This window comes from Rutidosis leptorrhynchoides, chromosome 6 (assembly GCF_046630445.1).
Source record: "Rutidosis leptorrhynchoides isolate AG116_Rl617_1_P2 chromosome 6, CSIRO_AGI_Rlap_v1, whole genome shotgun sequence".
NCBI classification, from domain to species: domain Eukaryota; kingdom Viridiplantae; phylum Streptophyta; class Magnoliopsida; order Asterales; family Asteraceae; genus Rutidosis; species Rutidosis leptorrhynchoides.
In genome coordinates, this window is record NC_092338.1 from 362,780,980 (window position 1) to 362,853,068 (window position 72,089).

The 72,089-nt window shown below is 33.4% G+C and overlaps 2 protein-coding genes across 2 annotated transcripts; both read left to right on the forward strand.

Annotated features, from left to right (window-relative positions):
- Positions 1 to 25,777: 25,777 nt before the first annotated feature.
- LOC139853244 (protein RETICULATA-RELATED 4, chloroplastic-like) lies at positions 25,778 to 35,150 on the forward strand. Its single transcript, XM_071842618.1, has 8 exons — positions 25,778 to 26,099; positions 27,505 to 27,573; positions 27,687 to 27,818; positions 33,029 to 33,082; positions 33,186 to 33,230; positions 33,517 to 33,656; positions 34,636 to 34,761; positions 34,860 to 35,150. The coding sequence occupies exons 1-8, from the start codon at positions 25,869 to 25,871 to the stop codon at positions 34,912 to 34,914; spliced, it is 852 nt and encodes a 283-aa protein (XP_071698719.1). The 5' UTR covers positions 25,778 to 25,868; the 3' UTR covers positions 34,915 to 35,150.
- Positions 35,151 to 36,165: 1,015 nt separating this feature from the next.
- LOC139854853 (uncharacterized) lies at positions 36,166 to 37,821 on the forward strand. Its single transcript, XM_071844130.1, has one exon. The coding sequence runs from the start codon at positions 36,166 to 36,168 to the stop codon at positions 37,819 to 37,821; it is 1,656 nt and encodes a 551-aa protein (XP_071700231.1).
- Positions 37,822 to 72,089: the final 34,268 nt, after the last annotated feature.

The following is a 72,089-nucleotide window of genomic DNA, read 5'->3' on the forward strand; positions in this document are numbered from 1 at the left end:
TTGCAGGTAGTGAAGGTGGATTTATTACTGCTCATGGTGTTATTGCTAATGAGAACGTCAGCTTTGATAAAGTTAATTATGTGGAGCAGATGTCGAACAATCTGCTTTCAGTTTCACATGTTGCTGACAAAAAGTATACTATGGCTTTTGATGATAAGTTTTGTTATATTTTGAGGAAAGAGTTTGTTATTCCGGAAGACATGATTCTGATGACTGCTCCAAGGTGCAAGGATCTCTATATCCTTGATATGCATAAGGCTCATGTTAAGGCAGCTACATGCCATCAGGCCTTCATTTCTAAGGCTACTGAACAGGAGTCGATTATCTGGCACAAGCGTATGGGTCATCTGAGTCTAAGGAAGATGAATAATCTAGTCCACAATGAATTAGTTGAAGGTGTGAATGTTAAGAGTTTTCATATTCCTGAAGTTTGTCTTCCGTGTAAGCAAGGGAAATAGACTAAGAAGTCACATACTGCCAAGAAGCATCATTCAGTTAATATTCCTTTGGAATTGTTGCACATGGATCTCTTTGGTCCAGTTAACTGTAAAACTCTCACCGGAGAGTCTTATTGCTTGGTAGTTACAAATGAATATTCCCGTTTCTCGTGGGTTGTGATATTGAAACATAAGTCAGATACTTTCGATCATATTAAAGTTTTGATTCTGAAGCTTCAAAGTTTGTATAAGTTGAAGGTTAGAAAGATTCGTACTGATAATGGTACGGAATTCAAGAACAATCAGATGCTGCTGTTTTGTAATGAAAAGGGATACAACAACAGTTCAGTCCTGCTTATACACCGCAGTCAAATGGTGTTGCTGAAAGAATGAGTAGGACTCTAATTAAAACCGCAAGAACAATGCTAGCTGATTCATGTCTTCCAATTGTTTTCTGGGGTGAAGCAGTGAGTACAGCATGCTATGTGATGAACAGAGTTCTGGTAGTGAAGAGACATGGTAAAACGTGTTATGAACTGTTACATAAGAGAAAGCCTAATATTAAACACTTTGAACCTTTTGGTGCTCCTTGTACTATTCTGGTACGAGACGCTGGAGGGAAATTTAATTCAAGGGTTGTCTCTGGTATCTTCTTGGGATATGGGAATCTGAACAAACGGGTGTATAATACTGAGTCAAAGTGTGTGGAAGAACGTTATGAGGTTGATATTCAACGCAATGCTCCACCTCGTGTTAGTAAAGGGTTCGCATGGTAGTTTGAATATGATAAGTTATTTGATTCCTTCAATCTTCCACCAGATGCTACAGATGAAGAAGTTCTGACTCAGATATTGTTTGATTCTCAAAACTCTTCTGAGAATGTTATCACTATTCCAGCGCAGGTTCAGAATCCGGTTTGTAGCTTGCAACCAAGTCCGCAGAGTGTTAGAGGTGATTTTGATTCAAATGAGGACGGGGTAGTATATACAGATGAAGATAGTGATCTTGAAGATGACGAGGAAGTTAGTCGAACGCAACTGACAGAGGAACATCTTAATCCTCTATATAATCAACCACCAACTGTAACAGTGACTGAACCGCCAACTGAAGCAGGAGGTGTACGTAGATCCAATCATGTTATTCTGCCACCTAAACGTCTTGATGATTATTATGTGGATTCAAGAGGCATTCCTCACATTAGTATTCCTCAAGCGAAGTCTAATGAAGCTTCTACGTCTGGAGTTCTGACTACATTAGAGGTTCCTGTGACAAGTGTAAGTTCAACAGTAGCAGAAGATGTTCAGACAGAGAGTGTGAATGTGGTAACAGGTTTTTATTCATAGTTGAATAAGACAGGAAGAATATTTGTGCATGCTCACTCATGTTATGTGTGTCAAATCAAACCTAAAGATGCTTATGAGGCATTGAAGTATGACGAGTGGGTTAGTGCAATGCAAGAGGAGCTGTTACAATGTAAACATTTAAAGGTTTGGAAGCTAGTCAATCCAACACATGGTTGTGTGCCCTATGGTCTTCGATGGGTTTTGAAAAATAAGAAGGATGAACAGGGTATTGTTATCAGAAACAAAGCTAGATTGGTGGTGAAGGGATATCAACAGATCCTTGAAATTGACTATGATGAGGTATTTGCTCCGGTAGCGAGACTGGAAGCTATTAGGATTTTCTTGGCCTTTGCATCTTTCATGGGATTTAAAGTTTTTCAGATGGATGTTAAAAGCGCATTTTTGTACGGAGAGATCAATGAAAGAGTGTTTGTTGAACAACCATCCAATTTTGAAGACCCGCATTTCCCAGAAAAGGTTTATCGACTTGAAAAGGCACTTTATGGTCTTCACCAAGCTCCGAGAGCATGGTATGCAATGTTGTCCAACTATATGCTTGAAAACAGTTTTAGGAGAGGTGTCATTGATCAAACACTTTTCATCAAGAAGAAGGGACAACATCTTATGTTAGTGCAGGTTTATGTTGATGATATTATCTTCGGGTCGACAGATCAGGAATGGTTGATGAGTTTGAGAAGGTTATGCAGCAGAAGTTCAAAATGAGTTCAATGGGAACGATAAAGTTTTTCTTAGGTTTGCAGGTAGCTCAGACGGATAAAGGCATCTTTTTGCATCAAACCAAGTATGTAGCTGATATTCTGAAGAGGCTTCAAATGGAAGCAGAAAGACCAGCTAAGACTCCGTTGTCTGTGAATCATGGGATATCACCTGATTGTGATGGTGCTTCAGTAGACCAAACGTTATACAGGGCAATCATAGGCTCTCTAATGTATCTTACAGCTTCTCGACCAGATATCATGTTTGCGGTTTGTCTGTGTGCCCGTTATCAGGCGAATCCTAATGTTCATCATATGTTGGTGGTTAAGAAGATTCTGAGGTATTTGAAAGATACACCGAGTTTAGAGTTATGGTATCCGTGTGAGGATGGTTTTGATCTCACAGCGTATAGTGATTCTGACTATGGAGGATGTAAGAAAGATTTTAAGTCAACATCAGGGGGTTATCAATTTCTGGGAAGCAAACTAGTTACCTGGCAGTGTAAGAAGCAGACAGCAGTGGCTCAGTCCACTTGTGAAGCAGAATACATTGCCGAGGCCAGCTGTACATCACAAGTCATCTGGATTCAACAGCAACTACGTGACTACGGTTTGCAAATTTCTAACACTCCTATTTATGTTGATAATACTGCTGCCATAGCTATTACTAAAAATCCTGTAAATCATTCTAAAACAAAACATATAGGGATTAAATACCATTTCATTAGAGATTGCTATGAGAAAAAGCTGATAGATGTAGTGCAGATAGACACTACAGCCCAAAGGGCTGATCTCTTCACAAAAGCTTTTGATAAACCACGCTTTGATTTTCTGTTAAAGGAAATAGGTATTAAATTGCTTACTGACGTGGTTCCTGAAACTGAGGTTCCTAACACAGAGGAACCTAACCAAGAGACTGAGTTGTGAAGAACTTGAAACTTCTTGTATAATATGTGTAGCTTTGCATAGTAGATTGTAGATCATTTGCATGTTTGCTTTCCTTTTGCATGATAGATTAGTATTTGATGATATTTCTACATGTTTGCTTAGGTTTTTAGATAGTTTTATGCTTTTGTACAGAGAAAATCAAAAACTCATAAAAATCGGAAAAACCAGAAAAACAAATAAAAATTGAAAAATAGAAAATCTATAAAAATTGAAAAACCTGAAAATGAGTTGCTTATTCTATGTTATGGGGAAGTGATTGCAATATTGAACTGACATGTAAGTTGTGAAAAACAAGTAATACAGGATGACTGATAATGTGTTAGTAGACTTTATTGGCCTAATTTTAGATAGAGATGATCACACTAACAACGCGTAAATATCATGATGAGGAAATCATGGAAAGATTTATAGCGGTTGAGGGTAGTCACCTACTTATCACTGAATATGTACTGAGAAATGAGTGTTCAGAAACTCAACAGAAGGTTGAGGTCTCCCCTACTACGATTTATACTCGGTAACAAAGGATAATTTTGTGAGTCCCCAAGGTGAGCATACTTTGTCTAGGAAGCATACTTGTTTATATTTACCTTTATTACTTGGACTGAAATCCAACAACATACATATCGGGTACACAAAGGGAGGTGTTTTCTCTTGAAGGGTTGAGAAGTGCAGTCTTGTATCGCAGACACAGAATGATTTGTATCTTGCAACATCATCGGGTTCTGGATTTCAACATTAGAAGATTGGTTTTCCGTGCAATTACTACTAAAGTCAAGGACAGTGATGCATCATCATCATGTATAATTGTATTTATTTATTTATTTTGTTTGTTTTATTTATGGAGAAAAAGGCAACATCAAAAAAAAAAAAAAAGGTACAAGTTATGTTTTGTTTATGTTTATTTATTTGAAGTTGTAAATAACATGATGCACCACCTAACTGCAAGAGAATCATGAATCAAGAATTGAACAAAGCTTCAGCGATTCCTATTTTATCTAAGTCTGAGACAACAGATATTCCAATCGGAGATTTATTTGAACGATTTCGTTATCTACATCCGAGGGGGAGAATTTAATCAAATCATCAGATATAGAGAACTTCAATCATCCAGTTCACATATCATTTAGTGAACTTTACATCTTGTACCTATTGACCTGGATAGAGGGAATATCTTCTGGAAGGTATCTTAGCGTTCCATCACTCAAATATATATATATATATATATATATATATATATATATATATATATATATATATATATATATATATATATATATATATATCACTTCCATCCATCCAACATCATACATCATACTATTTCCATTTAAGTATGGGGTTTATAGCTGCCGGTATGCGCCTTAACAAAGTATGCAATAAATTTGAGATTCACAAGGTTATCTGAAACGAAAAGTGTAAGTTTAAGGTAGAAGCTCATGGCTGACAGGGTTACTAGAAATATCGTGAGATGGTTCTGTCCAATCAGATTGAAAGTACATTGATGTGATAAGAGGACAGCGTCAACATGTTGTGCTCAAATGTTCTACCTGAAACATCGTGCGATCTCAAATGAGGACTGACTTCGTGATCAAAATCTAACATTGAAAAATGTTAATGTAATTAATTTAACGTGATCATCGAAATCTAGGGTGAAAGTTGGTAAACGTTTACTGATATATTTGAAAGTTGTTCTGTATATGCTTTATCAAGTAAGTTAATGACTGAATTGTGGAATAACATGTCAATATAGTTCAGTTCTGATCCCCAAATCAAAAAGATTTAATTAATTTGATATGTCAACTCACAAAAAGATGTGTTATGCTCCTTGTAGTGTGATTCATGATGAGCAGTATTACCTGTTCCTGTGCTGATAACATCATATGCTCTTCTTATGCTATTGTTTAATGAAATTGATGTTAGAAGTTGACTTATTGCAGATCTAAAAGGTTAAGTGTTATTGAATATGTTTGTTATAACATTGCTAATCATGACACACTGGATCTTTTATAGTATTTTGCTTTGTGTATTTGCATGTGCATGCATATTTGAGAATGTTTGCATTCATAAGTTAGTTGCATGTGCATTTCTGTTTCATATTGTAAGCTTAACAACTCAGTTCTTGGAAAGGTTTACTGTGAAAGGAATTCTATGTCTTTCGTAAAATTTGAAAACAAGTTGTTTAGAGCTGAACGGTACAAAGCGTGTTTGTGTTTTTACTGTGGAGATCAATCCCAGGGGGAGTAAATGTGGAAAAGAAGGTAAAGCTTGAAGTATGAAAAGTGTTAAGTTTTTTTTAAAAAAAATTTCTAAGCCAAGACCACCGGCCGACAGTACTTACCCTCGGTCGAAGAACTATGACACTCGACCGAGTGTCTAGACCATCGGGCTAAAGGATTAGACCATCGACCGATGGTCACTGAGAGAGTATAAAAGGACCCAGAGTCGATCGGGTCAGTCACTTTGTGCAATTTGTGAGATTTTACCTTTGATTTTCAAGTGTGTGCGAAAGGAATTTTTGTCCGATAGTTTTGTGCATCTTTTCTTTGTGATTCCAGCACCGTTAATGAGGCAATCTAACTCGTTTTCATTTGTTTTAAATCATTAATTTTAGATTCGAGGTATAAATTGCGAGTCGAGTGATTTTTGGCCGATAGATGTTAAAATTGATGATGTATTTGTGTTAATCAGCCTGTTTAGACTCTATTGTCATCAGGAATCGAACCAAAAACAACAGATTGATCGATTTGAAAGTTGGGTGAACCCAGATCTGATGAACTACCTTCGGCCGAAGGTCTCTGACCCTCGACCGATGGTGTCTTACACTCAGCCGTAGGACTCTACACTCGGTCGTAGGTCCCAAGTTGATCAGTTGGTGGATTCTTGGTGGTGTGTTTAGACCAACTGCCGTAGGTCTAGACCGTCGGACCGATGGTCTAGTCCATCGACCGATGGTCACCTAATTGGACCGATGGTGCAGTTTTGTGTTGAATTTGAATGACTTCTTAGGTTTCTGGTAATTTCTGTTATGCCTATCTAATGCTAGTGCTTGTAGTTTGTATTAGAATGTCAGGTGGTTCCTTTGTTGGGCAATGGATGTTTAACATCGACCGTAGGAGAATTCTAGCTAGTGGACGACCCATCTTATTGGAACAAAAGGTCATTGCGACTCGATAGATGTGACGACCCGGAAATTTCCGAACAAATTTAAACTTTAACCTTTATATATATCCGACACGATAAGCAAATCTGTAATGATTGAGTCTCGAAAGTTTTGAAATTATATTCATTTAATTAAATACCCTTTGACCATGCCAAACGATTCACGAACAATTACGTGTATATATATATATATATATATATATATATATATATATATATATATATATATATATATATATATATATACATGTGTGCTTATTAGATTGACACATATTATAAAACATTGAACGGATTAGTTGATATGAATATAAGCTTTGAGATCTATCTAATGAGGTTGGAAATGTTATCAAGGTATTGAATGGATAATACTTTATACGAACGTATTTGTTCGATGTAAGTTTATCGACGAGATTAAAAGATAATATCAAATGATTGAATTATCGGATACATTGAATTATGATCACGAGTCTCCGTCGTAAGGTCCACTATGATTTAAGAGACTATTACATTTTTAACGGTATTCGGAAATTTAGTAAAATGATACGCATGCAAGAACGACAGTGTTCTTATCAAGGATTAGTCAAAGGTTGGTGGAGGATTGAATTTCATAACACTTGGTTGATAACTTGCAACGTATATAGAACGTGATTATGTATATTAGATATATTAGTTAGGTAAAAGATAGTAATCCTTGTTCATTGATTCGATTTATAATTAGATATTTTAACTAGAGCCTTTGAGAAATTAAAGTAAAGGTTGACGCATAAATAAGTTATATCAGATTAAGTTTTTGAGCATAACCGTTAGGTGATATAACAATATCTAGTATTCACACGATTTTAATGTTATATTGGTCTTTGAAATATAATTAATTTTGAAAAGTAAAATATTATATTATTAGATAAATATTTCAAACATATGTATTATGTATAAGTTTATAAATTTTAAATGTACATATATTTTATTTTAATCATAAAACGTTTTGATTCAAACTAATAAGATTAAATATATATTTTTTTATATAACGAGACGTCGAATTATAAAAGGAAATGACCAAAACACTCAAAAGATTAAGTTACACTTTGAGTGGATTAGTTTTTAATTAATTTAAGTCTAGTTAATAATAAAGGTACATGTCACAAAACGTTTAATTTAAAATAAAATATTTTGATAAACAACGAGTCACTGATTTATAAAAGTAAATGATCACAACGCTCAACTTTATAAGTCATATTTTTATAAAAGTAATTCATTGCTATGTAAGCTTAATTTTTGTAAAAGGTACACGTCACGTAACATAAAGGGCTAGTTTTCTAAACGTACGAAAGTGCGCCCGGAAAACGGAAAGTGGTACATGAGTCGAGTAACAACGTACGAGTCATTTTTGTAAAAATTATATTTTTACTACGCACGTAAATATAATATAATATTTAATTAATTCTAAAGATTAAATAAATTATATATTAATTAATATATAAATAACTTTACATTACGTGTTACATGTGTTATGTGTTATGATGCGTGTGTCGGCAAGGCAATTGAGGATACCAGCTGTCATTTAAAATCATACAATCGCATGGGATGGCTAGACTAATCATATACTATAAATCGCAAGTCTAGTGACCGAATTCATTCCACAACTGATCAATCTTTCTCTCTACTCTTATTATATATATTAATAATAATATTATTATTATTAAAATTATTATTATTGTTATTATTAATCATACTTTAATTATTAGTACTAGTATTATTTACATAAAATACTACGACGAGGGTACGTAGGAGCGATTTCAAGGTGGTTGTTCGAGTGGGATAGGGCTAAGGAAATTATGGGTTCTAGCTATGGAGGTGATGGGTATGGATCAGGGGTATAGTTCGTGGAGTCAATCTAGTGTTTGTCATCTCCGTTGCGTTTGCGTACCTTTCCTGCAATATTAAATCTCAATATTGATACGTTCGTGAATCCGAGGCCAAACTTTACACTTGTTCAATGATGTTATATGTATTTTTACTACAAAATACAGTATGGTGAGTTTCATTTGCTCCCTTTTTAATTGCTTTTGCAATATATATTTTTGGGCTGAGAATACATGCGTTGTTTTATAAATGTTTTATGAAATAGACACAAGTACTAAAACTAATTCTACGTGGGTTTAAACCAGAAATATACCCTTAGCTTGGTAACATTAAACTACTTGTCTATGTACGGTAGGCGCGAATCCTAAAGATAGATCTATTGGGCCTGACAAACCCCATCCTGACTATGGGATGCTTTAGTACTTCGGGGTTATATTAAACACACCTAATTTGGTGTACTTAAGAGGGTAAAACATGAACGTTAAGGCTTGTTACCGGGTGCCTACAACTTATAGAATACTTTTATACACTTGCGAGTGTACATATATTTATAAACGGAAATCTTGTGGTCTATTAATATATTGAAATGATTGATATGATAACCCTATGAACTCACCAACCTTTTGGTTGACACTTTTAAGCATGTTTATTCTCAGGTATTAAAGAAATCTTCCGCTGTGCATTAGCTCATTTTAAGGATATTACCTGGAGTCATTCATGACATACTTTGAAAGATGTTGCATTCGAGTCGTTGAGTTCATTAAGATTAATATTAAGTCAATTATAGTTGGATGTAATATGAAATGGTATGCATGCCGTCAATTTTTGATGTAAAGAAAGTTTGTCTTTTAAAAAAAACGAATGCAATGTTTGTAAAATGTATCATATAGAGGTCAAATACCTCGCGATGTAATCAACTATTGTGAATCGTTTATAATGTATATGAACGGGTCATTTCAGTTGGTATCAGAGCGGTGGTCGTAGTGAACCAGGTCTTGCATTAGTGTGTCTAACTGATAAGTCGTTAGGATGCATTAGTGAGTCTGGACTTCGACCGTGTATGCATGTCAAAAGTTTTGCTTATCATTTTTAGTCGGAAATCATCTACTTATCATTCTTAGGAAATTATCTTCTATCATTCTTAAGTCTAGACGCGTTTTCCTGCATTTATTGCATAACAGTGTATAGACGAATTCTTACATCTATTACTATGAACTTTGACTGACTTTTTTTCAAAGATTCTTCCTTAATTTATGGGATTTTGGTAATATATATACATATGTAAATTATGTATTGAAGAATACCAAACCTAACTCCTATAATCTATTTCATATCAAAAATTCTTTCCCTGATCATACAAGATGGATCCCTCAACCAGTTCGAGTTCCTCGAATTCCGACAGCTATGCCGATATGGATTTCCACATGAGCTCCGAAAGCAGTGTGACCGGAATGGATCAACCAATTAGCCATCATCTATTCTGGATGAATTGGGGATGGGTTCGTAATCTACTTAACCATTGGAGACAAGAAGAAGGCGATCCCTTTCATCCACCACATTGCCCTCTTGGCAATGAACCTGAAGCACTTACCGGCGAACCTTTCCGAAACACCATTTTCTCTCTCATTTCCAGAGTATCTCGTCATAATTGTATACTACACCAAATTCTAGATCTTATTTATCCGCTCGTCCGAACCGACAATCACCCCAGTGTAATAGAAGAAGTCAACGAGCTTCGCGCTCGGGTAGTGGCTTTGGAGAATATGGTGCAAAGGTTACAAACACCAGCAGCAGCACCAGCAGCATAACCAGTACCACCATCAACAACATCAACAGTACCATTACCACCACCAACAACAACCGCATCGCAAACCTCAACTTCACAATCTATCCTACGAGCATCGACGTCATACGCCATGTAGATACCAAGGAATACCACAACGATGAAGTATTGATTCATAACTTCATTGGGGAAACATTCTACGGCGATTATGTAATTTCTAAAGTTTAGAAATTATCTATCCTAGCCTTAACCATAAATCAAATGAGTTTAATTTAATATTAACTCATTAAATCAATATTACATCTGAAGAAATATACACATATATATTTCCATAAAGACTGTAATAAAATTCTTTTGTACAAAATATTAATTGTGAAATTTTTTTTAACGGGTAGGTAATACCCGAGAGATATATAAATTCACAATTAATATGTTACATTCTTCGAATCTGATTCAGCAAATCATCCATTATACTCCCTACTTTCACAACAATATACATTCTTTTATAGAAATCAAAACAACCATACTCATTCAAAATCTAATTACATATTCTGATTTTGAAATCTCAGAATTCGATTCAAGATATAACCGAAATCATCACTCTTATATTTCTACATCTTTCAAAACTATACTTTGACTTCAAAACTGTCCTAGAACCTCATTTCTATTCATGGAACTCACAAAAATATTTGTATCATTCAAAATCTTAGAACATCATATGTATATTAACAATTACAATATGTGTTCAAACACTTCGAAATTATTAAAGACATGCGAGATGATGATCCAACCACACATTACCCACTGCCATGCACCTGAAAAGCTCTCGAAACCAAAGTTATAGTTTAACACGTATCTGTGTCAGATCCTTTGATATTTATTACCAAATATAATTTTTCAATCTCTTTCCAAAATAGACAGTTTTGTCATAGCTTCAACAAATCACCTTCACTTGTTTATACGAATAAACCTTATTATAACAATTACCCCTTCATCATTGTTACCGGAGAACCTTTCATATCTCGCCACATTAGCAGTAAACTTATCAAAAACTTCATTAACCTTCGACTTAAGCCTCTCCGAAAAGCCACTATACTTATTCATTAAAACCCCATCATGTACTCACCTACATCCTGTAACAATAATTATCACACCAACTACTGGGAATTAGCAATCAGTATTTTGAATTTCGCGACAATTTTACGTCAAAAGTTATATGTATACATATAACGTCTATCTCCTAGGCTTACATACTTCGAATGTGAATTTTCTGAAAAACATCCCAAACTATGAACTAGTTCTCCGAAATTGGAAAAATGCTGATGAAGCAGCAAAAACTGTAAACGACTTTAACAGTCAAAAGTTTGATGATAAAGAATAGTATGGTGGTAAAGCTGAGAAAAAGAGAAGGTTTGAAACTGGAAAACGGATTGAGCAGACCATGAAGGAGGCTGTGGACAAATCACAAAGACTAAACCTGCCTTCAAAGGATCCAAATGATTCAAAGTCTACTGAAATAGTTAGCAAACACCTTACTTCTTATTCTAAACCTTCACAGACAAATCTTCTTCATCATCCATCTATGTTAAGAATTCTAAGATATTATCGTATCTTTTATTATAAATATCTTCGATATTCCTGAAGATATTTTCACAACTATTCTTATCCAAAATCTTCTATCTATTCGCAATATCTGCGTTACAACATAAAAAGAAACTGTGTTAGTTTCTAAATTCTGAAGAAGAAAAAAAAAAATTCGAATTTAAAATAGGAATGTTTTTGAAGTAGTATTGGGAACTGAAGCATGAGTTAGTATAATATAATGACACTTGATCAATGTGATTATATTACAGTAAGTCATACTAAGTTTCTAATGGAACGTGATGATTCACAGAACATACCGTCATCATGTACTATTTACACGACTCTTACATTCTACCCAATTTCCAAACATATTAAGAACATATCATCTTGATAGCTCTATATTTTAGGATATTCTGGTAATTTGCCAAATCGAGATCGTGCCATTACGATTTTCTTCTTGGAACATTAACTATGTTCATCCAAAAATTCATATCTACAAATTCTGGACTATTATCCGCTTGACTTAAGGTCGGGAAGAGAAAACGAAAGCATGAAGCTCCGAAATATAATGGAGAATATAAAGCCCGATAACAACCCCGAAATTACAAACCTTGTATATCAATGCGTATAGCAATATAAAGACACGGGAGAATGAAAAACACAATAACCCCAAGGTAATGGTAGAAGAAAATAACTTCCTCCGGTGGTAGATGAAAAAGAAGAATGACATATATGAAAGTTAAGAGTATATCAAGAATCAATACTGGATGAAGCATATTAACGAATGCTTTAAAGTATGAATTGGGGAGAAAGACTAGAAGGTGTGAGCTGTGGAAATAAAGAAACGAAGGGGTGGATTTATAGTAAAATATCAGACAGAGAAATCGAGACAGATTATCGCATTTAATCAAATAAGATCCTGATTTCCTTAATCGCCAAAGAACCAAATCTTATTGCAAAGATTTTCTTTAAATTCCATGAATTCCGGAAATCAATCATAACTACGTCATCGGTTAAAACGAATATACTTTACTCATTTCACTCTTTTGCGATAGCTTCACTTATACTCTTCGCGTAATCAAATTGTTTTATCTATATTACTCAATGATGATAAAGCACTATTTATCAACTCATATTCGTCATGAAAACATTTTTAAAGTTAGCCATGACGACCTCGATCAAATTTCGGGACGAAATTTCTTTAACGGGTAGGTACTGTGACGACCCGGAAATTTCCGAACAAATTTAAACTTTAACCTTTATATATATCCGACACGATAAGCAAATCTGTAATGATTGAGTCTCGAAAGTTTTAAAATTATATTCATTTAATTAAATACCCTTTGACCATGCCAAACGATTCACGAACAATTACGTGTAAATATATATATATATATATATATATATATATATATATATATATATATATATATATATATATATATATACATGTGTGCTTATTAGATTGACACATATTATAAAACATTGAACGGATTAGTTGATATGAATATAAGCTTTGAGATCTATCTAATGAGGTTGGAAATGTTATCAAGGTATTGAATGGATAATACTTTATACGAACGTATTTGTTCGATGTAAGTTTATTGACGAGATTAAAAGATAATATCAAATGATTGAATTATCGGATACATTGAATTATGATCACGAGTCTCCGTCGTAAGGTCCACTATGATTTAAGAGACTATTACATTTTTAACGGTATTCGGAAATTTAGTAAAATGATACGCATGCAAGAACGACAGTGTTCTTATCGAGGATTAGTCAAAGGTTGGTGGAGGATTGAATTTCATAACACTTGGTTGATAACTTGCAACGTATATAGAACGTGATTATGTATATTAGATATATTAGTTAGGTAAAAGATAGTAATCCTTGTTCATTGATTCGATTTATAATTAGATATTTTAACTAGAGCCTTTGAGAAATTAAAGTAAAGGTTGACGCATAAATAAGTTATATCAGATTAAGTTTTTGAGCATAACCGTTAGGTGATATAACAATATCTAGTATTCACACGATTTTAATGTTATATTGGTCTTTGAAATATAATTAATTTTGAAAAGTAAAATATTATATTATTAGATAAATATTTCAAACATATGTATTATGTATAAGTTTATAAATTTTAAATGTACATATATTTTATTTTAATCATAAAACGTTTTGATTCAAACTAATAAGATTAAATATATATTTTTTTATATAACGAGACGTCGAATTATAAAAGGAAATGACCAAAACACTCAAAAGATTAAGTTACACTTTGAGTGGATTAGTTTTTAATTAATTTAAGTCTAGTTAATAATAAAGGTACATGTCACAAAACGTTTAATTTAAAATAAAATATTTTGATAAACAACGAGTCACTGATTTATAAAAGTAAATGATCACAACGCTCAACTTTATAAGTCATATTTTTATAAAAGTAATTCATTGCTATGTAAGCTTAATTTTTGTAAAAGGTACACGTCACGTAACATAAAGGGCTAGTTTTCTAAACGTACGAAAGTGCGCCCGAAAAACGGAAAGTGGTACATGAGTCGAGTAACAACGTACGAGTCATTTTTGTAAAAATTATATTTTTACTACGCACGTAAATATAATATAATATTTAATTAATTCTAAAGATTAAATAAATTATATATTAATTAATATATAAATAACTTTACATTACGTGTTACATGTGTTATGTGTTATGATGCGTGTGTCAGCAAGGCAATTGAGGATACCAGCTGTCATTTAAAATCATACAATCGCATGGGATGGCTAGACTAATCATATACTATAAATCGCAAGTCTAGTGACCGAATTCATTCCACAACTGATCAATCTTTCTCTCTACTCTTATTATATATATTAATAATAATATTATTATTATTAAAATTATTATTATTGTTATTATTAATCATACTTTAATTATTAGTACTAGTATTATTTACATAAAATACTACGACGAGGGTACGTAGGAGCGATTTCAAGGTGGTTGTTCGAGTGGGATAGGGCTAAGGAAATTATGGGTTCTAGCTATGGAGGTGATGGGTATGGATCAGGGGTATAGTTCGTGGAGTCAATCTAGTGTTTGTCATCTCCGTTGCATTTGCGTACCTTTCCTGCAATATTAAATCTCAATATTGATACGTTCGTGAATCCGAGGCCAAACTTTACACTTGTTCAATGATGTTATATGTATTTTTACTACAAAATACAGTATGGTGAGTTTCATTTGCTCCCTTTTTAATTGCTTTTGCAATATATATTTTTGGGCTGAGAATACATGCGTTGTTTTATAAATGTTTTATGAAATAGACACAAGTACTAAAACTAATTCTACGTGGGTTTAAACCAGAAATATACCCTTAGCTTGGTAACATTAAACTACTTGTCTATGTACGGTAGGCGCGAATCCTAAAGATAGATCTATTGGGCCTGACAAACCCCATCCTGACTATGGGATGCTTTAGTACTTCGAGGTTATATTAAACACACCTGATTTGGTGTACTTAAGAGGGTAAAACATGAACATTAAGGCTTGTTACCGGGTGCCTACAACTTATAGAATACTTTTATACATTTGCGAGTGTACATATATTTATAAACGGAAATCTTGTGGTCTATTAATATATTGAAATGATTGATATGATAAACCTATGAACTCACCAACCTTTTGGTTGACACTTTTAAGCATGTTTATTCTCAGGTATTAAAGAAATCTTCCGCTGTGCATTAGCTCATTTTAAGGATATTACCTGGAGTCATTCATGACATACTTTGAAAGACGTTGCATTCGAGTCGTTGAGTTCATCAAGATTAATATTAAGTCAATTATAGTTGGATGTAATATGAAATGGTATGCATGCCGTCAATTTTTGATGTAAAGAAAGTTTGTCTTTAAAAAAAAACGAATGCAATGTTTGTAAAACGTATCATATAGAGGTCAAATACCTCGCGATATAATCAACTATTGTGAATCGTTTATAATGTATATGAACGGGTCATTTCAATAGACCTATAGTCTTTGGGAACAAATTGGATGTCAAGCTTTATTAGACATTGGGGATTACTTATGTCCTGATTTGTTGTGGGAATTTTATGCCAATGTTGCCTTAGAAGATAGCAAGAAGAAATTTGTCCACTCAGGCTTATTTGACCAACAATATAAGTGGACCATGGAGGAATTCTCAAACCTGTTAAATGTTCCTTACACTGGGGTTAAAATACTATATCCTAGCAAAGATCTACGAAAGATTCTAAACAGATTCAAACTGTCTGACATAATTGCAAGGTTATGCAAGCCAGGGAAAGTAGTCAATGCTGGTAGGGTTGAGATTAGTGATTGCGAGGTGTCACAACAACATGAGATACACTTGAGAATAATCAAAAGTAATGTGACCTTTAGGAGAGAAGGAGATAATCTGTTGTCAGGTACTGAAGCTCTGCTTTTGTATTGCCTATTAGAGGGTATTCAAGTGAATATGAGCCACTTTCTCATTCATGTAATGAAAGATTTTCTTGAGATGGAAGAACCATTTCCGTATGCAGCCTTATTGCATAATGTGTTTGAGAAACTTGGTGTGGTTCAATATGAGGAAAAGCTAGTGCCAGAGAATCCCATTGTGGGATAAGTATTTCTGAGTTTATGTTTCTGTGTTTGTCTTTGTTATTATGTATTTTCAGCTTGGTATGTAATTTGATGATGCTAGTTTGTTATCATTGATACACTATTCTATGTCTGTAATAATCATACTTCGGACATGTAATTGTGATCTTGATCGTATAGACTGAGTGATGTAATATATTCTATTATGACCACCATGTGTTGTCTAATAAGTCATGAATACTCTGTGCTGATTTGAATTGTGTTTGCAGTTATTTTCATAATGTCAGGTGTTCAAGTTGATCCAGAAAACATTGCACATGAATCCGATACTGAGTCATCAGGGGGTCCGTTTTCTATTGATCTTCCAGGATTGAAAGCTAACAGTGGTTCCAATCTCACTGCTTGTCTAAATGAGAAAGGTCCTAATGCTGGTAAATACAAGGGCGTAATCGAGTTTCTAAAACGTTCAAGAGTATTTGCAGCTATCTCTATGCCCTGTACGGTATATTACTCACATCAGAGAGAGTTCTGGGAACATGCAAGGGTTGAGACCGTAGATGACAGGAAGGTTATTGTAAGTACTGTTTGTGGTCAGGAGATTAAGATATCTGAAGATACGATTCGAAACACTTTCTTGTTCGAGGATGATGAGAACATGCCGAAGAAGTTGTCAAAGACAAAGATTACTGGATGTGTGTTAAGATGCAAATATACTGGTGATATCACGAGAGCAACGATTAAAAGAAGTGGATTCACTCCACCGTATAGATATTTGTCGCTTGTTGTGCTGAGATGTTTAAGTCTGTTACAAGGAGGGTTTGATGAACTGAGCGAGATCTATTAAGGAATGTTTGCTGCGTTGGTTTTGAAGGCTGATTTCAATTTCTCCGGGGTTATCTTTGATCTACTGGTGGAGAATGTGACGAGCAAGTCGTATTTGATTTATTCGAGGTTCTTACAAATTATGATCAACCGTCAAACTGTTGATTTGCCAAGATGTTGATTTGCCAAGATTGAGGAAAGATGTCATTGATTTGAAACATATGACAGATCTTACTTTCAATCGACTGAATCAGATGAAAAGTGCTAATGATGGCAAGCTTGTGTGTCATCTTGCGAAAGAAACTTATCAGTGTCCTCCAGGGAAGAAGTGGAGAAATGAAAATAGCTTATCTGATCGAGAGCCTGATTTTGAGGTAGTGAATAGTGATGAAGAAGTGGAACAACCAGTGAATACTCAAGCTGCTGGTGGGTCAGGTGCTGGTGGATTAGTTGATGAGATTGGTGATGTTAATCCTAATGTTGGTGTTGAGGAAGCGTCAAGGGGATCAAAAAGGAGAATGGTTGAAGATGAGAGTTCTCAGGTCTCAACAAAGCTGAAGTTGAAAAGGAGGTTCAAGTTGGTTTATAAGGATGCTGGTGGATCATCAGCTGGAACTCAACCAGTGACACCGACACCGCAGACTCAAGGACAACAAACCTCACAACAACAACGTCCATCAACACAACAGTCACTACCTGTGGTTCAACAAGTCTCCCAAGAGACTGTTTCTACTCCTACTCCGGAAGCTCCGATTCATGCTGGAACTGAAGGAGGTGTTAGTTCCTCGTCTCTCCGCAATTTGAATGATTTATATGTTCAAGCTATGGCTGATAACTTGAGAATGATGAAGGAAATGGATGAGAAGATTGAGCAGCTGAATGAGGAGAATCGTGTTAAGTTTGAGGATGTTACACGGCTATCGTTGCAAGTTGACCTGTTGCAAATAAAAGTTGGTGATCAATCGTTGTTATTAACTGATGCGAAAAGAGAAGCTTCTCAAGCTAAGGAGTTGGCTGCATCAGCTCTTGCTAAGATGACTGCATGGGAAGAGAAGTTTGATCTGGTTGAGATGCCTGAGGATGAGACTGATAACCGAATGGTGGAGGCTCCTGGTTCCTCCAAAGCTACAACACTGTCAGTAATTCCTCTTAAAATTGATTATAGTTTTAGTGATTTCTTTTTTAAACAGGATGAGCTCAAGCATTCTGTTGTTTATGATGAACTAGAAGAGGGAGAGATCCCTCACAACCTCTCTAGAGAAGAGCTGGATGAACTGGTGCGTCTAGAGCAAAAGGAAGCTAAAGCTGCTGACGCACAGTCCGACGATTCTCCATCTGAGGATGATTCTTTTGGCCCTGAGGTTACAGAGGGTTTTAGCGATAGAGATATAGATGATTTAGTTGAGGATGTTACTCATGAAGATTTTCCTACATATCAAAATGATAAGAATGAAGATCTTCCTGGTTTTGAGGAGTTGTTTAGAACAAATGATGAACTTTTGGATCGAAAGTGTAAAGAGAAAGAACGAACTGAAGTCCTGCCTGAAGGATTTTTACCAGTCAAATATCATAAGAAAAGAACTGAAAAGTTGGAAGTTGATTGGAGAGATATCTTGAGGATCAGAAAGTGTGACGATCGCTCCAAATCCATATGGACGAACACGTCATTCATTGATTTCATTGCGAGGTATTTGACCTCTATGTGATACATTTTGTAACATTGTATTCGTTTGAAAAGGTATTTCATAAATGAATATATAAATTCCAGGTTTTTAACATCTGATGATTCCTACGTATAGACAATCACCATTTAAATGGTTTACAATAATACATCTGTTGACAATACAGTCAAAATAAGATACATGGTAATGGTTTGGTGAATGCAAGTTTCTTGTATATAGCATGTATGACTCCAAGCACATATCTTGTATCACGTATAAGCAAACAGCGGAAGACTTCTAGAAACCTGAGAATAAACATGCTTCAAGTGTCAACACAAAGGTTGGTGAGTTCATAGTTTTAATATTACACATAATCCGTATATCAATGTGGATTACAAAAGTTCAGTTGTTTTATTCAAAACGTTTATCAATAGGTTTTACATAAAAGGTGGATCACAAGATTTCAGTTGTTTCATTCGAAACGTTTATCAATCGGTTCTACAAAATTGAGCACCCTGGTAACTAAACTTTAATGTTTATATAATTTGTACCCTTTGTATAATCATCTTAATAATATACGCAAACCAACGTGTACGCTTCTCAAATAGCATACGTCCGTTAAAAGGCTAGCGCTCTAGCTCGGACGGGGATATCAAGCCCTATGGATCCATATACTACTACTCGCGCCCACCAGTTCTTATAACTGGCAGTTAACAGTTACCAAAGCTAAGGGATTTTCGGTTCAAACTCAGTGTAGAATTTAGTATGTACTTGTATCCATTGCGTTTAAAATAAAGTGCATGTATTCTCAGCCCAAAAATATATGTTGCAAAAGCAATTAAAAAGGGATCAATGAAACTCACGCATATAGATATTGTAAAACAGTTATTAAATCATTTGCATGTATTCTCAGCCCAAAAACATAAAGAGTAAAAGGGATCTCATGAAACTCACAGTTAAATATTGATATACAATATTGTAGGAAAGCACGTAGACGCATCGGAGATGATAAACACGAGGTTTGATTCACAAAAAAATACCCCCGAACATTACCCATAACCTCCTTGGCAATAACCCATAATTTCCTTAGCTCTAGCTTGCTCGAAAACTCATTTTGAAAATTACTTGGACAGCACTCCGTCGTAATATTTTTTGTACATTATTATTTTTGTATCGCAAAAATAATAACACTAATAATAATAAAAAATAATAAGATTAATAATAATCTTATTAATAATAATAATAATAATAATAATAATAATAATAATAATAATAATAAATAATAAATAATATTACGGAGTATATATATATTTGTGTATGTGTGTGATTTAAATCGAGCGAAAACACTGAAATTTATAGATGTGGCCTGAAATCTGGAGTCATGCGACTCGCATGGAAATGGCCTTCTGGCCATGCGACTCGCATGAGGACCAGGGACAGCTCACATATGCTTTGTAATTTAGCTCGTCGACATAATTAAATATTAATATAATATATATAATTTAAATAATTAATTATATATTATATTAAATTCACGTGCATAGTTGACTTGTAATTTTTGTTCCGATAAGTCGTACGTCATCACTCGACTTATGTCCCGGTTCTGGTTTTTCGAATGTCCTTTCGTACGCTGAGAAAACTTGCATTTTACGTTTCGTGACACGTACCTTTGTCAAGATATAGCCTTAAGTTATCCATAAACTATACCACTCATAGTATATCTTAAACTTTCGAGTATTTTGGTCATTTACTTCTATAAATCATCGTCTCGTTATTTGTTAAAAATACATTTTAAAATAGTGTTTTACTGTAGCAAAGTTACTGTAGCAAAGTCAAATTTTACTGTAGCAATTCACTGTAGCAAAGTCAATTTCACTGTAGCAAATAGTGATTTTTGAAAACACTGTAGCATTTTGAGTAATGTGGCAATTTGAAAACACTGTAGCAAATTAGTGTTTAACTGGTTCATCTTAAACGCTTTAGTTAACTTATCTAAATATCAATTGAATCAATAAACGAATGTTACTATCGTTTATTATATATATGTATATATCTTTTTAATATACATAAATCAGTTTTTAAATACACATTGGACGTTATTTATAAATAAATTTTAATAATAAATATTTCAACTTATCATATACATTCAAATAGATATTTAAACCAATAAGTTTAATGTACGGTATCAAACAATTAATACATTGTTACCTTTTCATGTTATAGTATATATGTATCTTTTTACATATAATTGTTCGCGAATCGTCGAAAACAACCGAAGGTATTTAAATATATAAAAGTAATTCAAAAATTTTGAGATTCAGTTTTACAGACTTTGCTTATCGTGTCGGAAATGTTTATCATACAAAGATTAAGTTTAAATTTAGTCGAAATTTCTGGGTCATCACAGAAAGTATTGTGAGAAACCGAAGCTTGAGCCGAAGTATTTGAAGATGATTAATCTGAGAAAGAGTGCGAAATGAAGAATTCTTGCCTGGGCTTACATTGAAGAATTCAACATGTTTGCGGTTAAACGAGAGTTTGGCGTGGATTATTTCAAACATGGTCACGAATTCAAGTCACTACCGTACTTTGAGCTAATGCAGATTGCCAGGTTAAGAATGCTGTATTGTGGAATGAACGATCGATCTTCGTTGCTGGTGAAGAAGATTCGAATTGCATTTAATTCGAAGAATTGGGAAGGTTTTAGACCACAGTTTCCTAGGATCAGTTACAAAGTTAATCGTAGAACTGGTGAATCTCGAAGGATTGTAAAGTACAAGCGGGCAAAGACTATGAAGAAGGTACCATTGAGGAAATTGCCGCAAAATTGGAGTAAGAGGTTCAGATGGTGGTTATACGATGATCGTTCTGAAGAAGCTGTGATTGTTTTGGATAAGATGAAAGAGGATGATATTGAATGCATTCGTGTGTTGGATCCGATTTGGTTAAGAAACTGTACCAAGGCTGATATTTTCACGCTATATTATAACCGTACGCTCTATCGACGAGAAAACAAGGTGCAGGCTGAACAGTATGTGAAAGTAGCTAAGCTGTGCTACTTGAACAACATGGTAATCGATCCGTACGAATGAATTGGATGGCGACTGAAGACTTTTGATATAGAACTAGGTCTTAGGGGGAGTTTGTTGGTGCATAATCCCGAGTTCTATGATGTAATAAGTTCTATTTGTATTATCGTTTACATTTCAGTCGTGTATAAACATTGTCATTGATACTGTGTGTTTTGAATTGATTAAGCGATGACATAAAATGGTTCGAGCTATTTGGTTGGCAGCTCAGACCATCGACCGATGGTAGAGACCATCGGTCGAGAGACTATCACCATCGGCCGTAGGTCAGAGACCACCGGCCGATGGTCGCTGTAACTTTATATAAATACGGGTGTTGGGTTACATTGTTAGTTTACACACCCTACATCCCCTAGCCGTCGTATTTCGCTGTTACTATTGTCCCAGACCATACCCCAACCGAATACAATCATCTAGGCGTCGATTATATCAACATATTGTTGGTTAGATTGATCCCAAAGTGAAACTCGTATTCGATTCATCCTAGTTTATTGTTTTCCGCCCTTATTCTAGGTTTAACGTTTAATCTAAGGTCCTAGATCGTCTACATATACAGTTCACGTAACATAGCCTACGACTATTTTTTTCAAACAAACTAATTGAGTCATACACCATTACACGTCAATTGTTGTGTTCGATCATTCAAATATTCTCTTGCCGGATCACTCATCTCCCTGGTATATTTTAGTAATGTGTATTTTTGTTTCACTTGTCTGCTTGTAAGATGTTGTTCTAATGTCTAAGCATTCTCAATTTGGCATGAAGAGACACAAAAATGCATAATTGACACAACAATTGAAAAAAGGAATTATATATCGGGAGGCCACCCAAGTTTATCGTTTTGTGTTTCTAAATAACTCATATTTGAAAATGATTTTGGAGGCCACCCATATTTATATTTACGTGTTTATATGTCACCCATATATGAAAGTGATTTTGAAGGTTATCCAAGTTCGTGTATTGTTCCATACGTATGAAATCTGGCTAAATTTTCATTAGAAAATGTACAAAATAACACGAATAATCAAGCTTTTCTTAATTAACATTATTTATATATCGATTAGATGGTACCAAAAGCACGAGTACTTGCGATTTTTTATATTTTTTTTAAAGAGTTTTTAGTCGAATTTGGTATATATGTAACAACATACGAACATGGATTACCTACAAGGTCACTTTCAAATATGAGTGGCCTACAAACATATAAAGATAAACATGGGTGGCTCACATAATCATTTTGAAATATGAGTGGTCTGAAAACACAAAACGATAAACTTTAATGGTCTCCCAATATATAATCTCTTAAAAAAATATCCATGTTGAAACAAATGCAATTTGCTTTTTATAATAGTGTTTTTAGTTATTATTATTTGATTTTGTAATGGGTATTAATTTGCTCTTTAAAAAATCATCATACTGTTGTATCTCGTTCTGTATGTTTTAGGTGTTTTAGGTGTTTATATGATTTTAGTTGGTCCCCTGATGTGTATGGTTGGTCCATGCTATGCATGAATGCATGGCTTTGGATAAGTTTGTATCTATTAGACCAATCCCAACCATGACGCTGTTATGGGCATTTCTTCAGCGCCACATCAGCTTTCTCTCTCCACATTACTCAACACTTCCTCTCATAACACTCCCATAACACACCACTACCAACCATAACATACTCCCTCCTCATTACATACCCCACAAAATTAATTAAATAAATAAATTTACAACTTTAATAGCAATATGTACAAGTTTGTTATGCAAAATAAAGAAGAAAGAGAAAACAACTCGTCCTGAAATGTGCTTGTGGAAGAAAAAAAGGAGGGCGACAGAGGTGAGGGCGGTGGAGGGCAAGACTATGACAAGAGAATGCCAATGGTGCCCTCGCATGACATTCTTCATGACATTCCCCATCACTTGCCGATGGGAATGGTCTTATCTATTATAAATGTTATAGAATTGAATAAAATTGTTTTGCTTTCGATCAGTTTGTAAATGTTATTTGTATCGAGTATCTATTGTCAATGTTAAAGAACAGAGAATTGTATTACTCCGTACAATATTAAATATAAACAAGAGTAAATCATGTAGGCATGTGACTACTCTCAAGTAATTTAAGCACACAAGGCAGGGCACATAAGAGCGAGAAATAACACAATAGTAGACAATTGAGGACTGATTTGATGAGAACTAATCTTCCACCAAAAGACAACGATTTCATTTTCCAATCCAAGAGGTCTTGCTTTGAATTTATTAATCACCGAATCTCAATCACCCACCTTTTTCATCTTTGCCCCAATAGACAATCCAAGATAAATTAACGAAAATTTCCCCGCTTGACATCCCATTCGATTCGCCATCAGTTCAACCTCTTCATGACTAACCCCTACACCATAAAGGCAAAAACTGCAATCTTTTTTGAAAGACAATAAACTTACATAACTAACAAAACCCATCACAAATATATAGAATTTTTTACGAAGATGTCATTCTTAAACTTCAGGGCTGTTTAGTTAATTTTAAAAGTCCTGTTCAATAAGCATAACAAGACCATTTGTATACGAAAGTTTTACATATATATATTTTTGGATTAGTGAGGAAACCCCATATGAACGAGTACATTGACTTTCTCATAGAGGGTATATTTCGGATAATCAAGCCCCTAAGCACGAGACCTGGTACTGGGTGTAAGACATAAGTTCAATAATAGTGCAAAAGAGTAAAAATTAATACATTTAAAACCTTATTGATAAATGAACCATACAATATATTGTTAGATACTCCATTCGTCCCAAATTTATTGTCTTCAGACAAAAACCACAGAGTTTAAGAAAAAGTACCTGTCACATGTACTTTTTTGTTTAATTTCCAGTCTTAACCCTTACTTTTAACCTATTTTTTTGTCATACATGAATAAAGTAAGGACACAAAAGACTTTTATCACGTTATTATTTTTCATTTATGGATGTGAACAATTAATTTGATACATTCTAAAATGGAATAGTGAACTATAGATTTGAAACCGAGGGAGTAATAATTTTGAGCCCTTTAAACTTTAAGTCATTTTCAATTGCACACTTTAGGCCATTTTCATTTGCACACTTTGCGACTCAAAATCCAAACGTTTTAAATTTATTAAACCCCAACCTCATTATAGATTTAGTTGATAGTGTAATACTATTGACCCATTGATATACCCATTTATTACATGTACACAGAGTTGACCAAAACAATCCATCCGATGAAAACAACGTTAGAAAAATCGATTTCAAAGACAAATTTTTTGGTATGACGGACGCAACATTAGAAATCGCAGCTGCCAACTTCGGAAATCTCCGGACCTGACGTGGGCCCCATTTTTGAAAATGATTACTCATCTTTCACATTAATTTTGCAAAATATATTATGCTACGGAGTACAGGTAGAAAAATAAAATAAATATAAATAAATATATAAGCACACCCCCACAAAGACACCTGCTTACAAGTTACACCAACCCAAAAACTCTGAAACTAACGCCACCACACTAAAACCCTGAAAGCCATCATTAGCCACCACCATCCAACGCAACCACCATGTCTGCGGCGGCGATGTCAGCCATGGGGTTAACCTCGTCTTCATCAAAAGATTTCTCCAAATTCAAAACCCACATTCCATTTCAATCTTTTAATTTCCAACCGTCAATTTCACTTTCCGTCCGTACAATTAACAAACCGATATCTTTATTTAAATCCAACAACTTTCCGATAGTTCTCGCGTTTTCCGGCGACGGAGGTGACGGAATCGGAAACGGTAACAGTTCCGGCGGAGGTGGTGGTGGTGACGGTGGTAGTGGGAATGAAAATGAGAAAGAGGCGTTGATGGTGTTGGCACAAGTAGGTAGGTCGTTGGATAGTTTACCGAAAGATTTGGCGGCTGCGATCGGGTCGGGTCGGATACCTGGATCGGTTGTGAAGAGGTTTATGGAGCTTGAAAAGAGTCCGTTTATGAAATGGTTGATGAAGTTTGGTGGGTTTAAGGAAAGATTGCTTGCTGATGATTTGTTTTTGACTAAAATTGGGATTGAATGCGGCGTTGGTATGTTTACTAAGGTATGACCTAATGTTGAAATATCAATTTCTATTTTATTATTATTAATTAATCGTAAAATAATTAAATAAATGTCGAATGTATTAGGGTCTTTATTTTCTTTTGTTTAATTGACTGATAACTATAGGTAGATTGTATTAGGATATGATTTAGGCGTTGATTTGTGGAGGAAATATTTCGACATATTAACTTTAAGAAATGAAGGTTCGAAGTTATCGTATGCTGGTTTATTGAGGTTGTAAGTCCATATCTAATGCAGCGTCAAATCAAGAAAGAAACGCCCAAAAAATGACATGGCATATGATTTGGCAAGAAATCTGACGCCCGACGCCCTGACGCCCTTAACCTTGACGCCCCGTGACTCCTCGGGGGCGTCAGTCAAGAAACTGACGAAAAAAACGAACGCTTCAGGGATATATGGACCAATCATCAGATTTCAGCATTAATAATTATATTTATATATTATTAATTAAAATATTTTATAACCAACTACCAATAATAATTTACCACATCACCCATCACAAATTTAACAATCAAATTTAACACTCCCCATTAAAAAACTTCACTTCTTCTTGACCTTGCCACATCACCACATTTGCCTTTGATGTCAAGGGGAGGGTTATATATGGTCTAATAGTTACCAATTTTTTATTTAATTTAGTTAGAAAGACTTGTTTTTATAGCTTATATATTGTTATCAACTTTACATTGTAACAGAAACAGGTTAAATGAGTGGATAATATGTTGCGAACTTAGTTAATATGAACGCTTTTAACATATGTTTTAATGAGTCGTGTTTTTTTGTATGTTGCAAATTAAGTAATGTGCAGAAAGAATCGTGTTCTTCCAAAAATATTTCATTTTGTGATTTGAAGATTACGGCACTTTCGTTTTTGGGATGTGTTGTGAAAATAGATATATTATCGTTTGTACGTAAATTACTTAGCGTCCTATTATCATTATTGTTGCAATGGTAAAACAATTTTGTCCAATATTTGTATTTTTTAACCAATGAGTTCTTATGCACCTTTTGAAGGACGGTAGCTTCTAGGCAAACCTTTCTTGTCGTTATATATAATATAAAATAAATATATACAGTAATACATAAATATAAATATATGATATAATGCAATGTAACTTTTGCTGACTATGTTGAATGGTGTATACTTCCTTACGAGATGTTAGCTATTTTAAGGTTTTGGCACACCGACTTAGGAATATAATCTATAGAAAAAGATTTTTATTGTCTGAAATTCGAACAAAACATACTGAGAATCTGAAAAAACTGCGCTCGAATTCAGTACCAACGTCGTTTCCGTAAATATATCACGCCCGTCGTATTTCCTATTCTATTATGAAAAATATTTGCACAATAATGAATATAATCTATTAAATGTATATCTCCAGACTCTTGCAGAATATGAAAAACGCAAAGAAAATTTCTCCAAGGAGCTGGAAATTGTTTTTGCAGATGTGGTATGCTACTTGTACAGCCAAACGTTGTTATAATTTTCATAACTTTATTAAACAATCTTTTCTTGGATATTAATAATTTAATTAATAATAAATCTGCTATGTTAAATGCCCAGGTGATGGCTGTAATTGCAGATTTTATGCTTGTTTTTCTTCCTGCCCCTACTGTCTCTCTTCGACCTCCAATATCTCTCAATGCTGGACGCTTAGCCAAGTTCTTTTATAACTGTCCTGACAACGCGTTCCAGGTTATTATTATTTTCTTTTATACAACAACAACAACAACAATACCCAATCCCGCGCCTGCGGGGTATGGAGGAGGTAAGATGTAGACAATCCTTCCTCTACCCTAAACTAGAAGAGAAGTCGTTTCCTTTACCACGAGTCGAGAAAAGGAATTCTCCACCCATAGGAAAGGGAAATTCATCCCCCTCTCTACTCCAGGTAGAGAGATTGCTTCCGTGAGGACCTCCGGCTAAAAAGAAATTTTTTTTTTTTTTTTTTTTTTTTTTTTTTTAAAGATAAGTTAAAAAAGTAAATAAATAAATAAATAAATAAAATAGAAAAATAAAAATAAATAAATAAAAATATAGATACATAAAAAAAAAAAAAAAAAAAAAAAAAAAAAAAAAGGGGAGACGCCATGAAAATGGTAGAATCAAATTTTCATGGGTTTAAAGCACGCATGAGAAATCAATTTAGGCTCTGAGCGGCAGTCAAGACGCCACTAAAACGGCGCTTGTCGTTGCCTCAATAAAAATAGCCAAAAGACCTTGTGGACAGCAACTCGAGGGCATGCCGGGTGGAAGTTGTTGCGCAAGCAAAGAGCCAACCACCCTTAGCAAACCAAAAACCACTCATGCACCTTTACGGTAGACACCCCCGAAACCACCCAACTAAAAGAAACCAACCAAGCTCTAGAGCAAGGGAAGTCGTCCTCAGCCATAATGGTCCCAAGATGCACCGAGCGATGCGAATCACCTGATCATACATACATGCATACATACGTACATACATACACACATACATAAACCTACATACAACCATACACCAGACATACCTACGTACATACATGAGACATACCTACGTACAAGAAAGGAACAACCTACGTATAAAGCCACACAAACAACCATACATACATAGCAAAAACACCCAGTCCTACATAAACCTAATAGCAAAACATACATACATGAGTGAATATACCACACCTACAGACAAGTAAAAACATGCATACATACATACCTAACACCATATAAACATACATAAAAAACAAACATACAAAAACGTGTGTAACTACATCATACTTTCATTACAAAACCTACATACATGCATGCAAGCATGCATGCATACAAACATACATGGACCTACGTGCATACGTACAAACAACCCAGCAAGCATGCATACATCCAAAACCAAAGATACCGAAAACATACTCATTTAATGATAATAATAATAGTACATAAAACTAATAAAAACGATAGTAATAGTAATACAAATAATAGTAATAATAATAGTTCATATAAATATTAATAGTAATATATATTTGTAAAACAAATACTAATACACTAATAATTAATAGTGAAACAAATAATAATAATAATAATAACAATAGTAATACTAATAATAGTAATAGTAAGAATAATAACAGTAATAAAACAATTAAAAATAATCCTAATCCTAATTATAGTACAAATAGGAAATAATAATAATAATAATAATAATAATAATAATAATAAAAATAATAATAATAATAATAATAATAATAATAATACATAAAAGAAAGTAATCCTACTCGACTATTCTTATTCTAGCCCTCCACGCATCCCTATCAGAAGTCATGTCCTCGGTCAACGAAAGCTCCCTCATGTCGAGTCTTAGTCTATCCATCCACCTACGAGTAGGTCTACCCCTTCTCCTTACACCATCGACCGTGAGTGCCTCAACTCTCCTAACCGGGGCAATACGTGGTCGTCTCATCACATGCCCAAACCAACGAAGTCGTTCTTCTCTTAGCTTGTCGATGATGCTACTGATTCCAAGTTTTTCCCTAAACACACCATTTGGGATCATATCTAGCATGGTTTTACCACACGTCCACCTAAGCATCCTCATTTCTGCCACCTCCATCCTTCTCTCTTGGGCCTTCGTCATAGGCCAACATTCTGATCCGTACAACATGGCGGGTCTGATTGCCACCTTGAGGAATTTCCCTTTTAATTTGAGTGGTATCTTCTTGTCGCACAATACCCCTTTCGCTGCCCTCCACTTCAACCAACCTACCTTAATACGATGGGTCACATCATCGTCTATCCTCCCCGATTTGTGGAGGACCGAGCCTAGATATCTAAACGAATCTTGTGGATGCAAGATCTGGTCTCCAATGCTGATATTTACTCCAGAATTTTGTTCATCTTCAACCCTGCCGAAATCACACCTAAGATATTCCGTCTTTTGCCTGCTGATTCGTAGGCCATTTTGTTCTAAGGCCTCCCTCCATTGTTCTAGTCTTCTATTAAGCTCTTCTTTGGAATCCGCAACAAGCACAATATCATCGGCAAAAATCAGACTCCAAGGGATGTTCTCTTGTATTCCTCGAGACAGCTCGTCGAGGATCAAAGCGAAAAGGAAAGGGCTAAGGGCAGATCCCTGGTGCAGACCAACTGTTATTGGAAAATACTCTGTGTTTCCCACAGGTGTCCGAACGCACGACTTCGCCCCTTCGTACATATCCATAATAGCTCTAATATATCTACTTGGAATACCTCTAACATTAAGGGTCTTCCAGATCAACTTTCGCGGAACACAGTCATAGGCCTTTTCTAAGTCTAAGAAGGCCATCTCTAAGTTCTTTTGTTTTTCCCTATACTTCTCCATAACGCTTCTTATAATATGAATTGCCTCCATCGCGGAGCGTCCTGGCATGAAACCAAATTGGTTTTCTGAAACTGTAGTTTCGCGTCGAAGTCTAGTCTCAATTACCCTTTCCCAAAGCTTCATGGTATGACTAAGTAATTTTATGCCTCTGTAGCTACCGCAGATTTGGGCATCCCCTTTATTTTTGAAGATGGGTATAATCTCGCTGCGTCTCCATTCTATGGGCATTTTATAGCTTCTAAACGTCTTATTGAAAAGACACGTTAGCCACCTAACACCATCCTCGCCGAGGCACCGCCACGCCTCTATTGGGATCTGGTCTGGTCCAACAGCTTTGTTTCTACCCATCTTTCGTAGTGCCAATCTTACTTCTTCATGCCTGATCCTCCTACAGAAACTGTTGTTCTGGAATTGTCCTATACCCGAGTCTCGCGGGTCCTCTTGGCGCCCGGGTCCTCCACCAACGAAAAGAGATGAGAAGTACCATTCCCATCTTTTCCTTATTTCGTCTTCCTTCACAATGGTGTGACCGGATTCATCTTTGATAAACTTGATGTTATCTATATCCCTCCTCCTATGCTCTCTAGCTTTTGCAATCCTGTAGATATCATTAGCTCCTTCTTTAGAGTCTAGTTTCTTATACAAATCTTCATACGCTTTATCTTTTGCACGTGCAACAGCCTTCTTAGCTTCCCTTTTGGCTTCTTTATATCTCTCTTCAGCCCTAGTTCTATCCTCAAGTGTTCCCTCCCTGCAAGTAATGAGCTCCCTAAACCTTTAGCTGCTTAAGCGCGATTTTGGTTTGGACCTCATCGCTAATCCACCATGATTCTCTACCAGGTTTGTGTCCTCGCGATGTCCCTACTACCACACCTAAGGCTTCCTTGGCTACATCTCTAATAGTGGAAGCCAGACTATTCCACATCTGATCCGCGTCACCATGAGTAGCAATTTCCACTCCTGCCTCTACTCTTTCCAAAACCAAAGCTTTAAAAGTTTCGGCTTTCACTCCATTTAGATTCTTCCATAGGATCCTAGGTTGGACGGGTCTCGCGCTCCTGGTAGCCCGTCTCTGCAGGGCCAGGTCCATGACCAATAATCTATGTTGGGTGGAACAGGTCCAGGTGGTCAGAACTCTACAGTCTCTGCAAGCCCTAAGCTCCCCTTTGCGAAGCAGCAAATAGTCAATCTGGGTACTATGGCCCCCACTGTGGAAAGTAGCTAGTTGAGCTTCCGTCTTCCTGAAGAAAGAGTTTGCAACAACCAAATCATGGGCAACAGCGAAATCGAGAATGGAGCGTCCTTCTTCATTTCGAACTCCGTACCCAAAGCCCCCATGGACACCCGTATATCCTTCTGAATCCGTGCCTATATGACCATTAAGGTCACCCCCAATAAGTAAGCGATGGTCAGCGGGGCAACTCCTCACGACTTCATCTAACGAATCCCAAAAGCTTCTTTTTTCATCTTCACCCAAACCAGCGTGAGGTGCATAAGCGCTAATGACCATGTAAGTCCCTTCCTGGATAACTAATCTTATTGACATAATCCTATCACTAACTCTACCTACGCCCACAATATTATCCTTATACGGATGTCCTAAAATGACTCCTACCCCGTTTCTAGCTACCTTGGAACCCGAAAACCACAACCTATAGTCGTCAATGTCAACCGCCTCTTGACCCTTCCATCTGGTTTCTTGAACACACAAAATATCCACTTTACTATTACGTAAGGTCTCAACAAGCTCATAGGATTTGCTAGTCAAAGATCCTACATTCCAACTACCTACTCTAATCTTAACCGGGTTCGCTAACCTATTGCCAACTCTAAACCCTCTAGATCTAACCGCCCCTAAGTAAGAAGGACATGACCTCACGTGACCATCTCTACGACCCGAGTCTATCTTGCACTATATATTAAACAGAGGGTATAAAGTAGGGGAGGTAATATAATATAACTAGATATAATAATTTAATAATAATAATAATAAAGTAAAAATATTATTAGTATCAATAGTAATAAATCGATAAAGTAATAAAAAATAGAGATAATGACTAAGGGTAATAAAAACACGTTATAACAAAATAGTCAATAAAAGTGGGTGAAGAATCTTTCCTATTACCACCCACACAGAAAACGAGTAAACAGACGAACAGTGTAGTAATAAAGTACTCCTACTTGTTTATAGTCTTAAAATAATTAATTATATCAGTCAATATTCAATATAAATATATATAAGCACGAGGATCAGAGTTTAACACAGAAAATAACATGTAACAGCGAAGAAGAAGAGAGTGAAAGCTGTAACCGGCCGGAGATCTTACTTCCGGCAGAGTTGCCGGCGTTCGTCCTCCCAGCGACTGTTCGGGTACCTGCAAAAAACAATAAAAGAGTTGATCCGTACACTGATTCGTTCGCGGTGCTGTAGTACTCGCTGAACCAGGCCGGAAAAGCTTGAAAAAGGCCGGCCGAACACGAATATTATTTTCTTTTATATTAAGTAAATTAATTAATTATATTCAGTTTAACAAATTACAATTATTCGGAGGTCAATGTCAAATTTATTTCGTACATTCTTCAGACTGCTTTGGGTGGAACATCATATTCATTACTTCAGAGATTGGGTGCTATAGCGGTACAAATAGTTTTTTTTTTTTTTTTTTTTTTTTTATGTTAATTACGCAATTTTGATTCGGTTAACATTCATGTATCTAATTTTAAATTCGATTTTTTTTCAGCGTAACGGGACAAAGCTTTTCGGTGTGGGAACTGCATCATCACTGGTATTATAATATTCGTAGATGTTTCATTTGTTACCGTTTCTGTTAAATTTTATTCCAAAATGAACTAGTCTCGAAGTTCAGTTTTATATACTTGCATGAATTAGCATTAGCAACCAACCAAATTTAAGAACGGGGCATACTAGAGTTCTTCGATATGGAAGTATGACTATATTGTATACTACTTAAGGAAATTCGACCCGTCTTCAATTTGTTTATTGATTTCCTTATATTGTGGAGCTTATTTAAGCTTTATTAATCAATAATTAATTTTTGAAATGGTGTTTAGGTTGGCACAGTTGTGACAAATACACTGATTAATGCTAAAAAGGCTGTTCAAAATTCTGACGATGATGAGATCGAAAATATACCCGTATTAGCTACTAGCGTCGGATACGGTGTTTATATGGCAATTTCTAGCAATCTTCGGTAAGTTTTCCGATGTCACTATTAAATCTGTATAGCTACTATCAATAATTTATGGTTTTTATTACCTATAAATTATCATATTTGAAGATGTAGAGGTTGTATAATAGGCTGGTTGGGCAATTCGTTAAAACGAGTAGTTTTTGATACGCGACATAGGTCGGTTATCTTAACACTTTTCTATTGGGTGTTAATTTATGGGTGCAAAGTATATTGCAATATCAGTTTGACTTTCTGAATAAAGCGGTTTAGTTGGTCGTACGCATAAAACTTACGCTTCAGATAACTTTTGACCTGTTGAAAACATAACTTGAGTTGACCCAATCATAAGTTAATGGTTGAATTTGCGAGGTTTATTAAGAGTTGCTTTATTAGTTTCAATCTCGACACGGTCTGATGTTTCGCTTGGAAGAATTAATAATTTGAGAAGGTTCATGACAAACTAAAAGCAAGCCATGTGTTAATCAAGTATAGAAGTGTACCATCAGAACTTTCTCTAGGCAGAGATGCCAAATGGGTCCGTACTGGTAAGTTTTAGGTGTAGGTTGAAACTAGTCGGGCTAGGTAATGGATCAAAAGTCAAGTAACCTTTAGGTGCGGGTTAATAATGATCAGTGTGGGAAATATGTATACAAAAACCATGCAAATACAATTTTGAAATACAATTTGAGCTATTTTTTTTTTTACCCATTTGACCGTTTCTCTCTTTATCTGATTTTTTTTACTCATTAGGAATAACACTTGACCCCATTTACCTATTCATTGGTAAATTGATAAAAAAAATGTCATCTTTAATACAACCCTTTTTCGTGGGTAACGAGAACCCGTAGGGCTGTCGTTAAGATGCTTAAAGTACTTGTAAATTTTCACTAACCGTCATATTAAAGTTAACATACCGCTGCGTACAAATTTTTTCAGCACAACGACGGCCTTTAAGGTCCTCGTTAGAAAAATCGTAAACTTAGATTTTTATGTGAGACAGGTACCAACTTCTGGCCGGTGTTGTTGAGCAACGTCTTCTAGAACCGTTGTTACACCAACACAAGCTAATGCTAAGTGCAGCCTGCTTTATTGTTAGGACAGGAAACACATACTTGGGATCATTATTGTAAGTTTCATTCACCTTTTCTTTGTAAACTATCGTGTTACTTTTTTTTTCTATATATAACTGCTCGTTTGATCGATCTTGCATATAATTCAAAACAGGTGGGTGGATTACGCGCGTTTGGTGGGGCTTCAGAAGGCTCATGATGTTGAGTGAAATCCAGTTCTTGATCCCTTAATATAACTTCAGATTAGCCGACATTATTGTGCGTCAAGGGGTGGCTGATTCGCCTAAATTTTTACGATTTGTGGTTTTTTATTTTTGTTTAGACAATTTAATGAGACCTCTTTTGGTTTCGGATTGTTTTAGCATGTAGAGTTTCTTGCAGTTTCATAAAGATGATATTGGATTTTGGTCTTGATATTGAAACAAAAGGGTTCTTGCACATTTGTTCAGATGAATGATATCATAATTTCAATATAGGTTGGATTATATTTAAACTTTTTTCGTTATTGATGGTGTATAGATCACCACCCAAAACAAAACAAAATCATTTTCAGATAATCAGATTGGCACAAGTAATTATATCATGTCTTAATATATTTTCATCGTAGCAACTTAATATTTCTCGCTAAATTGTTCAAAGTGTCGGCTCGAACTTATCACATATTTACTTGAATCTTGATTGCTGAAGATTCACACTGATTATACATGTTATTGTAGGAATTAAATGAAACATTATCAATTCATATTTAACAGTATTCAATTTTAACAATGTACATTATGAAATTTAAAAAAAAAACATTATGAAATTTTCATTCTACTTGTCTATTTAACAGTTGTTATCTATTATACTCCTTTAATTTGTTGATTCAAACCATCATTGCTATATATATGCCTCTTGTATTATTATAAAAAAAAAAAAAAAAAAAGAAGTTACAAGTGTGAAAATAACAAGCAATATTAATTAAGTGGTAGTGAATGAAATCCTTTTTTGACGTTAGAAAAACTCCGATCTTTTTTACTTCAATTTCTATATTCTTCTATATTTACATATATGGAAAAATACATTTTTATTAAATGTTGGATTGTCTAACGACATGTTGTTAACAACTAAAATTTTGTTTACACTTTTTAGTAACCGCCATAAAGAAATATGAACTGCTACGTACAACATATTAATGTCCATTAACAACAGTCTTAAGAGTTATCTTTAAAATAATTCTTAAACAGTTAACGCTTTCTTCTAATTGGAAATAAGGATGCAATTAAATCGTTTGAAGACGGTAATGACACATATATCATAATATAGGGACTATTTATCAATATTACCAAAAATAGCATGTATCTTTTTTATATTCAAATATACAGCGGGGCACACTTCAGGCTTCATCGTGAAACGCTACTTATACCGGCCTCACCAAAAATTAGGGTTTTGAAAGAAAACCCCCAATCAACAAATCACCAATGGAGGTAGAACAATCCGGTACTGCCGTCACTAATCCATCAACAACCGTTGCACTACCTCAATCCTTATCCCTAATTCGAAACCTAGCCTCCTGTAACACCTCCATTAGGTCAAAATCGCTTCGAGAACTCACAAATTGGCTTCCGAAACAGCTCGAAATCACCGAAGATGAAATGAAAAAACTCTGGAAAGGTTTATTTTACTACGTTTGGCACGCCGATAAAGCTCCGGTACAGTCAAATCTCATCGATAGACTTTCATTAATGCTGTTAACTTTAGACGTTTCCGTTTCACTCCGTTATCTATCGGTGTTCTTTACGACGTTACGTCGTGAATGGTCCGGTATTGATGTGCTTAGGTTAGATAAATTTTATCTGCTCATTCGTAGATTCGTGAATTGTAGTTTTCAGTTATTGAAAAAGAATGATTGGGATTTGGAATTGTGTAAACGTGTGATGGATATATATGAAGATAAATCGTTGTTAGGTAACGATAAGAAGTTTTTAGGAAATGGTGTTAATTATCATATTGCTTCGGTGTTTATTGATGAGATTAAGAGTTATTTGCCGGTTACCGGTGAAGTTTACGAGATTTTTTTTAAACCGTTCTTTAGTGCTATGAGCGTTTCGCTCGATAAGGTGTTGGTAGGTAAAATTAGGGATAATGTGTTTGAGAGGTTGTTGTGTATGGGGAAGAGTTTGCTTGATAAGAAGAAGAATGATGAAGAGGTTGTGGATGCCGAGGTCTTGAATTTGGGTACGGTTGCGTTGAAGATGGGGTTTGGAGCTAAGTGTTACGCGTTCGGGTCGTCGAGCGAGTGTTGTCAAGGGAATAGGAAGGTTTTGTTTGGTTTGCAGGAGGAGTTTTTGAAACTGGAGAAGGATTTGGAAGGTTCTGGTATTGATGTTTCGTTTCCCGATGTTCAAATTGAGAATGGTGATGAAGAGGTTCCTGAGTTGATGCCATTAGTTTCTGAAAAGACGCAGAAACCTGTTTCCAGTTTGCTATTGGGAGCGGCTAATAATTTTGAAGGATCCAAAAAGTTGTCGAAGAAGAAAAAGAAGAAGAAGAATAAGGTGGTCAAGGAGGATGTAGATAGTGAAGACCATGACATGACGAAAGAAAATGATGATGGTAATGTGGTTGTCGCCAGTAATGGGAATAATGTTACATTTACCGAGGCTTTTAAATCGAATCTTCAGATGGAGTTTGAGAAGGTGGCTGATGAAGAGGGTTTGGATAAAGACGGTGAATCAACTCTGCACGATTTAGCAACTGTAACCATTACAAATACCAAAGTGCCAAAAAAGAGAAAGAGGGTGAGAAGTGCTGATGCGCATGCTGACATCACTGAACATGGAGGAGCTGATATGAAGAGTGGCGAGAAGAGTTTGAAAAGAGTAAGATTTTCTATGAAGAATAACTTGGTTTGGAAGCCTCAGAGTCCGTTGCCACCTCAAAGTCTTAGAATCCCGCCTTCTGTTACACCTAGAGGGAGTGCTTTAAAGAAAGGAGTGTCACCTGGTCCAATTATAGAGATGCCACTTGCAGGAAAAAGATTGAAGAAGAAGAAGATGAAGAAGGTTCGAAAAGTGATGAAGAAAACATCCCCTGCCGTCAAACGAATGAAGTCGCTGCAGACACTTTCTACTTGATTAATGATGGTCAGATAATCCTTGATGAATGTTTTAAAATTGAAATTTTGTTTTCTTTTCTTTTCTTATATATTGAGATTCCCTATTTCAGGTGTTGTATTTTTAAGATTCAGACGGTAGCCCATATACTCTCTGTAGTCCTATAGTGTGTTATTTGATATTTTGATTGAATCTGAAACTGAATGATACTCCTCAATGATTAGGCTGTTATTATGATAAATGCAGTTCAGTTGCTGAATCTATACACATAATCATTTGTTCAAGAGTACTTGAGTCTGATGAGTATGTTGGAACTAATCAGATCTGGGAAGTAGTTCGACCTGACTAGGGCCGTGTCGGTAAAGTCGCCGAAGTTAGATTTGTTTGGTTAAAGTTAAATTTATTCAGTCAAAGTCAATTAAAGTCAAAGTTGGTCAATGGTTGATTAGTCCCAACAAGGTTCCGTGAGATTAGGGATGTAAACGAGTCGAGCCGAGCTCGAGCCTCGATTAGGCTCGAGCTCGGCTCGTTTAAAATTCATAAAGCTCGAGCTCGGCTCAATTCGAGCCTAATATTTTAAGCTCGAGCTCGGCTCGTTTATTACGTAATATGTTTTGTTATTTTTTAATTTAATCATATTACATATTTATTTTTATGTAAATTTTTTCGCATACATAAAGACTTATTATTAATATTGTAATTATACAAAAATTATAATAATATTTATGTAATTATATCATATATTATATTTTTATAAAACAATAATTTAGTGTATATAAATGAAAAGCTCGTTTAGTCTCGCGAGCTTGTTCGAGCTCGAGATATATTAAGCTCGAGCTCGGGCTCGGGCTCGTTTACTAAACGAGCTTTAAAATATGTTCAAACTCGGGCTCGAGCTCGTCTAGGCCTGGTTTGAATCGAGTTTTTAACGAGTTGAGCTCAAGTAGCTCGCTAGTAGCTCGGCTCATTTACACCTCTACGCGAGATTATTGACTTTTACAATCTTGATTTCTATTGAACTAGTCAATTGGCAAACATATAACTTCATTTTAGTGATATCAAAACAAATTGCTTGTAATGACAGGTTGGTTGGTCCTTTGTAACAGTATTTAACAATTGAAGCTGTTTTTCTTAAATATTTATTAAAAAAAAAAACATATATAAATATAAATAATATAAATAAAAACGGATATATACATAAATATATGATAAAATTTATAAACTTTCAAATCTTAGACTAATACTTATCACCATCCTAAACTAACTCCAACTAATGGGGTTTCATCCTAATCTTAATCAAAGTCTAGATCATTCCTTGAAGCAATTTGAGTTATGATCAAACTCTACTTAATTACCCTATAAAAGGAACCATAAACCTCACCAATTCTCATTCACAAATCTCACAATTTACTCATCAAACTCTCCTCTCTCCTCTTGATTTCTCCTCTTGATTTCGGCAGCCACCATCACCATCACAATCACCACTTTCGACCACCCTCAAGCACCCACAACCGCTGTAGTGCCCCGTCCCAATCCATCTAGACGAATACAATACATTTGGTTACATCGCGAGGTACTTGACTTCTATATGATACATTTTACAAACATTGCATTCGTTTTTAAAAGACAAACTTTCATTTCATCGAAAGTTGACGGCATGCATATCATTTCATAATATATCCAACTATAATTGACTTAATAATAATCTTGATGAACTCAACGACTCGAATGCAACGTCTTTTGAAATATGCCATGAATGACTCCAAGTAATATCTCTAAAATAGGCAAATGCACAGCGGAAGATTTCTTTCATACATGAGAATAAACATGCTTTAAAGTGTCAACCAAAAGGTTGGTGAGTTCATTAGTTTATCATAAACGATCATTTTCATCATTTTAATAGGCCACAAGATTTTCATTTCTCATAAATACACATCTCATATCAGGCATTTCGCAAACTGCACAGAGATAAAAATCATTCATATGGTAAACACCTGGTAACCGACCTTAACAAGATGCATATAGAATATCCCCATCATTCCGGGACACCCATCGGACATGATAAACTCGAAGTACTAAAGTATTCCAAATTCCAGAATGGGGGTTGTTAGTTCCAGTAGATCTACCTTTAGGATTCGCGTCAATTAGAGGTGCACTAATTCTCAAAATTAGTGATGTTTCCTAATTCTTAGGCTACCAAGCTAAAAGGGGCATATTCGGCTTCGATCCATTCAACCATATAATGTAGTTTCAATTACTTGTGTCTATTTCGTAAAACAGTTATAAAAATAGCGCATGTATTCTCAGTCTCAAAAATATATATTGCAAAAGCATTTAAAAAGGGAGCAAATGAAACTCACTATACTGTATTTTGTAGTAAAAATACATATGACGGCATTGAACAACGTAGGGTTGGACTCGAATTCAAGAACCTATATCAGTTATATATAAATTAACACACATAATTGAAATCGAATAAATTTATGTATTATTTTTAGTGATATAATTATTATATTTAATAATTTATAGGTTTCCTTAATAATTTAGTTAGATATATTTACTTTATTTACTTTAGATAGATAATTATTATTTATTATAAAAATACTAATATAGTTATGTTATATGTATTAAATCTATTTTGATATAATTAATATTTATTTGTTATAATATTAATAATAGGAATAATATTAATAATAACGACACTTATAATAATAATAATAATAATAATAATAATAATAATAATAACGATAATACTACTAATAATGTTAATATTGATAAAAATGATATTAATAATAAAATATATAAATTTTTTAATAATGATAGTAATAATAATAATAATAATAATAATAATAATAATAATAATAATAATAATAATAATAATAATAATAATAATTTTAGAATGCGTGCTTTTCAGAGTTTCAGAATGGAAGATCATAATTTTAAGAGATAAATGTTATATATATATACATATAACTGCTGATGTAGGCATGCTGCGAGATTTCAAAATACTGATTGTCGATTCTCGATAATTGGTATGGCTATTCTCGTTACAATTGCGGATGAGTACTTGAGAGGGTTTCAATGAATATAATGATTTTTCAGAAAGTCAAAGATCAATGAAGTTGCTGGTAAGTTTACTACTAATGTGGTGGAATATAAACGGTTCCCCGGTAACGATGACGAAAGGCGAGCTTATATATCAAAGTTATAATAAGGCTAATCCGAATGAAAGTCGAAGTTGATTTGCTGGAGCTGTGACAAAATTGGCTAATTTGGAGAGGGATTGAAAAATTATTTTCGATAATAACAACGCCAAAGGAGCTAGCACAGATACGTGTTAAACGTTTACTCAGGTTCCCAGTGTTTTCAGGTGCATAACTATATGCATCAATCTTTTCTTCCGTAGATGAGGTGCGGTTGGTTCATTCTCTATATTGAGGTGTTTTCAAGAATCATGAAAGGTTTGAACGCGGATTGTAATCGTCAAGATACAAATGAGGTTTAAGATGAAATCAAGTGGCAAACTTGAAGAATTGTTTAGTTTCATATGTTATAATCAATATTTTAATTCATTTTAATTGTCCAATGTTGGTAGTCCACAGTTAGCAGTCCACAGTTACTAACTCTATAATTCATATATAGTTTATAATATTCGAATTAATTAATACGTATCGTGACCCGTATACATGTCTCAGACTTGATCACAACTCAAAGTATATATATTATTATAGAATCAACCTCAACCCTGTATAGCTAACTCAAGCATTACTGCATATAGAGTGTCTATGGTTATTCCAAATAATATATATAGATGCGTCGATATGATATGTCAAAACCTTGTATACGTGTCCCGATATTTAAAGTGCATAAAATAAATAACAGAAATTAAATGACAATAAATAAAATTGCGAGAATATAAATGGCGATAAATAAATTCCGATAAATAAAATGTAATCAGTTAGCTAGGAACAGTTAGCTAGGAACAGTTAGCGTGGATTCTTAACAAATTTTTTCTCATAGTTAATTTGTTTGTTTCTAACAAATTTTATTTTGTCCAATATTTTCTTCATTATGCCACTTGTTGGATTCTGACAGATCAAAATTCAATTATGAAATTGAATGAAAATGATTATTCTGCGGTGAACGGATACGTATATCTGTGGATGTAAGTAGGATAGTAAATGACTGTTGAATCAGATTGAAAGAATGTACTGTGTAATTTATTAATGTGAAATTTAAATATTTCTCGGGTATTACCTACCCGTTAAAATGTTTTCACCATTAACAGTTTGTACAAAAGAATTTTTAATTACAATCTTTATGAAAACATATATACATATATATTTTCTTCAGATGTAATCATGGATTTAATGAGTTAATATAACATTAAACTCATTTGATTTACCGTTAGAACCAGAATACATAATCTCTAAAACATTAGAGATTACAAAATCGCCATGTAAAACGAAGATAAATGATGTAGAACGATGATTATACTCGAGGTACAGAATGAGATGTTGAGGTATGTGATGTTGAAACTTGGGTTGTTGGTGGGTACTGTTGGTGCCGGTGATGTTGTTGAACCTGGTAAGTTTTGCACCATATTCTCCAAATTGATTACTCGAGCGCGAAGTTTGTTGACATCTTCTATTATTCCGGGATGATTGTCGGTCGGAACGAGCGGATGAATAAGGTTTAGAATTTTAGATAAAATATAATCGTGGCGAGATATTCGAGAAATGAGGGTGAAAATGGTGTTTCGGACTTGTTCACCGGTAAGTGCTTCGGGTTCTTCGTCAAGAGGGCAATTCGGTTGGTGGAAAGGACCGCCTTCTTCGCATCTCCATTGGTTAAGTCGGCTACGAACCCATCAGATATTCAGATGAATTGGGGATGGATGATTGGTTGATTCATTCTGGTGACACTGCTTTCGGAGTTTAGGTGAAACTCCATATCGGAATAGCTGTCGGAATCCGAGGAATTCGAACTGGTTTAGGGATTCATCTCGTACGATCTGATGAAGGATTTTCGATAAGAAATAGATTATAGGATGTAGATTAGTACCCTGCAATACATAATTTACATATGCATATATAATACTAAAATCCCATAAGTTATGGAGAAATTTACGGAAGCTATCAGGCAAAGGTAATAATAACAGATACACTAAAATATGAATTTATCTATACACTGTCTATGCAATAGAGGCAGTAAGACGTGTCTAGACTAAGAATGATAAGCAGGTAATTTTCTACGGATGATAAGTAGATGATTTTCGACTAGAAATGATAAGCAAAACTTTTGACATGCAGACACGGTCGAAGTCCAGACCCACTAATGCATCTAAACAACTATCAGTTAGACACACAAATGCAAGACCTGGTTCGCTAAGACCACCGCTCTGATACCACCTGTAGTGCCCCGTCCCAATCCATCTGGACGAATACAATACATTTGGTTACATCACGAGGTACTTGACCTCTATATGATACATTTTACAAACGTTGTATTCGTTTTTAAAATACAAACTTTCATTTCATCGAACGTTGACGGCATGCAAACCATTTCATAATATATCCAACTATAATTGACTTAATAATAATCTTGATGAACTCAACGACTCAAATGCAATGTCTTTTGAAATATGCCATGAATGACTCCAAGTAATATCTCTAAAATGGCAAATGCACAGCGGAAGATTTCTTTCATACCTGAGAATAAACATGCTTTAAAGTGTCAACCAAAAGGTTGGTGAGTTCATTAGTTTATCATAAACGATCATTTTCATCATTTTAATAGGCCACAAGATTTTCATTTCTCATAAATACACATCTCATATCAGGCATTTCGCAAACTACACAGAGATAAAAATCATTCATATGGTGAACACCTGGTAACCGACCTTAACAAGATGCATATAGAATATCCCCATCATTCCGGGACACCCATCGGACATGATAAACTCGAAGTACTAAAGCATTCCAAATTCCAGAATGGGGGTTGTTAGTTCCCGTAGATCTACCTTTAGGATTCGCGTCAATTAGGGGTGCACTAATTCTCAAAATTAGTGATGTTTCCTAATTCTTAGGCTACCAAGCTAAAAGGGGCATATTCGGCTTCGATCCATTCAACCATATAATGTAGTTTCAATTACTTGTGTCTATTTCATAAAACAGTTATAAAAATAGCGCATGTATTCTCAGTCCCAAAAATATATATTGCAAAAGCATTTAAAAAGGGAGCAAATGAAACTCACTATACTGTATTTTGTAGTAAAAATACATATGACGGCATTGAACAACGTAGGGTTGGACTCGGATTCTCGAACCTATATCAGTTATATATAAATTAACACACATAATTGAAATCGAATAAATTTATGTATTATTTTTAGTGATATAATTATTATATTTAATAATTTATAGGTTTCCTTAATAATTTAGTTAGATATATTTACTTTATTTACTTTAGATAGATAATTATTATTTATTATAAAAATACTAATATAGTTATGTTATATGTATTAAATCTATTTTGATATAATTAATATTTATTTGTTATAATATTAATAATAGGAATAATATTAATAATAACGATACTTATAATAATAATAATAATAATAATAATGATAATACTACTAATAATGTTAATATTGATAAAAATGATATTAATAATAAAATATACAATTTTTTTAATAATGATAGTAATAATAGTAATAATAATAATAATAATAATAATAATAATAATAATAATAATATAAATGTTAATTTTAAAAATGATAATTTTAATAAAGAAATAACTTTACTAAAAAAAATGTTAAGTTTTAATAAAAATATAGTTTCAATAAAAAATGATAACTTTGATAATTGTAGTTATAATGATACTTTTAATAGAAACGATAATAATAATAATTCTAATAATAATAATAATAATAATAATAATAATAATAATAATAATAATAATAATAATAATAATAATAATAATAATAATAATTTTTGTAAAAGTGATAATAATGATAATAATTCTTAATAATAACAATACTTATTAATACTAATCATATTAATAATAGTAATGGTATTATCAATGATAATACTCATGTTAATAATGATAATAATAAGGATAATAATGTTTATGAAGTGATAGTAATCCTAATATTAATGATAATAATAATAATCATGTTATTAATATTAGGGATAATAACAATTAATCATAATAATAACAACAATAATTAATAATAATAATAATAATAATAATAATAATAATAATAATAATAATAATAATAATAATAATAATAATAATAATAATAATAATAATAATAATAATAATAATAGAAAACTACCTCAAAGAATAAGTTCCAAAATAAAATAAGTGCCCTTGCCCAGACTCGAACCCATGATCTCTCGATTAAACAACCACACCCTTAAACCAATGAACCACTAATGTTTTTCTGTAATAGCTCGCGTTACCAAGTATATAATATGTACGTCGTGAAAGGACCTGTTCATATCGATTATAAACGATTCACAATATTTGATTACATCGCGAGGTACTTGATCTCTATATGAAACATTTTACAAACATTGCATTCGTTTTTAAAAGACAAACTTTCATTTCATCGAAAGTTGACAGGCATGCATACCATTTCATAATATATCCAACTATAATTGACTCAATAATAATCTTGATGAACTCGACGACTCGAATGCAACGTCTTTTGAAATATGTCATGAATGACTCCAAGTAATATCTCTAATATGAGCAAACGCACAGCAGAATATTTCTTTCATACCTGAGAATAAACATTATTTCAAGTGTCAACCAAAAGGTTGGTGAGTTCATTAGTTTAACATAAATAATCATTTCCATCATTTTAATAGACCACAAGATTTTCATTTCTCATAAATATACGTCCCATGCATAGAGACAAAAATCATTCATATGGATTGAACACCTGATAACCGACATTAACAAGATGCATATAAGAATATCCCCTATCATTTCGGGACATCCATCGGACATAATAAAACAACATCGAAGTACTAAAGCATCCGCTACAACAGATGGGGTTCATTAGGCCCAATAGATCTAACTTTTGGATTCGCGTCAATTAGTAGACTGGTTTACTAATTCTTAGGTTACCAAGCAAAAGGGGCATATTCGGCTTCGATCATTCAACCATATAATGTAGTTTCGATTACTTGTGTCTATTTCGTAAAACATTTATAAAAGCGCATGTATTCTCAGTTCCAAAAATATATATTACAAAAGCATTTAAAAAGGGAGTAATGAAACTCACCATACTGTATTTTGTAGTAAAAATACATATGATGACATTGAACAAGTATAGGGCTGGCCTTGGATTCACAAACCTATATCAGTTATATATATTAAAACATATAATGAAAATTAAATAATTCTATCTGTTAATTATATGGTATTTAAATATTTAGTGTTGTAGGTTATATATAATTTATACTACATTCTAATATACTTTATATCCTAAATTGCATGTTATCTATGTATTTATTTTGTATATATATAATAGAAATGTTAATATTTTTAATATATAATTGTCGGTAATATTAATATAATTTTAGTGTAAGTATATTTTTATATACAAAATATTTATTTGTTATAATAATATAATAATAATAATGATAATTAAATTTTAAATAAAAAGGTAGTTTTAATAATAATATTAGTTATAATAGTAATATAAATCTTAATAAAAATGATAATTTTTAAATGATACTTTTGATAATACTAATAATTTTAATGAAAATGAAAATTTTAATAAAAATGATAATAATCAAAATAATGGTTCTTTTAATAATAATAATAATAATTATGATAATATTAAAAATAATAATAATAATAATAATAATTCTAATATGATACCTATATTGATAATAATAATAATAATACTTATACTAATAATAATAATAAAAATAATAATAATAATTCAAATTTTAAATTGTAATTTTAATTCAAATTCCAATTCTATTCTAATAATAATAATAATAATAATAATAATAATAATAATAATAATAATAATAATAATAATAATAATAATAATAAAACTACCTTTAAGGAACCAAGATAAAAATAAACGCCACTGCCCGGGCTCGAACCCGTGACCACTCGCTCAACAAGCACACCACCAAACCGTTCAACCGCCATTTCATTTCTTATTTAACTCGTGTTACTAAATCTTTATTATGTACAAATCGGTTATCCTCATTACTTATATGTAGTCCATTAAAGCCCAAGAAAAACAGTCCATCCATATTTAAGAGAAGCCCAACTAGCTAACCCAATATTTTACGGCCCAAGTGACCAAAAACCAAACCCATTAGGTTTGAGTTTAATATACACGTGAATTATGACTCAAACCGCACATAGCTCGTTCCTGGTTCTCGAATACAGTAAGCATGATCCTAGAAGAAACTCACGATGAATCATGTGGTAATCGATTCTTCATCATTGCTCATCATTCATCTATCATAATACATCATTAACCTAAAACTAATTATCATCATCATCTTGATTATTCCTTTCATTACCGTCATCTTCTATATCAAGATTTTCATTACCATCGCCACAATCATCATCATCATCATCGCTAATTTAATGGAATAGAAACGAAATCATATTGCCGCAGAAAACATAACATTATTATCGTGAATTATCATCATAACATAATCATCTCGTCATCATCATCAATTCTCGCATCGTCATCGTAATCATAATCTAATCATCATCTCATAATTCATACCCTAACCATCAATCCTCATCGTCTTCCCTCAACATCAAAATCATATGATCATCTATCTTAATTATTACCATCGTCACTATATAATCATCATATACACCGTCATCACTCAACAGAAAATAATATTAGCTGGGTCTTGTCCTAACAACCCTAATAGATATACGGCCCAAGTTGCTAAGTCTAGGAAAGATTATTTAGCCCAACAACAAGTTTTAATTTAAACGGGTTTGTGATGGGTACTGTAGTTCGATCGAGACAACAAACCAAAAGGCGTGAACTGTAACTGGGTAACATCATTAATATAATATATATGTTTATATCAACCTTTCATTTTCACAGCCTTATTAACAGTAATCTTTATTACTGTTTACGCATCCTTCATGTGCATGTTGTCCCACTTGATTATTATAATACACCATGCATTGGATTCCTAATCAGATTGCTAAAATGGGTCAGCCATTTTCATGAATGTAATCCCATTTTTCAAAGAAATTTTCAATATAAAATAAACTGGCCCATCATCCTTAATATATATTAGTTATCATTATTTTCATCCCTTTTGGCTGAGATAGAAACAAAATTAAGTGGTGACTTTTGGGCTGTAAACAGAAGTATAACAACAGCACAGGATACGAGTTTATGCTGGTTAAAACAAAGAAAAAAAATTAAAAATATAACACGTATAGTGGGAATGAGGTGTTTGTTGTGGTGGGTCTGGTTTTCAAAGTATTCGAGTGTAAACAGAAACATAGCAGTTACAGCTAATTAGTTCTATGGTGGTTCGGTTTATGTTTGAAGGTGGTGATCGATTTATGGGTTTAATCGAACAAGAAAGCGAGTAGAGATGTAAAAGGTGATGGGTTAATTGGAGATTTGTTGTTGTGGTGGTGGTTGCTCAATACCGAAAAATAGAAAAGGGTTAGAGATTGTAGCGTTTGAGTGATGATGGTATTCGGAAAACAGAAAAGAAGCAGGTATAGTATCATCGTGATGTAGCAAAAGAAAGATATGATTTTGAATTGGTTTTCGTTGTATCAGACGGAAGAATGAAATGATTTCAGTCCATGGTGATCGTAGATGGTTGTTTGGGTTCACGATATAATGAGTAAGAAACAAAAAAAAAAAATATCGCAGGTGATGATTTCTCAACTTGATTAGAAACAGAAAAAGAATGATAGGGAAGTGATGATTTAACGAAGAAGACAAGAAGAGAGATAGAAAAATAATAACCGATGGTTGTGAGGTAACCGTTGGTGGTGGTTCTTGTTGGTGGTGGCGGAATGAAGGTGATCTTAGGGTGGTTTGTCATGGTGGTCGACACGGAACTATGAGACGGTTAAATAGTAACAACGGTTTCATGTGGTTCGATGAGGTGGGTTGTTTGGTGGTAGCCGTTGGAGTTGAGGCTCGAATGGTGATCGAATATTACAAGATGATGAAAAGCTAGTATGATCATGGTGTGATGAAAGGCTAGTAGGAAAATGTTTTGTTTATATCTCTTGTATGTGAGTATAATATATATATATATATTAGATATTAGATAGATAGTTGGAATCCAAAACATTGAGAAATCACAATCATACCTTAATTCACGGGATATTAAGTGTGTCAAATAGTACAGCCATCATTCTCTTGTTTTCTTATACCGACATTAATTAGTGTGAAGTGGATTTCGTACCCCGTTGATTAATTAGTGGTGAATAAAAGTCTTCAGAAAAATTCTAAATTTTTAATTTAAATGTAATTATTTATTTTAGTCATTATGGTATAAAAATTCAGTCATTAATTTAATAAATAAAAATTACATCAACTGTCCCTCTCATTAATGGGTAAAATATAAAAAGTGTTAAAATTAAATAATTAGGTCCTAAATATACTTTTAATAAGCCTATAACTTATATAACTCATTTTCGGATCACCCTTTATTTTAAAATCAAATAAGTTCGTTTTTAACTTGATTATTATCAATTGAATGATAATTGAGGGTTACTATCATTTTCCAAATAAAATCGAAACTATATATATATATATATATATATATATATATATATATATATATATATATATATATATATATATATATATATATATATATATATATATATATTCAATACACTTTATTTATATATATATAGATACTTCTTAAATAATAATCATTATAATATCCTATTTTTTTTTTTTTTACTTTACATAAATAAATTTTAGTAACAACAACAAATTATATTTCGAATTATTATTTACATATACATACACACATATCTATTTATAATTAATTGTTCGTGAATCGTCGAGAGCAGTCGAAGGTCAATTGAATATATGAACATTGTTTCAAAATTTTCATGACTCAACAATACATACTTTGCTTATCGTATCGAAATCATATAAAGATTAAGTTTAAATTTAGTCGGAAATTCCCGGGTCATCACAGTACCTACCCGTTAAAGAAATTTCTTGCCGAAATTTGAGTGAGGTGGTCATGGCTAACAATAAAAATGTTTTCATGACGAATATGAGTTGATAAGTAGAGTTTTATCATCATTAAGTAATATGGATAAAACAATTCAATTATTCAAAACGTACGAGTGAAGCTATCACAAAAGATTGAGATAGAAATTTAACTTTTGACATAATCATGGTGGATTTCCGGAATTCAAGGGATTTAGAGAAAATCTTTGTAATAAGATTTGATTCTTTGATAATTAAAGAAATTAAAATTTTCTTTTCTTATATGCAATAATATGTCTCGATTGTTCGGTCTAGCTTTTCAAATTACCAGAAGTCACGAGAAAAGATAGAACTATTAGGAAGATACTTTATTGATATGTTTAGAGATTAGATAGAATGTAAGAGTCGTGTAATATGGCACATGATGACGGTATAGTCTGTGAATCATCACGTTCCATTAAAAACTCAGCATGACTTACTGTAATATAATCACGTTGATCAAGTGTCATTATATTATACTAACTCATGCTTCAGTTCCCAACACTTCTTCAAAAACATTCATAATTTAAACTCGAAGGTTTACAGAATATAGAAACTATACAGTTTCCTTTATGATGTAATACTGATAACGCGAGAAAATAGATGATTTCGGATAAGAATATTTATGAAGATATCTTCAGAAATATTGGGGATATTAATATTGAAAGATACGATAATATCTTAGAATTTTAGAATCAAATTGTGATGAAGAAATTCATTCACGATGATTTAGAGCGATCAAGGAGCAAGGTATTCGCTAAAGATTTCATCAGAAACAGAATCATCATGATTCTTTATGTACAAGTTTAGTCCTTGTGATTTATTCAGAGTTTCAGAATGAGAGATCATAATTCTAAGAGATAAATGTTATATGTATATATAACTTTTGATATAGAAATGCTGCGAGATTCAAAATATTGATTGCTGATTTCCCGATACTTGGTATGGCAATTCTTGTTACAAGATGCCGATGAGTTCATGATAAGACTTCAATAGATAAATATAGTGTTTTGTCGAAGAGATTTAAGCCAAGGAGCAACGAGGTTGCTGGTACGTCTGCTGGTAATATGATGGAATATAAAAAGTTCCCCGGTAACAATAAAAGAGCACACATATATATCAAGGTTATAATAAGGTTGTTTCGAACGAAAAATCGAAGTTGACTTGTTGGAGCTGTGACAAAATTGGCTAATTTGGAAAGAGATTGCAAAGTTATTTTCGGTAATAATAACGCTAAAGGAAGTAGCACAGCTACGCGTTAAACGTTTACTCAGTTTTCGAGAGTTTTCAGGTGCATAACTATATACATCGATCTTTTCTTCCATAGATGAAGTGCGGTTGGTTCATCCTCTCGATTGAGGTGTTTTTAAGAATTATGAAAAGTTTGAACGCAGATTGTAACCGTCAAAATACCAATGAGGTTTAAGATGAAATCAAGTGGCAAACTTGAAGAAATGTTTAGTTTCATATGTTATAATCAATATTTTAATTCATTTTAATTGTCCAATGTTATTAGTCCACAGTCGATAGTCCACAGTTAACAGTCCAATAATTCATATATAGTTTAATTTATAATATTCGAATTAATTAATACATATCGTGACCCGTGTACATATCTCAGACTCGATCACAACTCAAAGTATATATATTATTGTAGAATCAACCTCAACCCTTTATAGCTAACTCCAGCATTACTGTATATAGAGTGTCTATGGTTATTCCAAATAATATATATAGATGCGTCGATATGATATGTCAAAACCTTGTATACGTGTCCCGATATTTAAAGTGCGTAAAATAAATAACAGAAATTAAATGACGATAAATAAAATTGCGAGAATTTAAATTGCGATAAATAAATTGCGATAAATAAAATGTAATCAGTTAGCTAGGAACAGTTAGCGTGGATTCTTAACAAAATTTCTCATAGTTAATTTGTCCGTTTCTAACAAATTTTATTTTGTCAAATGTTTTTCTTCATTATGCCACTTGTTGGATTCTGATAAGTCAAAATCCAAATATAAAATTGAATGAAAATGGTTATTCTGCAGTGAACGGATACGTATATTGGTGATTGTAAGCAGGATAGTAAATGACTGTTGAATCAACTTCGGAGAATGTATAGTGTAACTTTATTAATGTGAAATCTAAATATTCCTCGGGTATTACCTACCCGTTAAAATATTTTCACCATTAACAGTTTGTACGAAAGAATTTTTAATTATAATCTTTATGAAATCATATATACATATATATTTTCTTCAGATGTAATTTTGGATTTAATGAGTTAACATGATATTAAACTTATCTGGTTTACCGTTAGATCTAGAATACATAATCCCTAAAATATTAGAGATTACATAATCATCATGAAGAACGAAGATGTAGAACGTCATGTAGAACGATGATTATTCTCGAGGTACAGAATGAGATGTTGAGGCATGTGATGTTGAAACTTGGGTTGTTGGTGGTACTGTTGGTGCCGGTGATGTTGCTGAAGCTGGTAAATTTTGCACCATATTCTCCAAATTTATTTCTCGAGCGCGAAATTTGTTGACTTCTTCTATTATTTCGGGATAATTGTTGGTTGGAACGAGCGAATGAATAAGGTTTAAAATATAAGATATTATGTAATCATGACGAGATATTCGAGAAATGAGGGTGAAAATGATATTTCGGACTGGTTCACCGGTAAGTACTTCAGGTTCTTCGCCAAGAGGTGAATTTGGTTGATGGAAAGGATCACCTTCTTTTTGTCTCCAATGATTAAGTAGGCTACGAACCCATCAGATGAATTGGTTGATTCATTCTGATGACTGTGCTTTCGGAGCTTAGGTGAAACTCCATATCGGAATAGCTGTCGGAATCCGAGGAATTCGAACTGGTTGAGGGATTCATCTTGTACGATCAGATGAACGATTTTTCGATAAGAAATAGATTATAGGATGTAGATTAGTACCCTACAATACATAATTTACATATGCATATATAATACTAAAATCCCATAAGTTACGGAGAAATCTACGGAAGCTTGTCAGGCAAAGGTAACAATAACAGATACGCTAAGATATGAATTTTGTCTATACACTATTCATGCAATCAATGCAGTAAGATGTGTCTAGACTAGGAATGATAAGCAGGTAATTTCCTAAGGATAATAAGTAGATGATTTTCGACATGAATGATAAGCAAAACTTTTGACATGCAGACACGGTCGAAGTCCAGACTCACTAATGCATCTAAACAACTATCAGTTAGACACACTAATGCATCTAAACAACTATCAGTTAGACACACTAATGCAAGACCTGGTTCACTAAGACCACCGCTCTGATACCAACTGAAAGGACCCGTTCATATCGATTATAAATGATTCACAATAGTTGATTACATCACGAGGTACTTGATCTCTATATGAAACATTTTACAAACATTGCATTCGTTTTTAAAAGACAAACTTTCATTTCATCGAAAGTTGACAGGAATGCATACCATTTCATAATATATCCAACTATAATTGACTTAATAATAATCTTGATGAACTCGACGACTCGAATGCAACGTCTTTTGAAATATGTCATGAATGACTCCAAGTAATATCTCTAATATGAGCAAATGTACAGCGAAAGATTTCTTTCATACCTGAGAATAAACATGCTTTCAAGTGTCAACCAAAATGTTGGTGAGTTCATTAGTTTAACATAAATAATCATTTCTATCATTTTAATAGACCACAAGATTTTCATTTCTCATAAATATACGTCCCATGCATAGAGACAAAAATCATTCATATGGATTGAATACCTGGTAACCGACATTAACAAGATGCATATAAGAATATCCCCTATCATTCCGGGACATCCATCGAACATGATAAAACAACATCGAAGTACTAAAGCATCCGCTACAACAGATGGGGTTCGTTAGGCCCAATAGATCTATCTTTAGGATTCACGTTAATTAGTAGATCGGTTTACTAATTCTTAGGTTACCAAGCAAAAGGGGCATATTCGGCTTCGATCATTCAACCATATAATGTAGTTTCGATTACTTGTGTCTATTTCGTAAAACATTTATAAAAGCGCATGTATTCTCAGTCCCAAAAATATATATTGAAAAAGCATTTAAAAAGGGAGTAATGAAACTCACCATACTGTATTTTGTAGTAAAAATATATATGACGACATTGAACAAGTATAGGGCTGGCCTCGGATTCACGAACGTATATCAGTTATATATATTAAAATATATAATGAAAACCAAATAATTCTTTCAGTTAATTATATGGTATTTATATATTTAGTGTTGTAGGTTATATATAATTTATACTACATTCTAATATACTTTATATCCTAAATTGCATGTTATCTATGTATTTATTTTGTATATATATAATAGAAATGTTAATATTTTTAATATATAATTGTCGGTAATATTAATATAATTTTAGTGTAAGTATATTTTTATATACAAAATATTTATTTGTTATAATAATATAATAATAATAATGATAATTAAATTTTAAATAAAAAGGTAGTTTTAATAATAATATTAGTTATAATAGTAATATAAATCTTAATAAAAATGATAATTTTTAAATGATACTTTTGATAATACTAATAATTTTAATGAAAATGAAAATTTTAATAAATATGATAATAATCAAAATAATGGTTCTTTTAATAATAATAATAATAATTATGATAATATTAAAAATAATAATAATAATAATAATAATAATTCTAATATGATACCTATATTGATAATAATAATAATAATACTTATACTAATAATAATAATAACAATAATAATAATAATTCAAATTTTAAATTGTAATTTTAATTCAAATTCCAATTCTATTCTAATAATAATAATAATAATAATAATAATAATAATAATAATAATAATAATAATAATAATAATGATAATAATAATAATAAAACTACCTTTAAGGAACCAAGATAAAAATAAACGCCACTGCCCGGGAAAGAACCCGTGACCACTAGCGCAACAAGCACACCATCAAACCGTTCAACTGCAATTTCATTTCTTATTTAACTCGTGTTACTAAATCTTTATTATGTACAAATCGGTTATCCTCATTACTTATATGTAGTCCATTAAAGCCCAAGAAAAACAGTCCATCCATATTTAAGAGAAGCCCAACTAGCTAACCCAATATTTTACGGCCCAAGTGACCAATAACCAAACCCATTAGGTTTGAGCTTAATATACACTTGAATTATGACTCAAACCGCACACAGCTCGTTCCTGGTTCTCGAATACAGTAAGCATGATCCTAGAAGAAACTCACGATGAATCATGTGGTAATCGAGTCTTCATCATTGCTCATCATTCATCTATCATAATACATCATTAACCTAAAACTAATTATCATCATCATCTTGATTATTCCTTTCATTACCGTCATCATCTATATCAAGATTTTCATTACCATCGCTACAATCATCATCATCATCATCGCTAATTTAATGGAATAGAAACGAAATCATATTGCAGCAGAAAACATAACATTATTATCGTGAATTATCATCATAACACAATCATCTCATCATCATCATCATCAATTCTCGCATCATCATCGTAATCATAATCTAATCATCATCTCATAATTCATACCCTAACCATCAATCCTCATCGTCTTCCCTCAACATCAAAATCATACGATCATCTATCTTAATTATTACCATCGTCACTATATGATCATCATATACACCGTCGTCACTCAACAGAAAACAATATTAGCTGGGTCTTGTCCTAACAACCCTAATAGATATACGGCCCAAGTTTCTAAGTCTAGGAAAGATTATTTAGCCCAACAACAAGTTTTAATTTGAACGGGTTTGTGATGGGTACTGTAGTTCGATCGAGACAATAAACCAAAAGGCGTGAACTGTAACTGGGTAACATCATTAATATAATATATATGTTTATATCAACCTTTCATTTTCACAGCCTTATTAACAGTATTCTTTGTTAATGTTTTCGCATCCTTCATGTGCATGTTGTCCCACTTGATTATTATAATACACCATGCATTGGATTCCTAATCAGATTGCTAAAATGGGTCAGCCATTTTCATGAATGTATTCCCACTTTGCAAAGAAATTTGTAATATAAAATAAACTGACCCATCATCCTTAATATATATTAGTTATCATTATTTTCATCCCTTTTGGCTGAGATATAAACAAAATTAAGTGGTGACTTTTGGGCTGTAAACAGAAGTATAACAACAGCACAGGATACGAGTTTATGCTGGTTAAAACAAAGAAAAAAAATTAAAAATATAACGCGTATAGTGGGAATGAGGTGTTTGTTGTGGTGGGTCTGGTTTTCAAAGTATTCGAGTGTAAACAGAAACATAGCAGTTACAGCTAATTAGTTCTATGGTGGTTTGGTTTGTGTTTGAAGGTGGTGATCGATTTATGGGTTTAATCGAACAAGAAAGCGAGTAGAGATGTAAAAGGTGATGGGTTAATTGGTGATTTGTTGTTGTGGTGGTTGCTCAATACTGAAAAATAGAAAAGGGTTGGAGATTGTAGCGTTTAAGTGATGTTGGTATTCGGAAAACAGAAAAGAAGCAGGTATAGTATCATCGTGATGTAGCAAAAGAAAGATATGATTTTGAATTGGTTTTCATTGTATCAGACGGAAGAATGAAATGATTTCAGTCCATGGTGATCGTAGATGGTTGTTTGGGTTCACGATGTAATGAGTAAGAAACAAAAAAAAATATCGCAGGTGATGATTTCTCAACTTGATTAGAAACAGAAAAAGAATGATAGGGAATTGATGATTTAATGAAGAAGACAAGAAGAGAGATAGAAAAATAATACCCGATGGTTGTGAGGTAACCGGTGGTGGTGGTTCTTCTTGGTGGTTGCGGAATGAAGGTGATCTTAGGGTGGTTTGTCATGGTGGTCGACACGGAACTATGAGACGGTTAAATAGTAACAACTGTTTCATGTGGTTCGATGAGGTGGGTTGTTTGGTGGTAGCCGTTGGAGTTGAGGCTCGAATGGTGATCGAATATTACAAGATGATGAAAAGCTAGTATGATCATGGTGTGATGAAAGGCTTGCAAGAAAATGTTTTGTTTATATCTCTTGTATGTGAGTATAATATATATATATATATTAGATATTAGATAGATAGTTGGAATCCAAAACAGTGTGAAATCACAATCATACCTTAATTCACGGGATATTAAGTGTGTCAAATAGTACAACCATCTTTCTCTTGTTTTCTTATACCGACATTAATTAGTGTGAAGTGGATTTCGTACCCCGTTGATTAATCAGTGGTGAATAAAAGTCTTCAGAAAAATTCTAAATTTTTAATTTGAATGTAATTATTTATTTTAGTCATTATGGTATAAAAATTCAGTCATTAATTTAATAAATAAAAATTACATCAACTGTCCCTCTCATTAATGGGTAAAATATAAAAAGTGTTAAAATTAAATAATTAGGTCTTAAATATACTTTTAATAAGCCTATAACTTATATAACTTATTTTCAGATCACCCTTTATTTTAAAATCAAATAAGTTCGTTTTTAACTTGATTATTATCAATTGAATGATAATTGAGGGTTACTATCATTTTCCAAATAAATTCGAAACTATATATATATTCAATACACTTTATTTATATATATAGATGCTTCTTAAATAATAATCATTATAATATCCTATTTTTTTTTACTTTACATAAATAAATTTTAGTAACATCAACATATAATATTTCAAATTATATTTCAAATTATTATTTACATATACATACACACATATCTATTTACAATTAATTGTTCGTGAATCGTCGAGAGCACTCGAAGGTCAATTAAATCTATGAACATTGTTTCAAAATTTTCATGACTCAACAATACATACTTTGCTTATCGTATCGAAATCATATAAAGATGAAGTTTAAATTTAGTCGGAAATTCCCGGGTCATCACACGTCGATTCAAGTGGCCCAACTATAATAGCAAGTACTCAGCCCAATATGCCTCGGCCCAACAGCGAATTACACAAGCCCACGTTGTAATCCATTTATGTTTTCATGAAGCCCAAGTTACAACCATTTAAGGTTTAAGTGACCCAACTTGTGTAGTCACTTGTTGAAAGAAAAAAAAATATATAAACCGTAGCCGCCCAGATTCGAAATTAGGACCTCTCGTTAAACTAACAACACCCCATACCACTCCTCTATCTTAATCTTTCTGAGATACTTAGAATATTTATTTCTTTATTATGTAAGGGGCTGTTTATCATCATCAACTAACATTATCATCACCATCATCGGTAACCATCATCATTGTTAATCAAAATCAATACAACATCATCATAAATCATGACAGTCACCATAACCTCATCATCATCATGTAAGTTTCATCATACAACATCATCTTCTTCATGGAATCATCATCGACAACCGTCTCTCCATCTCGTCACTAACATTATCATCTCTATCATCTTCAATCTTTCTAATCATTATTCTATCGTCACCTTCGTAAATCATTATCATATCATCTCTCATCATTTCACAGAATCATCATCGATGTTCATCATAATAACTTCCACTGTTTATCGTCTTCTTCAACGTATCATCATAATCGTGTAATCATCAACATCGTCCATCATCTTCTTTGTTCGAGTAACAGGTTTTATATGGTGGTTTTAGACAAAAAAAAGGAAATAGAAGAAGTGATGTCGACTGCAAAAACAGAAATAAATGAGTAGCATCACAACAGTAGCTGCAATTGAACAAATCACAGTAGTAGGGTTGTTCATGGGGTTTCTTCATGACAAGAAAGATAAAATAATAAATGGGTTTGTGTTGGTGGCTAGTTTAGGGTGGTGGTGATCGTGATTTGCAGGAAAGAAAGAGAGAGAGAGAGAGAGAGAGAGAGAGAGAGAGAGAGAGACGTAATGAGAGAGAGAGATGGCAGTTTATGGTTGTTGTGGTTCAAAGTGGTGGTTGATTCGAAGAAGAGCGACACCAGATGATCGATTTTAATGAACGGTAGTGAATTGGTGAATCGTGGTTGTCATGGGATTGCGGGTGGCTATTGCTGGGTGGTAGCCGGCGGTTGTAGGAGGTAGGAAAAGTGAGGTGATGGTTGATATCACTCACTTTGTATATGTAAGTTTATATCATAACTCAATGTATGAAGAGACTCAGTGATAACCAAAACAGTAGAGACAAAAAGTAAATTCAACAGTAATTGAATTAGAATCCGTGACATTTAATTGATTGTATACTGCTGACACTTCTAATGGGTAATATTTCGTACTCTGTTGTTGATCAGTGGCGGATAAAAGTCTTCGGAAAAATCCCAACTTTTTAGATTAACTATATTTATTTATTTTGATCATTATGGTATAAAATTCAGTCATTAATTTAATAAATAAAAATTACTTCAACTGTCCCTCTCATTTATGGGTAAAATATAAAAAGTTTTAAAATTAAATAATTAGATCATAAATATACTTTTAATAAGCCTATAACTTATATAACTCATTTTCGGATCACCTTTTATTTTAAAATCATATAAGTTAGAATTTAACTTACTTAATATCCATCAAAACATCAAACGAGTATTACTATTATTTAATATTTATTTTTAATATTTTTTATTTATATTTATTTTAAATAATAATTATTATTATATCCTATTTTTATTTTATTAATTTTTAATAACAACAACATATAATACATCAAATTATATTTCGAATTATTTGTTATATATACATACACACATATCTATTTACAATTAATTGTTCGTGAATCGTCGAGAGCAGTCGAAGGTCAATTGAATATATGAACATCATTTCAAAATTTTTCTAGACTCAACATTATATACTTTGCTTATCGTATCAAAATCATATAAAGATTAAGTTTAAATTTAGTCAGAAATTCCCGGGTTGTCACAACCGCCACCCTACAGCTGCTGTTTGCAGCCATAAGAACCGCCACCTCCACCACATATTTGCTGCTATTTTGAAGTCGAGAACCACCAACGAACACCACTTTTCTGCTGCTGTTCGCGACTTGCTGCCGAACCTGAAGCCACAAACCCACTCGATCGTCTCTTCCATTTAACCCTGAAGGTATAAAATTCAACCCATACTTTTAAAATTTAATACCACTAGATTGTGGTTACTAACTATAATTCTAATGTATAAATATGAATGAAACGAATTAATTATATCCATTAGTAATCTTCTTGTAAATTTGAAACTTAAATATAAAGAATTTATAAGAGTAGATATAATACTCTGTTCAAGTTGTTTTAGTGTCGAGTGCAGCAAATCAAAAGAAAAAGATGATGATGATGATGTTTACATTATCTACAACTTTAGTCCCTAAACTATAGGTTAATTTACAAAAGCTAGTAAACAAATAAATATGGCGTAAAATATATATATATATATATATATATATATATATATATATATATATATATATATATATATATATATATATAGGATCAAGAGGGAAGTAACCAATCGGGGGGAAGCGGGGGGAGGCAAATTTTTTTTTTTTCGTTTTTTGAAAAAACTTTGTTCACGAACATTATAGATGAGATGAAAATATGAACATTTAGTAGAGACACTTTGTGATAAATGTTTTTATTTTGGTGGGAAAACGCTCGAAGAAGTAATATATAATAATTATCGTGTTTTTCGAGCGTATTTTGAGGTTTTAGCTATTGGGGTTTAGATATTATGGTTTAGATATTAGGGTTTAGATATTAGGGTTTAGATATTTAGGGTTTAGGATTTAGATTTAGGATTTAGATTGAGTTTTTAACACGAACGGTTTAGAGTTTAGGGTTTAGGGTTTATAGTTTAGGGTTTAGGGTTTGGTGTTTTGAGTATATGGAATAAACCCAAAACACCAAACCCTAAACCCTAAACTCTAAATCGGGCTAAATTTTACTTCACAAAACATGAAAAAAAATGTTCATATTCTTCACGAACAATATTATCTTGAATATTATTTTTGTCGATCGTTTTCCCGCCTAAATAATAACATTCATCACGAAGTGTCTCTTCTAAATGTTCATATTTTCGTGTGATCTTGATGTCGGAAAATTTTTTTTTCAAAAAAAAACGAAATTTTTTTTTTTTGCTTCCCCCCGCTTCCCCCCGATTGGTTACTTCCTCATTGATCCTGCCCCTATATATATATATATATATATATATATATATATATATATATATATATATAAATTATTCTTGACTTCTTGTACGAATAAGAATTGGAACAAAAGGATGATCATGAATTAATTTCGTGATATTTACGCTATCAGCCCCTGGAGTATAATATGTTTTACAAAAGCTATAAAAAAATCGAAGTAGTACTCTATTCGTTGTTATCATGAAACAAAAGAAAGAAAAAGATAAAGTTTAGGGCTTTCACGACTTTAGTCCCTGAACTATATAATAATTTATAAAATTAAATTAAAGTATTCTATATTTACAGTTTCAACCCATAGCGGCATACGATTTTACAATCTCAGTATACATAATTTTACAATTACAATATGTCGGAATATAATTTTATATAACTAATGAAAAGTAAATATTAAACCGAGTTTCAAACATAAAAGGTGTTAATATTATTTAATATAATTTATAACTTATGAACTATATGATAGTATCATTTACACCCTTTATATTATATAATAATATAAACATTATTATTAACTAAACTATATATTATATACTTATAATATATCGTGTTGTATTCCTATGCACATATTTAAAAGAATTAAAACATATGAATTATATATTTAATAACGAACCATAATCACAAACGGATAACGTACGACTTTTACGAGTTTCATCGCTACTTACGGTCATGGATGGTGTCTAGGTTGCCAGTTTGGGATATGGTTGTGGATCTCGAATGTCACAAATTAAAGTCGGATAAAGAGTCCTGGCCCCCGGTTACATCTGGCTGTCCATTGACTTACTTGATAGCAACGAGGATCATTTGAGTTATGCAACATCTAAACTGTATGAATGGTTAACATTGAATACTCTTAAAAGGAACATCGGTAATATATATGAGCATATATAAATCAAACACATAACTATAATGATAATGATGATGATGACCATGATGATCCAACTAACTTAAACCTGATGATGATAGGTTGACAACTTTAGACTACCGCTGTTATTTACTATCATACTGTTTACTGCGCTCATAAGGTGAGTCATAGCCCCAACTTTTTAATTGTTTTAATAAACTGTTTTCGAGGTGAGAATACATGTCTTTTTCTGTTTTACAAGTAGACACAAGTACTAAACTTACATTCTATGCTGAGTTATAACCGAAAATCCCTTAGCTTTGGTAACTAGTAGCTATCAGTTTATGAACTGGTGGGCGCGAATAGGTGTATATGGATCCATAGGGCTTGACATCCCCGTCCGGGCTAGTCGAGCTAGCATAAGTCGGGCGTATACTATTTGAGGTGATACATTTTAGTTAGGTGTACGTAACAACAGCAGTACTAAACAAATGTTAAGGCTTAGTTACTGGGTGCTCAAACTTATAGAATCTTTTTATATTTTAAAGATGCCGACAAAGCATGCAAACAAACAAATTTTGTGGTCTACACTCCACACTTTACAATACTTAAACCTATGATTCACTCAACCTTTGTGTTGACCTTTTTACATGTTTATTCTCAGGTAATTAGAGAATGCTTCCGCTCTAGCTAGTAAGGCAGTAGAGGTCATGCATTTGGATTGAAGATTTGTTTAAACTTTGATAGTGGCATTATGTATTTTCATTTTAAATACATTTGGTTTTTGATTAGTATTTTGTTGGTTTTTTTTTTTACTTTAAGGATTGTAAATGTTTAGTTTTTGAATAAAATGCCACTATTACTTTGAAAACGTTGCATATAGCTTGCATCGATCAGACTTTACCTCTGGTAATACAGCACGACACGTTTTGACGGGGTATTACAGATGGTATCAGAGCGCTGGTTATAGAGAATTAGGATGCATTAGTGTGTCTGCCTATAGGATACGTTAAAAAGCCTAATCTATAACTAGACATTTATAAGTTGCCTTACTTACTTGTTACTCTAGATTTACTTGTTTTCTTTTAGATAATATGTCAAAAGCTAACCCCATCATTCTCTCCGACTCCGAGGATGAAAGTCCTAACCATTCACCGAGCTACCACCCTACGACCTCCTCCGAATGGAGAAATCACCCAGACTATTTGACAATATGCATACATATCTAAGGATGCTAACTCTGTATTTATTGCTTGAAGTACCCAATGTCCCACTAAACGCGGATTGTTCAGCCATTCTCTTAGATACTCTTCCTGAAAAACTAGGAGACACTGGACGATTTACCCTTCCTTGTTCTATCTACCAATCTGGTACTATCTATTCTCTCGCTGACCTTGGTGCCAGCATCAATCTCATGCCCTACTCACTATTCCAGAGACTCGAAATTGGAAACCTTAACCCTACCAAAATGAGCATCTAGCTAGCAGACCAATCCACTAGATATCCTAAGGGAATAGCTGAGAACGTCATGGTTAAGGTCGACAAATTCCTCTTTCCAACTGACTTTGTGGTTATGGACTATAAAGAAGACATGAAAACCCCTATCATCTTAGGAAGGCCTTTCATGAATACAGCCAAAGCGATCGTTGACATTTATTCATGGACTATCACCTTGAGAGCCCGTGAAGAAGAGGTCACTTTCACGATCGACGAGTCTGTATGTCCTTCTGATGGGAACGCTGAAGTAAATACCATCTCCACTAGGAAAGTCACATTCTATTTCGAGAATGAAGAGAAGAAGATAGAAGTAGAAGACAAGAAGAATAACCACTCCACACCTACCCAATCTTCACTCCCACCTTATTTTGATCTTTTAATGACTGGAAAGGACTTCGTTCTAGAAGAACTCTCTGAACCAATTATACTTGAAACTCCCAACCAGAGTGACGAGGAGGTAAATGAAGAAATTGAAATGGAGAGCCCGGAGAAGAAGAAATAGATGGAGAATTCTAGCACCGAAGTAGTTGTTAATGTTGCTACCACATTGAAGACGTCAATGGACATCGTCCCACCTCCATCCTTAGAGTACAACATTACGACCAACCTGAAGTCACATGGAAGAAATACGGGTTTTGCGTCAGGGCTACCCTATAAACCATCACTCAAATACATAATGACATACACATCATGGAGTGATGAGGACCCCTTTTGTGAAGACCCGTCCTAATCTATCCGGACGAAGTCCATATCGATTATAAACGATTCACAACAGTTGATTACATCGCGAGGTACTTGACCTCTATATGATACATTTTACAAACATTGCATTCATTTTTGAAAATTCAATCTTTCATTACATCGAAAGTTGACGGCATGCATACCATTTCATAATATATCTAACTATAATTGACTTAATAATAATTCTGATGAACTTGATGACTCGAATGCAACGTCTTTTGAAATATGACATGAATGACTCCAAGTAATATCTCTAAAATGAGCAAATGCACAGCGGAAGATTTCTTTCGTACCTGAGAATAAACATGCTTTCAAGTGTCAACCAAAAGGTTGGTGAGTTCATTAGTTTATCATAAATAATCATTTCATAACTTTAATAGACCACAAGATTTCATATTTCCATTTCTCATAAACATACGTCCTATGCATAGAGACAAAAATATCATTCATATGGATTGAACACCTGGTAACCGACATTCACAATATGCATATAAGAATATCCCCATCATTCCGGGATCCTCCTTCGGACATGATATAAATTTCGAAGTACTAAAGCATCCGGTACTTTGGATGGGGCTTGTTGGGCTCGATAGATCTATCTTTAGAGTTCGCGTCAATTAGGGTGTCTGTTCCCTAATTCTTAGATTACCAGACTTAATAAATAGGGGCATATTCGATTTCAATAATTCAACCATAGAATGTAGTTTCACGTACTTGTGTCTATTTCGTAAAACAGTTATAAAAACAGCGCATGTATTCTCAGTCCCAAAAACATATATTGCAAAAACATTTAAAAAGGGATTAATGAAACTCACGCATATAAATATTGTAAACAGTTATTAAAACAGTGCATGTATTCTCAGCCCAAAAATGTAATGAGTAAAAGGGAGCAAATGAACTCACGCATATAAATATTGTAAACAGTTATTAAAACAGTGCATGTATTCTCAGCCCAAAAATGTAATGAGTAAAAGGGAGCAAATGAAACTCACCATGCTGTATTTTGTAGTAAAAATACATGTTACGACTTTAAACAATTGAACAATGTAGGGTTGGCCTCGAATTCACGAACCTATATCATTTGTGTATATATATTAAAATATAACATCGTAACCAAACAATTTAATTATTATATCATTAATTTATATAATATGTATAGTTAATTTGTGTATATATTCATAACGGTTAATATTTATTTAGTTATATTAATAATATCCATATTTATATACATAATTGTTTAATGTTCTATTTAAAAAAAAATCGATAGTTTGTTATTTGTATGTATTTATATAAATAATATTACTAGGTTTGATTTTTAATATATTTATAGTATATGTAACAAGTATATTTTAGATACAAAATATTTATTTGTTTAAGAGGTAGTTTTTGCTAATAATAATGATAATATTAATAATCATATTACTTAACAATAATACATATAGTGATAATAATATTAGTAATAACAATAATTATAATAATAATTATAATTACAACTAGGGTTATGATAACTATAATAATATTTGGTAACTAATACTTATATTAGTAATAACAACAATAATAACTAATGTTCATAATACATACTAATAATAATACTAATAATAATAATAATAATTCCAATACTTATTGATAATAATAATAACAATAATGGTATGTATAATAATATCAGTAATAATAATAATAATAATAATCATAATCATAATAATAATAATAATAATAATACTTATGTGATTAAATTAATAATACATATATTAATAATATTTTTAAGACTAATAATAATAATAATGGTTATAATACTTGATTTTATGATAATATTAATAATGATTACAATAGTAGTTCTAATTATAATACCTAGTAATAATAACAATAACCAATAATAACAATAATAATAATAACAATAACAATAATATTAATAATGATAATAATATTAATAATAACAACAATAATAATAAAAGAAAAGTGAACTACCTCATAAAGCTCAAAAAAAATATTAAACTGCCCAGGTTGGGACTCGAACCCACAACCACTTGCTATCCCGACAACACCCTACACCATCGAACCATTTTCATTTTTCTGTAATCATTCCCCTTTGAAAATTTATAACCCGTGTTTATTTTTATTTTCAACTTCATCTCCCTCACTAATAATCAAAGGTATCGATCCAGGGAACCTTCAAACTCAAAACAACGAAGTTATTTTTATTTAAGACACATAAACATCCATTAGTATATATATATATATATATAGTTGTGTTTGTAATTTAAACAAGAAAAACGAAAAAAAAAAATATATATATGTATACTCTGCTGTTTGTCGCAGAAATAAAAAAAAAATTGATTGATCAATACGAACGTTTTTAGATTATGCTTTCAGCACAAAATGTGTTTTAAATCGTCTTTAAAATCTTTATAAATTGTCAATTTCAACAGAAACATTAACACATTTACGAATTTTGTGATGAACACAATTTTGACTTTTTAAAACTAAAACTTTGACTTTGAAATTACGAATCGATAAAAGGAATTGGGACTTGAGATTTTGAAGAAAGTTTACATGTATGATTCCTAATAACTCTGCAATTTCAGATTTCCACCATTCATTCGATTTCGAGTTTTGAAAAAAAAATATAAAGCAGAGGTACGAGCTGTTGAGAAAAATAAAATAAATAAACAGTTTAATTTAATCCAATGAATTGGAGTAATTTGAAATGGTAATTGACAGTGGTGATGAAACGTTTGAATGGTTCATGTATAATAAGGTGAGTAGTTTGGTTGTTTTAAAGCCAAGAACAATAGATAGGTTCAATCATTCGTACCAAAAAAAAAATAAAAAAATAAAAAAATACAAAGTGATATGGAGTGCTAACAGAATTTGGATCTGTATGAGACATGAAACAAAAATTGACTGTAGCAAGATGGGTACATGAAACTGAATCAGATTCTTGTTCTTGATTTTATAGGTTATATAATTATTAGTAATAATAATATTAATAAAACTAATTAATAATAATTATATTTATATTAATAATAATATTTTTGATAAAGATTCTAATAGTAATAAATAAATGATAAAAATAATAATCTAAAAACATTAATAATAATAATGATAATTTTTATAAATAATAATAATAAAAATAAAATGAATATAGTAATCTTAATAATAATAACTTTTTCATATCAAATTATATATATATATATATATATATATATATATATATATATATATATATATATATATATATATATATATATATATATATATATATATATATATATATATATATATATATATTTAACAGCAGCTGAATTATCCTAGTTATTACATTTCAATTAATTAAAGTATTATAATGTTATATATTCTTATATTTATATTTATATATTATATATATATATATATATCAATATTTATTTACAAATAATTGTTCGTGAATCGTCGAGCACAGCCAAAGGTTAATATAATTCCAACATTTTGAGACTTAACATTACAGATTTTGCTTATCGTGTCGGATTCATATAAAGATTAAAGTTTAAATTTGGTCGAAAATTCCCGGGTCATCACACCTTTGACCAACCCGCACAAATCAAGGAGGTAGAAGAAACTGATAGCTTTGTTACACCTCAAGTTAAACAAAGCATTCACTTCAAACCACCTTCTCCTCTCATTGGACATACCTTGTTCTATGACTGCTTCAATCTCATCGGTATGTTCCAGTATTAACTCTTGTGTCTACTGATGGATGCAAGGGAGCCGCCTAGATTTCTTGAGAAATATGGCTAGAGTCAGGCTCGTGACTCGAACAAAAACAAGCGCTTCTCGGGAGTGTAAGACCCGAATATTTTATTGTACTTATGTGTGTATAAGTTATTCAAGTTGTGGGGTTTAGGTTATATTTAATTAAAAGGCAAAAGAAGCTGAACTGGGCATTTGGCGCGCCACGCGGCCTTATAGCGCGCCGCGCCATTATGGGCTGACAGCACACTTTGTTTTTAATTAGATATTTTGAGGGCAATTGGGTAAATTCACTTGAGAGCCGACCTTAAGGCCCTAGATCAGTTTTGGGGAGCCTCATAACTCCATTTTCATCTACTTCACTTCTTCCAATTTAGTTTCTAGAGAGAGAGAGATTCTTAGTGAGGGAAAGCTTGAATCAAGGAAGAAGGAGGCGATTTCAGATTAAAGTGCGGGTATTAAAGTTGTTCATCTTTCCTCTAGCTACGTTTTGATCATAGTGGTATGCTCTAATCTTGATTTCCTTGTTTAATTTGTGAAAGGGTTAGAGTTAGGGTTAATGATGAACTTAAAACCCATTTGTGGGTGAATGGGGTGTTTTTGGATGAATTTGGGTCATGAAGACTCAAAGATGACTAACTAGGGTTTTCAAGTGTTAGATTGATGATTATGAACTTAATTGGTTAGTTAAAGTACTAGAACACTTTAATGATATGTAAATGGGTGTTATTGGGTATGGATGACCCAAAAGGGTGTGTTGACTTTGAAATGGGTCAAATGAGTCTTTAATGACCTAAGCGGCCTAGCAAGTATGAAAACGAGTTAGCCTTGTGACCTAAGTGTGTTTTAAACCCATCTTGACGAATGATTAGGGTTTTGGTGTGTGTTGACCCAATTTAGGGTTAAGGGTGCAAATGGGTTGAAATTGCACCTTGGGTCAAAATGGCTTAGAATGGTGAAAGGGTTTGGTTGACCGACTTGAGTTTGCGTTTGATTATATGTATAATGTGATAGGTACGTTACTTTGAGGTTTCGCAAGCTCGGGTATCTTTTCACAAGACTTTGAGGTGAGTGGAATAATTATATGCGTATGTATATAATATATCTATTTGTTGTAGCGTGAAATGTGTAGTGTCGAGGTGCTAAGACACCATGTTTCACGTGAAGAGTGTAGCATCGAGGTGTTAAGATGCCACTCGGGTGTAGCATCGAGGTGTTAAGATGCCACCTAGGAGTGTAGTGTCGAGGTGTTAAGACACCACTCCGTAAATTAATGAGTGATGCATCGAAGTGTTAAGATGCCACTCGGGGTGATGTGCCGAGGTGTTAAGGTGCCACCCTAGGGGTTAGTGGTGCGAGGTGTTAAGTGCCCTAACGGATGTTGTGAACACCGATGGCGTTTTCGCGAGCGCCGTTCCCTTGTACTATTGGTTAACCATGGTTATTTGTGTGGTAAGCATATTATATTATTCGAGTTATATTTATATGCGGTTGTTATGCTAGCTTGTGGTATTGGAGGTTTATAGCTTGTTATTGCGACGATAAGCTAATTGTGTTTGTTAGCATGTTTGCGGTTTGTGTAAGTGTATGCAAGTAGGTATAATTATATATGTATTCGTATAATTATTGCATTCACTAAGCTTTGCTTACCCTCTCGTTGTTTACTATTTTTATAGGTTCGGTTGTGGACAAGGGTAAGGGCATTATCATGGATTAGAGATCCCGCTTGTTGATTAGGGGACGCTTTTTGGAAGTGTTAGTTCTTGGAGTTTGACCGAGACTTGGGTAGTTTAATCCCAAACGCCATGCTCGTAGTGTAGTTTGGTACTTAAACTTTTTGGCGATCGAAACTCATATTTTGTATTAAGCTCGTAAAATGGCCGAAGTGGGCCCCGCTTTGTAAAACTTATTTTACGTTTGAATTGTGTTAGTTTTACATATTTGAATGTGTGGTTAAAAGCGTGTCGTCTAAAAATGTCGGGAACTGGTCGATCTTTTTCGCATTTTGAAACTTTCCGGACAGGCCCGAATGGCGCGCCGCGCGGCCATCCTGGCGCGCCGCGCCACTTCTCTGTGCAGCAAATTTTTTTTTTATTTTGTATTTTGGTCGCGATTTGGTTTGGGTTGTTACAAGTGGTATCATAGCATGGTCTAAGGGATTTAGGCGACTTGAGATAGGTGCCTAGACTTAGACTTTAATGTGTATGCGCTTTTTGCGGGACTTGTAGGAGACGGGTCGGACCGGGGATTTGGTTAGTGCTTAGGTCTATGTGAACTAACCTTGCACTAATCGTTTTGTGTTGTTTTAGCAATCATCAAGCGAGATAGACGTTGTACTAGCAAGTTAATGCGACGTGCTCGCGTAACAATGATTAGCTACCATTGTTACGGGTTCAAGACGTGTCAAACAAGCAATGTACGATGAGTATCAACCAAGATGGGGCGGTGTGGTATATGTATGTCGTTCCTTTTCGTTTCGTTGTTTAATCTATATGCATTCTTTAGAATGAAGACGGAAGATGGAACCGGAACGGACGCGCCTATTCATGAGGGGAAGGATGAGTTAACATTAAGGATTGAGGCGGAGTTCGAACGCTGTATCTTGATTTTCGCCAACAAGGTTAAGCAAGTTCTCCAAGAGTCGTTCGAGGGAATAGTGACCGAGATGGTTCGAGACCGAGTGCCTAAGGTCGTGAAGGAAGAGTTAGAAAAGAGGTTTCCTAAACCTCAAGGTGACGGTGACGAAGGAGCAACTATGAGGATTGAATCTCATGCTTCAAAATTTGCTGATCATTCTTTGGGTAAGAGAAAGTTAGAATCAAGAGGTGCTCCTAGTAAAAGGCGAGAAGTACGCCCGGAGGTGTTGAAAAAGTGAAGAAGAGGAGTAAGACAGGTTATGGGCCTACGTGCTTTCGGTGTGGAGGACGAGTTCATTTTGCACGGGATTGTACGAGTGTACCTTTAAGCACGATCAAGTGCTTTATTTGCCAAAAGAAGGGACATCGTAAGTCGGAGTGTTCCGAATCATTTGTAGATTGGGTTAGGAGGTTAGAGCGTGACTATCTGATGATCAGTGGAGCGCAAGGGTCCAACGATGATGTTTCAGGTATTTTCGTCTTTGGTACAAATATGCCTTATTATTGTTTATTTGTGCCGATGGATTCGTGTATGCATTAGGGACTTAAACTTTGCTTCGAGATCTATTTAGACTCAAGTGAACTCGGTGAAGATTCGGTTTGTTGATGGTTTTGATGATAGTGCACCAGGGTAGCGCCTGAGTCGTTGACTCGTGGAAACGCGCCCTGGGGACGAATGCATAGTGGTAATACGTAGTATTGATGCGGGTGACATTCCTAATGGAAACACCCTATGATGACATTTGTATTGACGGACGAGGGCGTAAGACTTGGTGCAACCAAGCATTTCTTAGTGATAGGGTAAATGAATCCACTAAGCCATGAGAACGAACTTTGGCGTTAGGTTGTGAGCGCGTGTTCGCGTTTGTAGTGAAGTGGGTGAAACCCTTGAGAGCATGTGTGTATCGTTGACCGGATGCTTTCTTAGTGGTAACGGGTAGAAAGGATTTGATAGTTGGAAAAGTCTACCTTGCGGGTAGCGGTAATTTCGTTCTAAAAGGATACGTGTTATGTTGACATTGTGTCATCACTTTAGTGGCGCAATCGGGTGACGGTAGACGTTAGTATTTATTATTATCGAATTGAGCTCTCGAGAATTCAGGAAGAGGGACCGACGCCAAGTATGGTCGTGTACGACGGTAAATGGCGAAATCGTTTGACTTTGTAATCTTGACGATTTGATTTAGGAACGAGGTTCTACGTTGGGAAGTTGGTAGTGTTACATCAAAGAAATTGTGTCGACTTTATTAGGATTTATATTCCTACCGAGGAAGCGTAATGGGATTTGAGAAAGGGTACGATGCCTCATTGTCATATACTTTGGGTAGTAGTTACAAAATAGCCATTTTGTGTACTATGAGGAAA

Excerpts from the sequence above, each read along its gene's own strand:
- LOC139853244 (XM_071842618.1), top strand. The coding sequence starts at position 25,869 with ATGGTGTTGGCACAAGTAGGTAGGTCGTTGGATAGTTTACCGAAAGAT. Across the intron at positions 27,819-33,028 it reads GTCCTGACAACGCGTTCCAG|ACTGCTTTGGGTGGAACATC; the intron begins GTTATTATTATT and ends TACATTCTTCAG. Across the intron at positions 33,231-33,516 it reads TGGGAACTGCATCATCACTG|GTTGGCACAGTTGTGACAAA; the intron begins GTATTATAATAT and ends AATGGTGTTTAG.
- LOC139854853 (XM_071844130.1), top strand. The coding sequence starts at position 36,166 with ATGGAGGTAGAACAATCCGGTACTGCCGTCACTAATCCATCAACAACC.